Genomic DNA, 72,089 nt, shown 5'->3' on the forward strand with positions numbered 1-72,089 from the left:
TTTTAAGTACATGTCGATAATATAGTATAGATATAAGTGCATCACAAGCGGTTTCAGTTCAGTTTTATTTTATACAAAAGTTTACTTTTTCATGTTCAACTTTTCTTTTAGCCAAAATTGGTTTCTAAGCAGATATAAATGTAGATGTGTACGAGTATACACTATGTTATTGTTTAGGCTTACCAAAAGCAGCAAATATTAAGAATGGAATCCTAATAAAACTATTACTAAATATTTAATTATTTTTTTTAATATTATAGGCAGAATGGATCCGTTATGAAGGGTACGTGGCTGAAACTCATAACGTGGTGACACATGATGGATACATTTTGGAAGTGCACAGGATACCATACGGGCGGTTCCAGACCGCTTCGACTGCTAAAAGACCGGTAGTATTTTTGATGCATGGTCTAATGGCAGCTTCAAACTGCTATATACTTCTTGGTCCGCAAAACAGCTTGGGTGAGTACTTTTATTTTAATTTTGTGATAGTCGTAGACCATCATAATCAAATAGAAAATGTAGGATCAAAGGGAAGGGTCATTAGTACATATGGGTCAAGCAAGTTATAAAATTGGATGATAAAAGAGTTATGTACTGTAGAGCTTTAACAATCGGTATTCTTTGCTTATACTGTATTAGGTATACAAAGTAACAGCTTATTTTTTTTAATAAGCTGTCTACATACAAATCTCTTTACCTGCAACTAGCAGGGAAAATTTTAAATATGAAAAAATATTGAATGCATGATAACAATGTAAAAAAAGAGAGTAATTATTCAATATGACTCACGGAGCTAATTCTATAGTCAAGAAAGCAAATTCCTAACTAGTTAATTTCTATTAAAAATAAATTTATGTTTAAGGTGATTAAAGTCAACAACCTAGATAAATAAGATTAAAGGCAAAACATGTTCTATTATAGGACCTTGATTAGATTGTGAAACACATATTCCTAAACACTTTTATTGGTAAGAACCTAATCCAAAATCTATCCAACAGCTTACAACTACGCCGATGCTGGTTTTGACGTATGGCTGGGCAATGCTCGTGGCAACAAACTATCTCGTCGTCATGAAGAACTAGACCCTGACAACCAAAAACGAGACTTCTTCGATTTCAGCTTTGAAGAAATCGGCAAGTACGACGTTGCACAGATGATTGATTATGTTCTGGAGTATACTGGAAGTGAACAACTCCATTACGTAGGCCATTCGCAGGGAGGTACAGCATTCCTTGTACTGGCATCATCATTGCCGGAGTACAATGCGAAATTTGCTTCTGTTAACCTCTTGGCTGGTGTGGGATATCAGAACTATTTCCCAAGTTTACCACTGCGGACTTTGGCAAGACTCACCAATACAATTTATGTAAGTTATAATTCTTTATCACGATGATACGTACTTTCCTTTTATTAATTTCAACAATATTTATATAGATTAATAAGTATTGTTGAAATTACATACTATTTTCACTATATTGTAGCTTAAGTAAGCCAACCCAACTTAACAAGCAAAATTAACAGAAGATAAAGTTTGCCAACTTTATTCTCCAGCTAATATCCGATAGATCAAAGTATAGAGGGCTAAAATGGAGAAGTATCGCTCATATAACTTAAAGAGCAAAAGCCAATAGTTATAAAACAGATTCTGTAATAAGGTAAATGTAAATTCATTTAAACTATTTGGAGCAACAATCCTTTTTCGTATTTTCTTATGAATAAAGATAAATAAGTAAACATACTTTCTTGATTATTATTACAGGCTTCAGCAGTCGCTCTTGGACTCGTAGAGGTAGCAGCACCGTCCTTCTTCAGAAGAGGTGATGACGACAGTATAATAAATGCTGTACCTGAGGACGAATATCTATCCGAGCTATCGACCATCACAGAATTACTGGTGAGTCTTGAAATTCCATTCATAACTTCTTATTATACTGACTGCCTATGGTATAATTTAGAATACAAAGAAAAATAGTAAATTACTTGGTTTGTTCGTAAATGCATTGCTTATAATAAGGAATTAGGCCTCATTACACATGAATTTCACTGCCCATTTTGTAAGATAAATAAGCTTTTAGTAGTTTATTCTAAATCTAAATCATTCATTCTATTACATTATTTTATACCTAAATAAATATATGAGGAAGTTTTGACAAAATGTTTATGCTTTGAAAAATGTATTCAAATTTCAATAAACTAATTTCAGCAGACAATATCATGATCATCACTATAACCATAATAAAACAATGTTGATTTCATTAATACGTATAGAATGTAATTATAGAGGTGTTTGTTAGTAACAGAAACTAGTTACCCCATTTGCTAGAAGCGTGGAAACCGTGTTAGGTTAAGAAGTTTCTCATGAAAATTATCACATTTAATTCCTGTTGATTTAGTCGAGATGGAATAACTGACCTGACTGTATCCTCATACTTATCATAGTTCAATGGTATACCGCCAGCGTGATCCGTCACAGCAGGTGGTTGCACTATTCCATCATCATCCCCAAGAAAAATAGATGCAGGTTTATACTAGAAGAATAAGTAATGAGACAGATAACATTATTTATCTAAGTACAAACTCAAGTGGAAATAAAGATCAAAATTAAACAATGATTGTAATCGTTATCTGATAATACTTATATTATTATCTGATAATATTAAACAATTAAGTGACAATTTTATCTCTCCGTATCTCTACTATACAAATAAAAAAACAATTCCGGGTTCGAATCATTACAATTGCCATGAATCCGTGTTATCGTTCAGTCGATGTCATTTTTCATTTCTATGGAAAATCGGTGTTACAAATACACCGTTTTCCGATAACAAGTACAGTCGCGTGCAATGTATGTCGCACATTAATTCTTTGTCACATTATTTTTTATTTACTAAATATAAATTAAATAAAAACGTACTTATTGTTGGAAATATTTACTACCAGTACAGGGATGAAGAATAAATCACAAATACAATAATAATCACTTATAAAATACAAATTACGAATAAATTATAAATTATTGTACAAGGTACCAAAAATCTTAACAATTATTAAGTATTCTATGTTTTAGAGATGTAGAAAATTGTGATATTACTGGAATATTTTTTCAAATACACATCCTAGAGCTGCATGCACGTTAATTGTATATAAATTATTCGTATTATTCCTCTATGAGAACAACAATTTGATAAAATTTTATAGGATGGGATGAACGCTATACTAACATATAAAACTGTAACAAACAAATATTGACATAGTATTGCCACTGACCGTACTTAACTGTAGCTTAGATTTAACCGTGACTTAAGAACTTCTGAAAACCAACTGATAACGAAACGAACAAAATATACTTGTTCGGTAGGTAAATCCATTATTGACCCTTTGTTTACTTTGTCTCTTTTTTTACGGTCTAACTAAACCTATAGATTTGGATGAAAATTTAATAAGCTCATTCAATTCAGGTAACAAATTTACATTGGCTTTATTTAATCCGGAAAGTTCTAATTAAAAACTACTTATAAATTTATAAGAAGAGAAAAACTTTATTGGCCAAAAACCAATTTCACAGATGACACTCTTAATCAATCAATCTTAATCTCAATGACCAAGTTTAGTTTTCAGTTGAACTAGATTCCGAGAAAAGCATTTTGTACTGCTTTAATTTATTTTCTTTAGTTTACGACATTATCCGCAAATTCTTAAATGACATGAAAAATTGCATGTCAATCTAACAACATTATAACATACTAGCTGTGCTGCGGTTTCATCCGCGTGAAATTTATAGCCTATGTCATTCTGATGTATAAACTATATTATTGTGAAGTTTCATAAAAATTCATTCAGTAGTTTTACCGTGAAAGAGTAACAAATATTCATTCACCTATCCACACTTTCCGCGTTTATAATACTAGCGAGATTCAAGGTTAGATAAAAATCGCAACTATAATTGCAACAAAACAAAAGGCATAAATAATACAGCTTGACTTTTATGCATATAGACATACAACATATTTACCGGTGCTTACTATAAAACATAGATTTTTTTGCTACAGTAATGGCAAAACGTCACGCGATTCTAGATGCATGTCCGTTATTAGTAAAGTAGCGAGTTGCAATACAAGGAAGAAATTGATTAATCCGCGTTCACTATTATGGACGACAAAATTAATTAATGATCGTTTTATGGTCATTCATTTCCTAATTTCTACCTACTAAATGTAAATGTAATCGAAAGTGAAAAATAGTTTTTGGTTTTTACAGAAATCAGTCGTAAGTCGTAGATAGAATAAATTACCATCGACGTGAAAGTAAGATATAACTTACTTTCACTTTATAAATATTTCGGAAATTTTACAGAATCATATTTTTTTTATAAAAGAATTTGTCCAAATAATTAAAACAAGTCTTTGGGGTAAACTATTCTTATCACTTATGGGTATGAAAAATAGTTTACGTCGTATTCTCACGCCTACTGAATATACACACAAAATTTCTCAAGAATCTGTCAAGCTATTTTAGAATTTTGTTAGAAACGCTGACACGACATTTTTCTAAATTAGATTTAAAAGTCTTAGACAGTTTGTAATTACCAACTCATTTTTCGAAGTTACATGTATTCTCATTTTTCGAAGTACATGGAAGGTATATTTGTTTCTTCACTCAAGACTGAATGTTCTAGAACATTCAAAAATTAACCTATATTCATGAAAATAATAAATAACAGCACCCAACGGCTTTGATATTAGGCAACTTCTGGTTTTGACATATGACTGAACAGGTGCTCCAAGTAACAAGGTTATACTGTCGCTGTGTGATCCTTAAGCATTAACTTGTAGCATATTATATGAAGTAAACATAAATTTCACATGGGAGTGGAAATGCTTTTAGGTGGATAGAGTTATTTTTAGTTCAGTAATTCAATTTACCCAGGTAAAGAAGCGACGTCAAAACTATATAACTAGTATTTGATACAGTATAACCAGATCCGATTATATATTTTTTGCAATTTTTATGTTTTAATTAAATACCAAAACGCAATAAAGAATTGTATACATTTTTAGAAGGCATATTTAGAAAAAAGATATATATTATAAACGAAAAACAAATAAATAATAATATCGCAATATTAATTATTAATAGGAAAAAATCACACAGGACACATTATCATTTAAATGAGAATAAAATAAATAATACTAATAATTTGTTTCAAAATTCTGTTTTACAGAGAGACGGTGCTGACGATTCTGATAACAGTAACATGTTTGGTGGAGCTGCCTTGAAACAAATAGCGCATTTCGGTCAAAATATAAGAGACAAAACGTTCAGACGTTGGGACTATGGTTTATTAGAAAACAGGCGAGTCTATGGATCCGTTAGTCCACCAGTCTACGATTTGAGTTTGATAACATCTAATGTAACGATGCACTACACCGTTAGTGATGTTTTACTTGATGAAAGAGATGTATTGGCCATGGTGAATGATCTACCAAACGCAAGAGCCAGGAAAGTAGCGAGAGAAGATTTCTCGCATTTAGATTTCGTCGCAGCTCTTGATGCTAAAGAATTATTAACGGATTACATCATTGAATCGACGGTGCAAATTGAAAATTTGTAAGTATTTTTATATTTACGTTGTTCACAAGACTAACACTAAATTAAATACTACACTGGTTTTGAACTTTTTTAATGGTTGAAAAGCAAAACTCAATAAATTGTAATTTTGTCTTAGAGCCATCTAAGCAAGCCATAGAAGTGAACTAAATTAATTTAGATCACGAGTCCAATTTTTTGATCTATTGTGAGCTTTTGTATATAGATAAAACCAGTACCACAATAATTATAAAATACACCTTGCAACTTATTATTACTCCTGCAACCCCTTTTGAAGAGTAAGATGTTACGCCTCTGCACCTAATTTTACTACCATAGCTTAGACTTTAAAGTAGCTTTCAAAGCTAGCATACAGTCGATATAGTACAGGTTTTTCAGCTATTATTCAGTAGTGGTCGGTAAATATATACGTTGTAGGATGAACCTGATAATTAACGTAGTACATCTTATTATTTGAGTGTTTAAATGTTTTAAGACAGATAATTCTAATCAGTATTCATGACAGACTTTACTTGATGTAATAAATGAAAGTCAAATACATAGCTATGTTGTTTACAAGTATTATAATACTATTTATAGTAATCAAGACTAGATAGTCATTACCATTACCGTTATGCTATAGTTATATTGTTTTAATACCTTATTATTTCTTTTCTTTCAGGAGATCTACAGGAAAATAGTCAATTAAATGTACATCTATAATATTATAATATAAACAATTATTGCTTAAAGAAAATTTCCCAGTGGATAATAATATCTGATACATTTTTTACGAATTAATTCAAATAGAATTGATTAAAGAAGATTCTGGATCAGAGAACACAATTGATTCAAATGTACCAGATACTGGTAGTATTGTGGAACTAACTCTAATTATTACTAGTATATATCAACCAATTTATATTCTGGTTTATACTATAAGGAACTGAAACAAATTTTCCGCTTGGTGGAGGAGTTATCACAATTTTTATAGCAATCTAAACTTTTGTACGTTATTCATATAAGATCATTTTGTTAAATGTCAACAATTTATAAACAATTTTCTTTGTAAATAAATAATGTAAATAATCTCCCTGTGTTAGTTATTACTATTTCAACGTATCGTTTTATTATAAGTTATATTAGTGATACCAATAAATTATATTTCAATGTTATATGATATTACTCTAATTATTTAATATCAAAAGGCATAACATTAATTACAATTTTCATTGCATAAATTAAATTTTGAATATATATCAAAAGCATTTCAGTTTGTTATTTAAAACAGGATACTTTCCCGTTAGTTAACACGTACTCGTATTTCTCGCTTAATGATAAACAGCATTAACTTTAAAATGTCTAATTTTGTAAAATAGACTGTAAAGTTTTGATTTAATGTCGAATTTATATTATTTGCAATTTATAGTTAAAAGTGTTTATTATTAAGCGTATATTTGAAAATGAGGTAACATATGTTTCGTAAATAGGGACTATATTTTTTAATAAATCTTAATTATACCTGATCATAATAATGTCAAATGTCATACAAAACCACTGCAACTACTACAATGTCACACACTGCACTATACATTAACTAGTATTACACTTTCAACAGCATATGGCTTCCTACATATTAATAAATTCTATGTTGTTTATGGAATTTTTCTTGTCCATAGACAACGGTTCTTTTCCAAGACACGGGTCACAATATCGTTCTGCTCTCGATAACATAAAGAGATGACAAACTATAAGTTTATTTTATTTATTTAAATTTAATGCACACAATACAATAGTACCTACATTTGGTAGACTTAACATCATGCACTATTGTAGTAAAAAATGCGTAATAGTAGTAAAAAGTTGAAAAAATATATAAAATTAAATAAATTTAATAGAAAATCAGAAAATTTAGTGAAAGGTCATAAAAAATGTTTAAAATCAATTATCACTAGGAAGCAAAAAATAGACTTATCAAAAGAATTAAATAATTGTAAAGAAAAATTATATAATATTTAGATTAGAATTATCACAAAAAATTAAGGTCATAAAAATGTTTAAGGAATCATTAGATAATAAAACACAATGGGGTGCACAAATTCAAAGTCTTGCAGAGAAACTGAAAAATGCCGTGCGTAAGGTTAGACAGTACACCTGATACTGCTAGATTGGTCTATTTTAATTATTTTATATATTCTTATGGAACATTATATCCAGATATTAAAAATATATGTTCAAAAATAAAAATCTTAACTTCATTTCCAAAAAACAGCAATATTCATTTATATATTAATACTAGATTTAAAGATAAACAATATGCTGATTTAAAGACAAACTTGCTGTATCGTTTAGAAAAAGTCAATAGGTCTTTTATGGGAATAGGTATAAAAATTTACAATAAGATACCAAAGGATATATTGGAGTTACCCTTAAATAAATTCAAAACATCTGTTAAATCATATTTACTGAGCAATGCCTATTACTCACTAAACGATTACTTGAATGACGAGCGTGCATGGCAATAGTTTTCATGTTCGGGATTTTCATTTAATGTTAGACATAGACACCTATATAAATACCTATGCATTGTAAATAAACTGGATTTAAAAAAAAAGTAATTCAACTGGACGGTAGGGAAAAAAAATATGTAAAAACTTGATGTTCATAAGCGGCTAAAATGTCCTACATGAATAAATTATTTTTGAATTTGAATTTGAATTTGATTTGAATAAGACCAGTGAGAAGCTCACATATAGGATACTGCTTTTTCTTTTTCATTAGTTTCTTAGTCCTATGGTACCTACCTACCTGCATAAGTAGTAATATGGGTGTCACATGATAACCTGACTTTCGTGGTGCTATTCATACATATTGTCGACGTTTACTGCTTACCATCAGGTGGGCTGTTATCCTCTGTACCATTCAAATTATATATATAAACTAGCTACTCGCCTCGGCTTAGCACGGGTGTACATGTATTATATATATAAACCTTACTCTTGAATCACTCTATCTACTAAAAAAAAATATCTTCAAAATCTGTTGCGTAGTTTTAAAGATTTAAGCATACATAAGGACGGACAGACAGCTCCGGCGACTTTGTTTTAAACTATTTATACTATGTAATAATGATAAAGTACAAGTTAGTAGAGAAATATTTTTATTCCCTATCAACTAGCTACGTTAGGTAGAAAATCCCACTCAGAATGTGACAAACTGGAGATTGACTGAGTGAGTGAGATCTGTAACTTAGGATTCTACTCACGACCACGTAGATTGGAGTCTTCACTTTGCAGTCAAGGTTGTAATCATATAGTTCTACTAAAAGGATAGTACAGGAAAGACGTAGTCCGAAATCCTTGCATAAAAATGTGCCGAAGAGGAATAAGATTTCATGCCTCTTGTCTTCTAATTTCACTCCTTATCTCGCCCGAAAGTCCCGAAACACAGCTAACGAAGCAAGCTGATTGGCGGTTAAAATAGATTAAACTGAAGCACCCACACCGACGACCTACTCGGTTTTTTTTTTGGTGGTTTTGGGCTATTGTTAGATGCTATAACCTGTAACACTGCGACCTGCATAGATCTATTGTGCTCGCCCTTTTTCAAAGTTCGCTATCTAGACCCGTGAGGGACAAGAATTGAAAGATTCTTAGGAGCGATGATTTTTATCCCTCAGGATAGAGTATATACTTTCCAAAGGAGGTATTTTGTTAATGCATGAGTGGGTCACAACCAAGTGACGGTGTACCTATGTTTTACTTATAAGCGTGATCTGGATAACTTGGTTAACTGGGTTAGCAGTAAATAATTATTTTCTAAAATCAATCACTATTTTGTGGTGCCGTAATCAAGACGAACGGTTGAGTAAGTAATGTAAGCGTAACAAGCACACTATCTAACTACTTACAGTATTAGTTACAATATAACACAACGCATTTCTATTAATACATGTAGTGGTAGTGATATACTAAATGTTAGTAAAAAAATGTGACAATTATTACAATGTAAAGAGCCCAGGTCTGTGGGGATTCCAAATTGGGAAACAGTGCTGTGTTGCTATTACACAAAATTAGATAATAATTGTTGCCACTTGCAATTACTTACAAGGACGAATAACTACAATAATCTATTATCTATACATCTATACATATAAATAAAATTGGAGTGTCTGTTTGTAATATTGAAATAACCGTTTTTACTACATGCATACGAATACGGTACATACACCAAAAAACGACTTTTTACAATTTTTGTCTGTCTGTCTGTCGGTCTGTTTCTGGCTAATCTCTGAAATGGTTGGACCGATTTTAATTAACGAGTACTTAATATAATTTGTTTTTTTGGAATTAAAATTAAAATATATAAATAAATGGTAACTGATGTAATAAGGAGTAACTTAAGTTACTTTTATTTTAGAAAAAATAAAGTTAAATTCCACGGGGACGAAGTCGCGGGAACAGTTAGTTCATTAATATAACCGAGTACTTAATATAATTTGTTCAGGTAATAAGTGTATAAAATATGTAAGATCTAGAATAATTTAAAAGTACTAAACCGCTACTATACATATACATATATATGGTTAGTCATTAGTGATCTTCCGAAGTAAGCGGTGTACTAAACCGCTAGACAGACTATACATATACATATACGATCAGTTCCAAGTATAACATATTAGTTCTCTGGAAAGGCAGTGCATGAATGATATTACGGATGTCTCTTGATAGTCAGCTACTCGCACCGGCTTCTCCCAGGTGTTGATTAGTTTTAAAGATTTAAGCATACATAAGGACAGACAGCGACAGCGACTTTATTTAATACTATGTAATGATGGATACTGTATAAATGGTTTGCCATTCCAATTTTATAAAAAAATGTGAAAGCCAGTGATTTGCTAATCTGGTCTGGAAATCAGTGATTAGCAAATTTACATGTTTAATTTAGTATTAAAATATGTCAAAAGAGTACTGTTATAACATATTTTTTAAAGGACTACTCCAAAATACTGTCGGTCGCTGCTGGTAAAGAAGGTCGTAATACTTCCGGTAGAGGTCTGAGGATCTTTCAGCACTGAATGTTTGTGGTCTCACACATGTTAATAGTAGCTGATTTAAAATGAAATAATACAAATCCATAAAGTAATGTATGACTTCCGCAGAATAACACCTAATTCGATTAAACGTATCAAAATTTCAATTCACTTTTAAACCTTGTTTCTTGATGAAAATGGTTTAATTTCATTTGTATCCTACCTGGCTATGGATTTGGCATATGCTTTACTACTAATCCTCTATTAATCTCGCATTACGTTAGTACGACAGCACCTAATTGTCAATTGATTTTTTGCTGTGTTTAAAATGTCAGGATAAAATTTTAATTAACGATATATCTGAAAAATTTTAATATAAAATTATTTTCAAACAGATATCGAAGTTCTTTATTCAAATAATTTTAATATAAGCAATTTTGAAATGTCATTTATGTGATTCTACTGCTCATTCGGATTGCAAATTCAGGCAAGACATAAAAATATAGAATAACAGAAGAGGAGTAAAAAACTGCTTGTTGTATTTCAGATTGGAAGTGTATATTTATACTAATATTATAACAATGTAAAGTTATGGAATTAGCATATTCAGGGTGATCTAAGGTCCTGTCAATGCGATTTTGAAAATCTACTTAGTGTTGGATAAAGGATATATATAATATCACGCCATAACCTATAGAAGAATATAGAAAAAAATGCAAAAACTGAGTTAAGATGAAACGCACACAAATAACACAAGTCATATTGTTAAAACTAAAATATGCAAAGTGCCTTAACCACCCCAATTGACTGGTTAGTCAATATAAAAAAATTACCCTAAGTATTTAAAAGGAGTCACTATTGTATAGTAATTCATCCCAATAATTTTGAGGAGCTTACTGTTGCTGTAGCTGGCTATCAGGCTATACCATTTAATGTTCTATACGAGATGTCTATAAAAATCACAATTTCTTACATTAGGGACATTTAGCCATTTATGATTAGACACAACCGTAGATACTTTGCCAAACTGAAGTTATTTAGTAATCAATTTAAGGTAACACGATAACTGTAGCAATTAGGATCATAAGTATACTTTCGACCCTTTATGTAAAAAATGTTATCTTTACCGTCCACTTAGGTAGCACGTACCACGTAGTCAATTCAAAGTAGAAGAAATCACAAAAAACTCTTGAAAACGAATACAGGAAACAATAAACATTTCATTTCTTAATCTACATTATTTAATAATAATAATAATAATAATAATAATTAATAAATTTATTTACCTACTACTCTCACTAATTAAAAATATTTTTATTCAATAAAATCGTAATAAAGCCGTGTTTGTACATTAATATATTTTTCATAATAACATTTTCTGCAAGTAATTCATCCCGAGGTTTAAATAAAATATTTGTAGTATTTTTGTCGGTTTGTTTGGTTTCACACATAAATGTGGTTTTCTTTGATAAAGTTTACCATTTTATATAGTACCCAATTATGTATTATATTTCCATCGATTTATAAACAAACTAGTTGAGTCAAATTGTTATTACGAATACCATGCGAGCGGAGTCGCGTGCTCAGCTAGTTGTGAATAAGTGAAAATATTTTTGTGCACCGAATTATCGATTTAATAAGCAGGATGCTAGGATCATAAATTAGACGAATGCTTATTGACAATTAAATCGAAATTAAAACAAAAAGAAAACAAAACCTAATGGTTATTTAAATTGTCCGTCATAAAAGGATTTATGGTACTTGCGGACAAATAAACTAATATATTACTACAATAAAATTAAATACTCGATAAGGCCCAATTATAAATAGTAGGATCTCATTTTTATCCGATCATTTGTTAAAGATATTGCAATGTGGTCACGACTTTTTCTGATATATTTTTTTGTGGTGTGTGGCATAGCCTTACCGGCTGAAAGAGATAGACCCGTATTCACTATTGATCAAATAGTAAGTTCATTTATATGTGTCTGATATAGCAAACGAGCTCTGGCCCACCAGATGGAACTTTAGACTTTACTAGAATTACTATTATACTTCATTATTTCTTACTTCAGCCGCCAAGCAGCTTGCTTTGTAAGCTGTGTCGGTTGTAGGGTGTAATTAGGCACTGATATTACAGGATAAAAGGCATCTTGGTCCTCTGGAGTGAGTGTTATCACGTATGTCAGATGATAACGATGTCTGTTAATATATATAGGGGATGGTTACTGCATACCATAAGGCTGGCCGTCATCTTTCCATTCTAATTAAATTAAATAAAGTAGCATTTTCTTATATATATACATGAACAGCATGATGGATATTAGCTCATAAGACGCCAGTAGTATCCACTCATGTGTGTTCAATCCTGGGTATGAAATTGACATGCCTCGGTAAAAAATCAAATGTAGCTAATAATTTAATTCTTACTAACCTAATTATTTATAGTTATACTCTAAATATACTCCCATTACGTAAATTAAATTAAATTAACCTTAATATATTAAAATAAATATATTAAAATATGCCGTTATATTTACTTATAATAAAAAGGTTGCTTATGATCTCTTCGTCGATAACGTTATATAGATAACTCGCCCTGGCTTCGCCTGGGTATACATGTATTATACATATAAAGCTTCCTCTTCAATTACTCTATCTATTAAAAAAAATTGCTTCATAATCCGTTGCGTAGTTTTAAAGATTTAAGTATACATAGGGACGGACAGACAGCGAGGTTTTTATACTATGTAATTATTAATTTATTTTATTTAACAGCATAGAGAATCCTTTATTCAAATAAACTTAACTCTAAGCATATCTGTATAGATATTTTTTTTTAATCTACCACTCATTCTGAAAGCTGGTTCATCACAACAAGGGCGATCAAGAAACTTGAGTGTTGCCTTTTTAAATAATTATTATAACTTTACATTTCTAAGTTTAAATGTGTGAATACAAACTTACCAACTAACACTAATTCATCTACAGTTAAAATATTAACTACACAATAAGATTAAATCAGTTGTACTGATTAGAACAAACTAGCACCTACAAGCAGCACTCGTCTCGTGAACGAGTATGACGGATGAATCAGCTAATCAAATAAATATCCTTGTTTCAGTCTTTCTATAATTATAGCAGTTATACCAGAAATCGTTGACCGTCTATGTTAATTAATTAGTATATAAATATTAATTAATATTATCGATATGAAACTGAATTTTTTGCTTTTACTCTATAACGTTATAAAGGATAGATAAAACGTAAAACTACATATAGCATTTGGGACGGATTAAGACTACCTTATCATTGTCTAGTAGACATAGTCTCGAACAGAAATTGTATCATGAAAATTAAGTAATGAGCGTAACGTAATTCGTATTGTCTATTTCATCTATTCTTGTTATATTTCTTCTTATTCTAATATTGTAGCCCCAATGGATTGAATATGACGGATATTCAGCTGAAGTCCACAATGTCAACACACCTGATGGGTACATACTGGAGTTGCATAGGATACCGTACGCACAGCACCAGAGTGCATCCTCTACTAGAAGGCCAGTGGTTTTCTTGATGCACGGCCTGATGGCGGCTTCCAACTCCTACATTACCCTTGGACCACGATATAGCATAGGTAAAGTAACTTTTTTCCTTATTGACCTTTAAATTTTTTTTTATGGGGGAACGTATTATTAGTGATGTGGATTAATGATTCTATTGCTAACAATGTATCAGGTTAACCTCCACGCGGTTCCCACTTGAAACCATCGTGATAGAGAATGAAATATGCGTAACAATGTTATTAACAGTTTCCACTTTTGATTCTAGATGGCATTAGTGAAATATTTAAAAGGCACTGTTAAGTTTTATGTAAATTTATATAGTCAAACGGAATTTTTAAGTATGAAAAATTTACCACTGCATTATTATAAAGCCATACCAATTTTACAATTATGATGCATAACATCGTAAATTGATAATTTGATATAGATTTGGCAATTTGATAATATTGTATTGCCCCCCTATGGTAAAAATTACAGCCTGATATTTGATAAGCGATTTTGATACCTAAAGCGGTAATCGTGATATTTGAAACGTTCACAGTTAATTAGAATTAGATACCATTCGAACTAAACTATTAAATTTATATATATATATATATATATAGTATAGTACAATAAAAATCCTAGATAATTCACACAGATAAATTAATGAAGTTTTAGGCTATGCACAGCTTGTGTTGTGGGTAATAAATATCTAATATAAATACTTAAATATTTCTTTGTAAATACACACATAATAAAAGAAAACACAGACCAATTCTAACAATCGTACCCATTAATACAAATAATTGATTAATGGGTTTGATTGAGCGAGGAATCGAACCCGCGACCATCGGAAATATTTTAAAATTCAGTGTTTAGTAATATTTTTTTACAAAATAGGGTGGGATGCGACATAATATACTAACGTCCCACTATCGAATGGAATGACATTGTTATGTTTTAACAGTACCTAGGTATTATTCATATCTTGAATACCGATTATTTAACTTATCAGGTATTTTCCAGTAAATCAAGTTAGATTATAACTAATTAGAAGTCATCAAAATGCTTATCAACATTATTCTTGATAAGAACTTCGCATTGTTAATTTGTGAACTCCATCTAACAGCTTACAACTACGCGGATGCCGGTTTCGACGTGTGGATGGGCAATGCCCGTGGTAACAGACTATCACGCCATCACGAAGCACTCAACCCAGATGATGATGAAGAGAAACTCAAATTCTTCGACTTCAGTTTCGAAGAAATTGGGATTGATGTTGCTCAAATGATTGATTATGTCTTGGAGGTTACTGGCGAAGAGAAACTTCATTACATAGGCCACTCGCAGGGAGGTACAGTGTTTCTTGTGTTGGCCTCCATGTTGCCGGAATATAATGAGAAATTTACCTCGGTTCACCTTATGGCCGGTGTTGGATACCAAGATTATTTCCCAAGTAGAATACTGCGTTTCCTAGCCAGTTATACTGATGAGATTCACGTGAGTTTCTTTAATAAAATATAAAATTATAATAAAATTAATAATATACTTGGACAATTCACGCAGCGCTTGTCAATCAAGCTGACTGACAGTCTTATATTTAATTGTTAAGTAGTTATTAGTATTTAAGTGAATATCTAATGTCTAAAGAAATTAAAAATAAATAGTATAGGAATAAAACAATAATACATAATGTATATTTTTGTGTATTATTATACAGACTAGACTTAATTCTTTGCAGTACTGCAGTGACCAGTTGCAGTAATTTATTTATTAGTAATTCAGATAACTCTACAGTTACTTTAGTTATTAAATTTGACACTCAACGAGCGATTGACGACGGTCATTCCGGTTGACAAATCCGTATCCGTACCTATTTCTGTTTTTTTACGTATTGATTAAAAAAAATAAACAAAATTTTAAGTGAATCTTATTACAATATATTAGCGAAATCCCTTTTCATTTTAGAAACGAGTTTTTTACTCACAAACAGACAAAAACTATAAGTCATTGATTGTCTTATAAAGTACCCCAGTAATAGTTTTTCTCATATATCTTTTATATAAAAATTGTGGTCAGTTACATATTTTTTATATTTAGTTTTCTGATAAAAATAAATAACTAATAAATACCTAATATTATTTCAGGCTGCAGCTCTCCGTTTGGGTTTGGTAGAAGTATCATCTTCTACTCTGAACTTGAGTCCTGATTTGACAGATATAGCAGTAGGAGAAAATTTACAGGACTATTTAAATATTCTCATCGCTATTATTCAATATCTGGTGAGTCTTATTATATATTTAACGGAGGTAGAACTGTCAAAAGTCGGTTGCTCAGTCTGGTCTAGAGTCTGAAGTCGTCTTCAGTCGGTTAGATAGTGAAATTACAGGATGAGAGAATTGACATCATAGTAATCCGAAATGGGAAGACATAATTGACATCAGAGGTATCATATTAGAACCAACTGTCCACTAATACTACTATAATACCACTACTATTCATATACTCGTATACAGGCAAAGATTAACACTTACTTAGAAGTTAGGAGGGCCGTTAGTTTATTTGGCATCATCATTTGCTTCTTCCTTATCCCATTTATTTGGGGTCGGCGTAATGATTTTCTCTTCCATTCATCCCTGTTCGCAGTCATCTCGTTATTTACTTCCTTTCTTACCATATCATCTTTCACACAGTCCATCCATCTTTTTTCGTCCTTCCTCTGCCCTTATAACCATCCACATTCATACGTAACACCTTCCTTAAAATATTATCTTTATGCCTACGGATTATATGTCCATACCACGATAGACGATTACTCTTCAACTTCTCCGACACCAGCGCCACTTTCATACTTCCTCTAATGTATTTATTCATTATTTTATCCATTCTTGTCACACCACACATCCACCTCAACATTCGCATTTCAGTTGCATGCAGTCGTCTTTCATCCGTCGCCTTTACGGCCCAGCACTCTGATCCATACAAGACAGAATTCAAATTAAATAAAGAAATATATACTTATTGAAACGCTACAGTATTGTTCATACATTTGATTATATACGGAGCACGTTTATTTATTATCAACAGAAACTAAACAATAGTATATATGAGTTCGCAATCTTATTGCTGGTGGTAATGTTTAGGTAACGTTTATCTTTTTATCAGTATAATAAAAATAACATAAATTATTCCGGGTTGGAATTAGTGGGATTAAAATTTTTATGCGCACATGCGAACCATCGAATATGTTTATGATAAGTTAATTGAATAAATTATTATATTTTTTTTCATAGAACGAGTGCGATAAACATACACGTCATTTACAGTGTGTCAGGGCATATAATGACTTTTATCTTTGGACAAATTAAAAAAATGGATTTTAAGAGTTATCATTTGTTAATTATGAAGTAAATTATGATCATGTATAGTCTAATTTTCTATCGGTAAATAAAAAAGACTATATAACACGTGTGCCTTATGTAGCCCAAGTCAAGACATAAAATAGCGTGTGAAATTTTCTGAAATAGTATTTTCAAGCCTATTTATCGTAAAAGATACTATTATAAATTATGTCAGTGTAAATTAAGTCTATAATTATTGTAACAGAACGCCAAAAAACACATTCAATTACAGTATTTCTTTAGTTATGATTACAGGATATTGCTGTACTTTTTTCAGACATTCAAACTTAAAAAAAAAGTAAATTGTTGTGGCATAGTTTGTATATCTTTTTACTGATCGAATTATCAATAATAAGTCGATTATTATAAATTAAGATACTGGTAGGCTACCTGCTACATTGGATATAGGTTTATTTTATGTAACTGGTTTGGTAAATAAGTAGACGGCCCACTGGTGCGTCCATGATACCACTCATACGTTGCCATTGCAGTGAAATATAATGTCATGCTTTTTATTTCGTTATTTTACTGCCTAATCGCACCTTACAATAAAAGTACAGCTCACAAAGCAATGTTTGTATTGTAAATTATTAAAATTACCGCCGTTAATACTGATCATAAATTATTCAAACCTTCCAGAGGGATGTCACAGACACAGGTATAGAACAAGATGTACCAGATATGTTCGGTGGAGCTGCCTTAAAACAAATCGCACATTATGGTCAAAACATAAGAGACAAAGCATTCAGACGATGGGATTACGGTGCAGTTAAAAACAATGAAGTATATGGAACAGTCACGCCACCAATATACGATTTAAGTTTGATAACAGCTAACGTAACAATGCATTATACCATTAATGATAGACTGCTTGATGAGCGTGACGTATTAGCTATGGCAAGAGACATGCCTAATACAGTTCCTAGAAAAGTAGCGAGAGATGACTTTTTGCATGCAGACTTTGTAATAGCACTTGACGCTAAAGAATTAGTAACGAATTATATGATTGAATCGATGTTGCAGGCAGAAAATATGTAAGTATTTCAAAATTATGTCAAATTCAGCTTTGCATTGTTGACATTATAGTATTGTAGAGTAATCTAATTGTGTATGCTAAAATTAGGATGTGAGTTTCAAAGTTTGGGGTAATTTCCGGTACTACTGAACCGATTTATTTAATTATTTTAATGTTGGACAGCCCATTTATGGAGTACGGTTATTAGCTATATAACGTAAAGTTATGATTAATGAGAAAAATATTGCAAAAACATAGAAAATATAACGAATAAACTATAAAATGAAGTTGTGCGCTTCAAATAGTTAATAAAAATAAAAATGAAAATAAATTACATCCCCTGTTACTCACTTATAATATAGATTACAAAAAGCGATATATTTTTATGTAATATTATTATTTTATTTAAACTTATTTTATAATATGCATGATTATTAAGCCGTGTAAGTACGTGCAAGAATATCTTGACCAGAATCGATAAAAATCTAGGGTTTTAAAAGACAGTAGAGTTAATAATATTATAGTATATCATTATAAACCATCTGATTGAAATTATCATTCTAATTAAGTATGTATTCCTATATTGATTGAATGCGAAATATAATTATAATGAATAAAAAACACACACAGATATTCCGTGTTATATATGCATTAAAAAATTAATGAAAACCAAATCCAAATGAAGTTAAGCCGTTTCTATAATACGTGCACAAACACACAGATGCGCAAATATACAAAAAGAATTCTACAAAAAATCAAAACTCCTTTTATTTAAAGAAATATTTAGGGAACACAGACAGTCTCGATTTTATTATATACTAGCTGACCCGCGCAACTTCGTCTGCAACATTTATGATTATATTTTGCTCAATTTGCATATCATTCTTTTAAATCATAGCCTATAGTTGTATTCTGATATATGAGGTACATTACTATAAAGTTTCAAAATCGGTTAAGTAGTTTTTTTGTGAAAGAGTAACAAACATCCATCCATACTCACAAACTTTCGCGTTTATAATATTAATAAGATATAATCTATCTGTTGCAGGGAGCCTACAGGACCGGATGGAACTCCAGGATCAGGTGATGGAGATATCACAACTCCTAATCCAGATGAACCAGATTCTAGTAATATTGTTGCACTAAGTCTAGTTATTAAAATATACCTATGTATTCATACATTATGGACCCTATTATAGTTTAATAATGCATAATAAAGTACTAGTATCCTAGGAATCGTTGAATAAAATTCCATCAAGAGAATTTTGGATACGGTGTAAAAGTGACACTACTATTGCGTTTCCAAAACAGTTTTAAGTTTTATATTGACTGCTAATAATTATTTAGGTTATTAATTAAAAGTTTATTAAAAGCTATAAATACTATCCTTGTTTAATTCCTATTTTTATAATAACCCAGAACACTTAATATAGCGCTATCTAATTACAAACTAGCTGAACTATGAACATTAAACAACTGATAGAATTACTTAAAATTTTTTTTTGTAAGTATAATATAACATACACAAACATAGGAAACCACCAAACCAACACCACACCAACATACTCATTATTAAAAATGAATGTACGTTGGCAAAGAAACGTACTCGCGATCAAGGGAAATAATAAATAAATTGCTAGATATATATATCATACATATATTATAAAATTGTTTGTCCTGATTAATTTATCAATGCACAATCAAAACTATTGTGTCATAAATGATGAAATATAATAATGAACATAGCCTTATTTCTTACGCAAAAATTCGCGAAGAAAGAATATAATGAGAAAATAAATAAACTTGATGCATATGTCAAACACCTATTCCCATAGGTTTACCCGCTCAGCAATATAGTGAAAAGTTTAGAGAAGAAAGTAATAGAGTAGAAAGAGAAATATAGTAATGAAAACCCTATACCACATTTTTAAGGACAGCTTATTTAATATATATATAACGAAGAAGAAATTTCATTTAAACGATTAATGCATGAAGAAGTCTGTCGAAAAAATTTCCAAGTATTTCTAGATATAATAATAATATAACTTTTTGACAGGCGGGATCATCCGCCTACATGTTCCTGTAAAGTTTTATGAGGAGCGAACAGAGGCTGAAAATTTACGACAAAATAAGATAGAAATACAAGGTTAGACAGAGAAAGAATAATATTGTATGGATCGAGTTTCATCCAATTTGTGATTGGAAATGAAAATAATGATCGTGAATCATCTTTTGTTGTTTTTAATTGTTCTTAATTTAGTTCGATGCCTATAATAATATTATGTTATCTGTGCTATAATACAGGAAGCTGGTACATAACAATTGCTAATTATAATAAAAAAAAACATTAATATTGAGATTACTTACAGTACACCTACTTTCAAAGTCATCTATATAACGGTCTCGGTGGTCTTGGACACCGCTTTACTTCCGATGGTCGCGGGTTCGATTCCTCCCATGGGGTAAACATTTATTGTACGCATGAATATGATTGTTTGTACAGGTCTGGGTGTTTTGTATGTATATTATGTATATATTTATATCAGTTGTCAGTACTCATAACACGAGCTCTGCTTAATTTAGCACTAGATGGCACTGTGTAATTTCTCCAGGGTTATTATATTATTATAATTATAGATAAAGATTTCATAATAAGTGTAAAAATTCATATTCAAAGAGTGGTGATAAATAATTACCCTAGTTCAACTGTTTTGATATTTAATTTGTGAGCCTTTACTAGGAAGGTTCAATATTGAATAAAAAAAAATACGATAGTACATATAACCTTAACCAGATGTAACAAATTGCAATAAGTAAATGTATTATTTAGTAATAATGATTCATTATCGGAGTTTTGTTTTAATATTATTATTGCAAGATAACATAAAAATATTGATAAATAGACTTCATAAATATAATAATTACGAATGTCATCTGTCTGTAATCCACTGTATGTTTACCTGGAACAAAACAAAATTATTATCAGTTATTACAAACCTAAATTAATAATATTATATTGTTTTTAATCTAAATATTCTCTATAATTAATAATATTAATCCAAATTTAAACACTTTGTTGGTTTTCAATTACTGCATGTTATTAGCATAATAAGCATTGCACGTTTAAAATTCAATACAATATATTAATTAGTTCATTACGGTTGAAAGATTAACTGAATTAAAAACAAGCGCTAAAGTAGTTAATACTGAGAGCGTCGAGGTTTAGTTGTTTACTGTTCCGACTTTAAACATAAAGGGATTGAAATCTGATCAAGATCAAAAAAGTTTTTTGTGTCAACTTATATTTCAATATATCAATTAACAAAATGTTCTCTAGAAGCTATTTGCTAGAGCTTGAATATCTGTAGCAGTTTAATTCTTTCATAGTGTTTTGCACAACAAAGAGTAAATAAAAAAAGACTTTCTAACTAGCTCTGTTACCCTGTAATAATAGAATATAATAAATTATTTCTAACTGTCAAAGAATTTCTCAAATCGTAGCAGTGCTTCCAGTCTGCACTTTCCGCAGAATAAAATCTGTCCTCCCTTAATTATGTTCGTGTAGATGTATTAATAATAATCTCAGGACAATTCAGACAGAGCTATCTAGACCCAAGTAGTTAGAGCTTGTGTTATGGATACTAGACAACTGATATAAATACAGATAGAGATATATATATATATTTTTTTTTTTGTAAATATATAGGTACATATTAGAGAAACTACCATAACGGATGCGAGGAATCGAATCCGCGATCATCGGAAGTAAGGCAGTGTGCTAAACCGTTAGACCACCGTTGCCGTCAAAATATATAAATGCGACGTTAAAAAAACTTTACAGTTTAATCTCCAAACTTTGTATTTTTTTTAATGCTCTTTGCTGTCGAAGTTGTCAAATATATTATTAAATTAATAATATTATTTCAAATCATTAATTTAAAAAAAATGGCAATAGAAATAGTGACATGTCAATTAAGAGAACTCATGTTAAGTAAAGTGCTTTGCTCCCAATAAAGCAATTCAGGACAATGTCACGCTCGGCTGAACGTCATCCAACGGAGATAGAACATCTCTGTGGATGAGTGGCAAACCGCATTTATGATTGCATTCGAGCAAGCTAGATTTATATGACTAGAATATTATGAAAGAATTTTGTATAAAAACTGTTTTGAACAACACATACATGGTTTATTATATTTTCTAAATAACTAACTGACTTCACAAATTAATAAGCAAAAAATATTATATTTAACAATTTAATCTTATTAATATTATAAACACGAAGGTTTGTGAGTATATTTGTTACTCTTTCACACAAAAACTACTGAGCGGATTTTGATAAAACTTTACAGTAATATAGCTTATACATCAGATTAACATATCTATACTAATATTCTAAAACTGAAGAGTTTGTTTGTTTGAACGCGCTAATCTCAGGAACAACTGGTTCAAATTGAGAAATACTTTTGTGTTGGATAGTCCATTTGTCGAGGAAGGCTTTAAGCTATATATCATTATGCTACAACAAATAGAAGCACAGCATCAGTGAAAAATGTTGTAAAGACGGGGAAAATTATTCGTATTTGAGGACTTCCGTTGCGTGCGTTGCGCGAAGTCACGGGCACAGCTAGTATAGAATATATGTAGTAGTATCAGCCACTATGTAGGCTGATACATATATACATATATATATATACTGTAGAATACTGCTAATAATTTGATTTTATTTAATAATAATAATAAATAATTATTGTTATCAATTCGCACTAATGTTTGTATTGTGTGCGGTTTGAAGTAGCGACCTTCGTAAATTGTTAACCTTCGGTGTGCCAAAAAATTCTTCTTCTTCTTTAGGTGCCATCTCCTATCGGAGGTTGGCGATCATTATGGCGATCTTTACTTTGTCCGCGGCGGTCCTGAAAAGGGACCTGGTGCTCATCCCAAACCACTGCCTGAGGTTTTTTAACCAGGAAGTGCGGCGTCTGCCTGGTCTTCGGCAACCCTGGATTTTTCCTTGTATTATTAATTGCAGAAGACTGTATTTTTCATTCCGCATTATGTGACCCAGGTATAGCAGTTTACGGCGTTTGATGGTGTTTAGTACTTCTGTCTTTTTTTGTACTCTTTGGAGAACAGTCTCGTTTCGCACTCTATCCCTCCACGATATCTTTAACATTCTCCTGTAAGCCCACATTTCGAAAGTTTGTATTCTCTTACACATCGTTTGTGTAAGAGTCCACGCTTCAACGCCATACAGGAGAACAGAAAAGACATAACAGCGCAGTAATCTAACTCTAGTCGCTATTTTTAGAGATCGATTGCAAAGTAGACTGCTCAATTTCATGAATGCATTTCGCGCTTGTTCGATACGGCATTTGATTTCCGTACTATGGTCTCCCTGTTCGTCCACAATACATCCGAGATATTTATAAGACTTTACCCTCTCCAGTGGACTATCTTTCAATAATATGACATTGTTTAAAGTCTGAGTTGCACGACTTACAACCATAAATTTAGTCTTTTTGATGTTAATATTAATACCATGTGCTGTGCTCACATTTTGAACGCGGTCCATCAGGCTTTGCAGATCATCCCGAGTAGCAGCCAACATTATGGTATCGTCAGCATACCTAATATTATTGAGAGGTTTACCATTGATAACAATGCCTTCTTTCGCGTCTTCCAAAGCTTCTGAAAAAATATTTTCCGCATAGATATTAAATAACAGCGGTGAGAGTATGCAGCCCTGTCGGACACCACGAAGAATATCTATATCTGCAGAGATTTCTTGGTCTACTTTTATATTTGCCTTTTGTTTCCAATACAGATTGCGAATGATTTTAATGTCATTCGCATCTAGACCAATCTTTTCCAAAATTTGGATAAGTTTAAAATGTTGGACACAGTCAAATGCTTTCTCATAGTCGATAAAACAGGCGTAAACAGGTTGATTCATATCCCAACATCGTTGCATCAGGACGTGATAACCAAAAAGTGCATCACGGGTTCCAAATCCTCCCCGGAAACCAAACTGTGTAGCTGAGATATTCTCTTCTATTCTCCTATAGATTCTTGCGTGTATTATTTTTAGAAAAATCTTTAAGACGTGGCTCATTAGAGAAATTGTTCGGTAATCACTACATTGTTTGGCGTTAGTTGTCTTTGGTAGCGTGATGAAGGTAGATTTCAACCAGTCATCTGGTATATCACCTGTCTCATAAATGCTATTGAAAAGTTGCAATAATATGTCCAAATTATCATATTCAATATGCTTCAGAATATCGCAACTGATGTCGTCAGGTCCCACGGCTTTACCAGATTTTATATTACGTAACGCACGAACTATCTCATCCTTCGTAATATTTGGACCTATGTTGTTAACTGCTTCCAGGGAGATACTAGGTCTATCAACATCATCGAAGAGTTTTTTAATATATTCTGTCCATACAGCAAGCTTATCTTTTGTGGACAAAAGTGAGTTCCCCGTGTCGTCAACAAGCTTGAGGACCTTTGTACATTTCTTGTGTCCCAAGACTTCTTTAATCTTTTTAAACATATTGAAATGGTCATGTTTTGTTTGTAGATGTTCAATTTCCTCGCATTTATCGTTCATCCACTTTTCCTTAGCTTCAATACATTTCCTCCCTATTTCTCTGTGCAAAACTTTATATTTCCGAACATCCACACATTTTGCCAGTCGTCTTTGTGTCATCAGATTATATATTTCGTCTGTGATCCATTCTTTCTTCTTCACAGGACTATCTGACGAAAGTATCTCCTTAGAAGTATGAAGTAGGACTTGCTTAAAGTTTAGCCAAATTCTGCACGGTTCTGCTATCAGTTCCGCTTCTTTTTGTTGTAATTCTCGTACTTTGTTGTTTAGCGATATATGAAATTCACTTCTAACATCTTTATTTTTAAGTTTTGTAACGTCAATAACAGTTCTTTTATTACGACGTAGTAATTTCTTTAATCTAATAGACATATCCGCTACGAGAGGGTTATGGTCTGAGCCGACATCAGCTCCAGGGTAAGTCTTAACTGATTTGATGCTATTTCATCGTTTACTTATCAAAATATAATCTATCTGATTTCTTCTTATGTTTGTCAATGAGTCAGCAGGTGATTTTATATAGACGACGTGGAGGTAATTTATAGTGTGTGTTTGTGACTACTAGTTGTTGGACTTGGCAGAACTCTATTAAACGATCGCCGCGATCATTACGAGTCCCCAAACCGTAATTACCTATTATGTCTGGGACTTTTCCTTCGCCCACTTTGGCGTTAAAGTCGCCCATGATTATGTTCAATTCAGAATGTTTATGGTTTTGCTAATGTCTTCGTAAAAAATTTCAATCTCTTCGTATATGATCAGTTGTTGGAGCATATATTGGATTATGTTATATATATTATATAATGGCAAGAAATTTTATGAAATTGCTTCTTTATCATAATTGCTGTACCGTGACGGTGGTTTCTATCATCTTTACCACTGTAGTATAAAACTGTATCGCCTAGATCTTCTATATTACTTCCTTTAAGTCTTGTTTCACTTATACCCAGGATGTCAATGTCCAGTCTTTTCATCTCTTGTTCCACATTCCTCATCTTGTCTAGTTTAAACATGCTTCGCACATTCCAAGTAGCAATTTTTAAATTATTGCACCCGGGGATTCTTCGCACCCTCTGACCACTTAAGGTCTGCCGGGGACTGAGGGCCATTTTATTTCTGTTTAGTGCCATAATGATTTTTCCTGGGAAATTATATTTGCCTTCCACATCGCTGTTTATCTTAGCAGTAATTTTGACACATAGCTGAGCTGGTCGCTGCGACCTAAGTACGTGCAGCTGCCCACGTATAGTGCTTATTTAATGGCGGCACTAACACGCCATGCCACAATAGTTGTCGCTGGGTCCTTGTAGTATTTTATAGAGTACTCCGTCCCGAGAAGTATCCACTACATCCTCAAACATTGCCAAAATACTATACCGATGATTATACCATCCAATCCCTCTCTTGATCCAACGGGAATCGTAATTATGACGGTCTGAGTCGATGTTTGAACCGCTATCAGTGCCCTCAGACTCGTAGAAGTCGTATACGTCAGACTGGGAGTTAACTTTGAGCCGCTCCATAAGTCCTTTCGCAGGTTCAGAGTGTCGTCTACTCTCACTTTCTTTTTTAAAGACGAATTTAACATCATTAGATTAGTTCTAAAAATCCGGTTAGTTTTCTATCTTTCAGATTCTGTTGAAGTATAATTTCACTCCATTTGCACTTGATTTCAGCACTCCTATGTACTGAAATCAAGTGCAAATGTTTTTATTTATCTTATGTTCGACATTTTAATTAGTGGTATTGAAATCATAAATAAAATAACTGCTTATTGGATTTTGCATTGAAATGAAAACAAAAAACAAAACTGAATGTTTATATAAATTATATTATCAGTCATAAAAGGATTTGTAGTGGTGCTAGGTAACCTTTGTTAATACATTAAATACACGATAACGTGTAATTATATATAGTAGGATTTATAATTAAGGAGATCATTTGTTAAAAGATACTTTACGATGTGGTCAGGACTTTATATGTTAATTGGTTTAGTGGTGTGTAGCACAGCCTTACCCGAGGAAAGGAATAGGGAACCCGTTTTCACTATAGATCAAATAGTAAGTACTTATTGTCATTTTATTTTATTATATATATTATATAATATTTTATATTAAATTATTATGGGCCTTTGCGAGAGCGTCGTGGTTTACTATGTCGACTTGCGCCCCATATGTCGTTAGTTCGAATCTGTCCGACATAAATTTTTGTGTGTCAATTTATATTTCTAAATCTCTTTTCTTTTCTGTTAAGTAAATGCCGATAATTAGCTAAACTTTTTGTTTGTGAGGAGTATACTCCCAAGGTCCCATTGTCACTAAGTAAGGATTCCAGGGTAATTAAGGGAAATCCTCGAATATAATAGCAAGTATTGTGAGTTTGGGGTTTCTAGTTAAGTTCCTCAGATCGGTTTGCGTCTGGGAATTATATATTAATTGTTAACTACGGTACGGACGGCAGGGATTTAAATTTGGACAAGTCGGTTTTTTTCGTTACTAGAACACGAGTAATATTTTTTACTAATAATAATAGTCCCCCTTCCCCTATATGAAATTTATCATCAATAATGGAATAGCAAACAGTCTATATCACAATAGCTATTTTCATCAGTAATTGTGGATCGGACTTGCACACAGAGAGTTCGCAATAAATAATGTAAATATAAATACATCCCTACAGAATAACTAATTGTTTGTGGACAGTTAGTAGCATTAATTCATTCCTCTGTGATCTTGAATTCCTCTGTGTGAACTATATGTAGTCCTCTATGTAGTATATAGCCCACATAGAGAAATTGAAAACCAATACTATTTTAGTATTTGACCGCGGCAGCTTGTTATAAAGTCATTTGTTTGGCTATCCTCTATAACATCTTTGCTGCCATCAAGCAGCTTGCGTGCTTATGATATAAATAAATCTGTAGTACTGTTGAATGACGGTTGCAATTTACTGTCAAGTGAACCGTCACCTTGTTTGACAATCGTATTATATAAAAAAATTACTACTCCATGTTTTATATCAGGGATGAGCAACACAACGTGTCAGTGTGAGCCGCCATTTCTAAAATTTTATATTTATTTAGGCATTCCCATTCATAAAAATTTTTAGAAAATTAATTATAATAAAAAGGTAGTCTTATCATACTAAACCAAAACATTATTTACAGACGAGTTATTAACTTGTCGGCTACTTGTTCACATATGTTCGCCGCGCCTGCAATTTAATTAATTAATTTGGGAATAAAATTTGTATTTATGTTTACTTTTTAAATTCTAATGTTTGTTATAAATTAAGTATTGTAACTTATTAATAATATTAATAATAACACTTGTTAAAAAATTACAAAACTTAATTTATATGCCGCCCGACAAAAAAAAATATAATTAAAATTGGCTCGTTGATTAAAATGTATGCTCACCTCAAGTTTTATACAATTTCAGCCAGATTGGATCAATCATGTTGGTTATGTAGCGGAAACCCACCACGTGATTACTCATGATGGGTACATACTGGAGATGCACAGGATACCGTACGCGCAGTATCAGACTACATCCACTGCTAAAAGACCAGTGGCCTTCTTGATGCATGGACTGTTGGCAGCATCCAACTCGTACATAGCCCTTGGTCCACAATATAGTATAGGTGAGTTCTATAACCGCAATTAAATATTATTGAATATGGTCGCCCAATGTTCGAAATTTGAATATAATTAATTTAAATTATGGTTCTGTTTCACATACAGTAAGACTAGGCAAATAATATTAAAACTATTTTAATCTTTTCTCAATTTAACATATGCCTGTGTGTGTCAAATAAGTGGTAGGTAGTGGTAATATTTTTTTATTGCTTTAATGTATTCTGCACTCCGCGCAATTTTCGTAAAAAGGGTAAAAAGATTCTGCAGAAAATAAAACTTGTGTTTTAAAAAAAATTAAACATACTAGTTGGCCCGGCAAACATTGTTTTGTCATATAAATAAATATCGCTATTAAAAAATTGGGGTTATGGCTTAAATTTAGGATAAAAAATACATTCACACGTATTTTATAATGCAATAAATGAAAAAAATTAAGAAATAATATAACCAATTCATATATACAAAATCTTCCCAAATCGGTCGAGTTTTTTTTGTAAAAATGGAATAGCAAACAGACAGTCCACTTAATCGTAAATGGTAGCCGTTGACTATATACACGAAGAGCACTACGGATATCACTTCAATGTGTTACTCGTGCGGTAATTACTAAGACGTCATGCATTTTATTCTACAATTTCACGTACCTATGTAAGCCAATAAAAAAATATATCATAATTAGTAAAAAAAAAAATACAATATAGAATAATCTTTAAAATATTATAAAAATTGGACTACCGTAGCAGTGGCCACAAGGTTAAGACGGCTTTGCCACTTTATATCAAATCTGATACCAAGTCTTAGCTCTTTAATCGCCAGATTAGACCAGGTGCTTGAAACTGTACAGTTGTCGGCATTCTATGACGTACGGTCTAGATTCGTATTGGCATGTCATTTCTATGTAACTATCATATCTTGGAAATGGATTTTTAATTTATCAGGTCTTTCCTAGGGAATTAATTGTGATTAAGACTAATTGGCATATTTATAACTTAACAAATTGCTCATTGATTATTCATTAAGTACTAGATAACGCATATTAATTATTAATACAAAATATCTGTTCTACAGCTTACAATTTGGCGGACGCCGGTTTTGACGTATGGCTTGGAAATGCCCGTGGTAACAGATTATCACGTCATCATGTGGCACTTGACCCTAATCATCCTCAGGATAAGCTTAAATTTTTTGACTTTAGTTTTGAGGAAATTGGCATGTATGACGTTGCTCAGATGATTGACTATGTTTTGGAGTATACTGACGAAGAGAAGCTTCATTATGTGGGCCACTCGCAGGGAGGTACAGTGTTTCTTGTGATGGCCTCCATGTTGCCGGAATATAATCAGAAATTTACTTCCGTGCAACTTCTGGCCGGCGTCGGATATCAAGACTACTTCCCAAATATCCCAATGCGAGCTGCGGCAAGATTTACTAATGTCATACATGTAAGTAAATTTTATTGTTTGCTGTAATATTACAATTTACTACTAATTTACAATTTACGTAGAGCTTCGCCTTCACAAGGATGTAATTATTGCATCTTTAAATTTTAAAATAAAATATAGCTCTTATCTATAACAAATAAAAATAAAATCAACAGTTTAGATATAATAATGTATGTATATTTTAAACCTACTGAATTTTATTGAAAAGTATATAGTTATAAATTGGTTTTGCAAACCAAATTATTTTATTCTATGTTCATGATTTTTTAGTAATGAAACAAATATAATAAGGTCTCTTTAACTGTAAAACGAAAAATATAGGAATATTTATAAGGTATCGTCTATGAATATTATTCAGAACCTATCTTTATAATAATATTTCTTATTATTCCAAACAATAATTTTATTACTCAATAAATGTAAAAAGTATCGGAGAAAAGACGAACAATTTCGTTTGAGTGAGTTATCTTAATTGTTATTCCTCGAGTGATATAACTTCATTTGTTAATTATATGCCACTCTGAATTATGTAGAATAAAAAAATAATTAAATAAATTAATTCCAGGCTGCAGCACTCACTTTTGGTATTGTAGAATTATCAACGTCTATGTTCAATAGAACAGTCTCTTCATCAACCGAAACAGTACCTGCTGACTGTGCTGGTGATGATATTGATGAGGAGTTTTTATGTGAACTTATGGCCATTAATGGATATTTGGTGAGTTTTATCTCTTACTAGTTATATGATAATATGACTCGATAGTCTAGTGGTTTAGTACACGGAGCTACATCTGATGGTTATGGATTTGATTCCTCGCACGGTAGGTACATACATTTGTATTCATGACTATGATTATTTGTATCGGTCTGGGTGATTTTTATTCTGGGCCTGGGACTAGACAACTGATAAATAAACTTTTTTGTTAATACATACAACTAAGCCAATACAACCAATCATATTTATGAAAGCGTATGTCATAGAATGCCGACAACTGCACAGTTTTAAACAACTGGACTAATCTGAACTAAGACGTGGACATCAGTCTCAGATTTGATATAAAGTTTCAAATTGTTTGCGAGGAATCGAACCCGCGACCAACGGAAGCACAGCGGTGTGCAAAACCGCTAAACCACAGAGGCCGTCAAATTCAAGTCACGTAATATTTATAATTATTTATTTATTTTTTATAGATTGATCTTACCCCTATAAGAATATTGTACTATATGTTTGGTGGAGCTGCCTTGAAACAAATAGCTCACTATGGTCAAAACGTGAGAGACAAATCATTCAGACGTTGGAATTACGGTACAAAAGGAAACATTGAAGTCTATGGATCTATTACACCACCTATATACAATCTAAGTCTGATAACGGCAAATGTAACAATGCATTACACGATCAACGATAATTTACTTGACGAAAGAGACGTCTTAGCTATGGCAAAAGACATGCCTAATACAAGAGTCAGAAAAATACCCAGAGACACTTTCTTACATGTAGATTTCGTGTTTGCTCGAGATGTTAAAGAACAATTAACTGATTACATGATTGAATCGATGCTGTATTTGGAAAATGCGTAAGTTTTTCTTTAACTGTATACTAGTATTAATATTTTGACTGCCCACTTGATGGCAAGTGATAATATACATGAACTGTACTATCTATATATAAACTATAGATATCACGTTAAAATCATTTTCACATCATGTGACATGTGTCATGCTTCTTGTCCTGTAATGTCCTTGCCTAATTTGCACCTTAACACCAAAACACAGCATAATGTGCTTGGCGACTGTAATAGATGAGATTGAGGTATCCACGCAATCAAATTTTTACTAAAAACCAAATTTCATTCGAGCCCATCCAACCGTTAAGAACAAGTAGTTATCATGCAAAATTTTATACTTAATATGTTAACAATAACCACATAAAATAATTACAAAATTAATTCCAGAAACGAGCCAGGAACAGATCCTGGACCAGGAGAAATAAATAATTCAAGCGAAACTGATGCAAGTAGTGTAGTAACGTTGAGTCTAATTTTCAAAATATATCTATCTATTTACACACTATGGGTACTATTATAACGATGGACGATATAAAAAATTACTCGGAGATTCAACAATATTTTATATATGATAATTGCTTAATTAACATTAATCTAAACGATAATTCTGGTATTATAAATATATAATTTTGTAAATAATGTAAATAGTTATTCCTTGTAAATATTACTATTTTATACTAACTATGGCTAAATTATAATAGATTTATGATAGATAATAAAAAATATAATATTTTATCGTATTCTTTTATTTAAACATGCGCGACTTCTTGCCATATCATCATCATCATTGCCTTACCTTTTTCTCATAAATTTATTTTATATAATTTTTATTAATTATTTATATTATATACCTTTAATACACGTAATAAAAGAAGCAAAAGTACATATACGAAATGAACATATATGAAATAGGCGTTTTTTAATGGTTAATAATGGAATGGTGTGCCTGTCTGCGCTTACTATTTATGCTGGCGGGGCACCAGTGGAAGATAATAAAATGAGCATGAAGTCAGCTCAGTTGCTCCATCTTGGCAATTGTCAATTTACCAGGATGGTTTCTAGGGAGAACCGTGTGAAGTTCAACCTGACATGCTACATTGCTAACAATGGTGTTATTACTCCATATCACTAACAATTCCCTTCCCTCCAACGAGATAGGTTATTGGTAGTTACTATAATAATATATACTGTTTACTTATAGATACATATATATAACTTAACTAGGCGGCACTGTGTGAATTATTCTAGATTATTATTATTATAAAGTTAAAATAACCAAATAAGCGAAAAATTCATGACTTTTATGTTTTATTTTAGTATAGGTCGTGAAGGAGTACATGAGTATATAACGAGTGTCGTGGGGAATTCGTGAAGTGCCATCATAAACGAAAGTGAGACATCCTGAACGGCAACAATAACAGTAAACAGAAAAGCGTAAACAAGATAGTAAAATAGGCAGTCATCTTTCACCTCACAAATAGATCTTTATTAACGTTAAATAGATCAGTAATTCCGATGGAGGATTCTTTTTCTCCTATGAATTGGGAGAATTTATTTCGAATGGAATTGTTAGTAATGTGGATTAATGAACGCATTACTAACAACGTACCATATCAGGTTGATCTCCAAGCGGAGCACCTTGGAAACATCGTGATTAGTTCCTGATGAACTTGTCGCGATTTTCTCATTGGCCTGAACTCATACTCATCTTATCATCTTCCACTCCCTTCCCTGATAGTGTAGACCGATATCGCAAGGTGCAACTTTCTATTAACATCAATTAAAAAAAAAACACGAGCGTTGTAATGTTAATTTAAAATAGTATTCACAAATAAAATGTTTCTAAAATGATCATTCTGTAAATTTCTTATTCATAGTAATGCTGAAACATGTCATAAATCTTTATCTATAGAATTATTATGTCCGAGGTACACGTTGTTGCGTACACGAGGTTTGCGTTGCTCCAAGCAGTTTGCTTTGTCCTGAATGGCAATGCAAGTGAAATCGAGATAAAAGGTATGACATCTTAGCCGTCCTGAATGGCAATGCGCGAGTAGTATCTTAGATGTCACTTGGTAACGTGATGACCTTAGTCCCTATTCATGTATATAGGCAACGGTTACCACTTACCATCAAGTCATCAGCTCGTTATGCTATTCCAATTATATGCAAACGACCAAATTCAGAATCTAAATTCAGACAAGAAACTCCTGAGATTCTTTGATAAACTAATGGTGTACAAAATAAGATTTAATAAACTTACTATTAGAAGATAGGAGGTAGTTACTATTAGACGCAAAGATTGTATGTATGTGGAGTGCAAGCACGACTTCAACCCTACAGATCGTCCCAATTGGTCGGATAACCAATCGTACCGTCTGTATAGACTTAAACACGTCACAGCACCAACCGAAATCAATATTCAGAATTTGACAAATGGAATTTGAAAATGAAGGTTGCGTCATCCGTGAGCGGTCCGCAATCATTAATTTGGCTTGACAGGGGTCCATTAATGTGTGCCCAGTGATTTATTCGCGTGTCCAAAGAACCCTTGCTTTTGATGGTTATACCGTTTGTGGCGGTATGCTTCAATGCCTGGGTTGTGGCAGGTCCAAATATATATATACATTGATAAAATTATTCTTTGATATTTTATTTTTATAAATTCACTAGCTGTCCCGGCACAAGCTTTTTGTTTATTTAAATAGTAATATCGCTATTAAAAAATAGGTGTTGGTAGTAGAAGGGTGGAAATTTAGATTTGTATGTAATGTTAATGCAATGCCTAATCATAATAAAAAAAATTAAATTAAAAAAAAAATTATAAGTGGGTCACCCTTATCATTGAGGGGTATGAAAAAGAGATGTCGTCCGATTCTCAAATCTACCGGATATGCACACAATACTTCATAAAAATCGAACAGACATAGGAAACACCATTTCGGACGAATTTAGTAACAAACACCGCGGTACGAGAATTTTATATATTAGGTATAAAAAAATAGAAGAGGATCTTTTATGATCAGGAATGTATCACGAAAATATTGTTTATAATATCAAGAAGCATTAAAAAAAATATTACTAAATATAGAAAGTAATAAAGAATTTTCTTTACATTTGAAAAAGGTTATATCATTTTGCATGTATACGAATGGATTTCAGTTTGAAACATAGCATATTTTCCGTTGCCGCCCTGTCTCACAGGACAGCATTGTATTCTATTCATGGCTCCTCACAGCCATATATCTTTTTCGCGGCACCAAAGCAACTTCGTTCAAATGGAAATTCTGTAACAACACTGTTCGCAGCCCGCGACTCTTGAGGTGTTAACAAAAAAGATCATTTTGTCGTATAACAAAGACACAAGTAAAATTGTGAGTGAACAATACGAAATCTTTTACAAAGAACAGATCCTACGAAATGTTCGCGAAAAAGCTGACAAGGGTATGTTGGGCACGCATTACCACAGTTCCGTATGATGGTGTTTTAAATTTTACTTGTGTACTTATTACATATCGAAGTTAATTTAAGTGAGCAATACCTGACCATAGTTTTGATAATTTAAAGACTGTGTTGACGGCCTCGGTGATCTGGGTTTAGTACATCGTCTTATTTCCGATGGTCGCGGGTTCGATTCCTCGCACGGTATGAACATTTGTATTTAGGACTATGGTCTGGATATTTTCTATGTATATTGTGTATGTATTAACAAAAAAAATATCTTTCTATAACACAAGTTCTGCTTAGCTTGGAACTAGATGGCGCTGTGTAATTTGTCCAGGGTTATTATTATTATTATTTGTTTATATAGAGAGGTACAAGAAATAGACTGTACAAACTTATAAGATTGTGAACATTGTCGCCGCCCATTTCATCCAGCTGTACAGCAGCTTTGTTAGTTGTTTTTGGTGGAGGGTGACCATATGTCACATGTGCACTGAAATTTCCGTGAAAAAAGAAAATTTTCATTTATTTTCTGTCTAGTTTCAGTCAGTCTAGTGCAAAAGAAAGTATATTTAACCGTACGTTATATAGAAACGTCCGTAAAAAAGGTGTCAATGTTACTTTATGTAATACGTAATGGTTCATTTTGTAAAGTGTAATCGTAAAGTATTTCGACACATGCGTCTGCATGTGTTATCAATATATAACCACTTACATACATTTTGTATGAGTAGCCTTTAGTACGCAGCGCATTGGTCTGCGGAATTCCGCAAACCGCAACCTAAAAGTTTGAGTACTATCATGTATGTATAGGTAGACAGATATAAGAAAATTATAACGGGTTCGTTTCGTAATTTTGTTACTGAACCCAAAAACAAGAGAATAATGATCGGCCGTGATTTTTCTGTTTGAAGTTCCATTATCGATAAATCAGATCACTTTCTTATGATTCAGTTTTTATCAAAGCATACGACTTACGTGTATATTATGTAACATTATTATCCTAGATATGTAATGCGCACAATATATTGTTATTCTTGAGGGAATACTCATATAGACAATTTTTATTAATAAATATGGAATGGTGCACGCACTTGCTCGATACATTAAGGCTGGTGAAGCACCAGTGGATGATGACAGAACGAAGATGCAGGAAGGTCAGTTATCAGGAATCAACCACGATGGTTTCCAGGGGAGAAAGCCAGTGGAAATATAAGTTGACACAGTTTTTTGTTTCAATTAGACTTGGAATCAGAACTCTTCGGACTAAGTAGAAGTAACAAAATACTATATCACGACGATCTTTTAAGACTTATAACTAATAATTTCTAAGTTAGTCTTAAATAGATAATTTATTGTTATTATGTATCTCAATCTCAAGTATTTTAAATTTCAGCCGTAAAGCAAGTTGCCTTCTAAGTTATTGTTTAACAGGTGTGATAAAGTAGTGAAATTATAGGATAAAAAGTATGACCTTCTCTAAACTTCGTCTAGGCTTTGCTTATTTGAACCAAACTAATGCAAAGAAAATTCAATTACATAAAAAACCTGATTAAATTAATTACAGTTCACTCTTATCTGTATCTAGAAAAATAACAAACTTTTCCTAAACTTAATACCTGGATTAATATAATCTAATCAAATAATAGGTACTTATAGTTGTAAAAATTGATACTAAATTGTGTACAATAACATAAACATAGACGATTTCAGAAATCACCAAATCATTTTCTTGGATTTTTGTAAATTTTGTCAAATTGAGAAATCGTAGGGTTGGTCGTAGATAATTATAATTACACAGATCAGATATATAAAAAACGTTCTAAAAATTTAAGTACTACAGATTTAAGTATTTATTTTTCATTCAATAATTAATACAATATAAACTTACAGCGAATCGCCTACACGTTTATATTTTTAAACTAATATACTTAACTATTATAATGATACTACCTTTTGGAAATGCATAATCTTAATAATCTAAATAAATACATAGAATATGGTTTACTTGCATTAGCTATACCTCTTTGCAATTATCAAATGAAATGTATATCACATTTTATTAGTAAAATAAAAATATATATCAACGAGCCTTATTGCTGAAAGATCCAATTTCTTTACGCTGGATTGAAGGTGCATTATAACTAAAAAAAAATATCTATTTCTGTTGGAACTAAATAGAAGGACTAATAATAATTGAAATGTGAACAAAGCATGTCAATGTATGTTTTAGATGTTCAATTAATTAAAGTCTTTTTAATTACTACATTGTTCTCTTATAAAGTTATATGGAAAATAGACAATAAAATTACTACGAATTTCTCCGTGAGGTCAATCCATTCTCTATGTTTACCTGGAACAAAACAAAACAAGATATTAATTATTGTATTGGAAAGTATAGTCTGTAGCATCGCTAAATATACAAATATGATAGTTATTGCGTTCGTCAAGCAGGTACTTGTTGTCTATTGTATTGCAACGCTCGACAACCGGTCCGTGGTCCGTATAAAGCACTCACTTCTATGATAGACTTACGAGCGCATATACGTCGCCGTTCTTAATAATAGTACCTACCTACTACAACCAGTGTGCAATTATTTTCTTCGGGTGAATTTAAATTCACTATAAATATTTATATAAATTGAAAATAGAATCTTAAAGTGTTCCCATATGGGAACACCTAATATCTCAAACTATATATATATATATTAGATTTACAGTGTGACTCTAAACAACAATTTTTTTAATAGAATACATTTTTTATAAACTTAATTTGCCGTATTTGTTTTTTTTAACAATAACAAACGCGACAAGTCATAATCATAAATAGTGGCAATGTGAGTATGGGTAAACTTATCTCAAAAATATATTATTATTAGATTTACAGTGTGTTATAGAATCCGCGATAGTCGTATAAGTTATAAAAAAAATCATCAATATATTAAAATGTATGAAAATTCATACAAGCTACATAGCCCATATCATAAATATCTTATAGACTAATATACATATGAAACAATAAAAAATATAAATATAAATTGTCTCTGTGATCACGGCACTGACGATGGCAATCTATTACGGTTAGCGCCTATATACCACCCCCTTCGGCCAGTAGTCCTCCGTTATCAGGGTGGGCAGCATATTGGTGGAGATTTTAATTATATTAGTGTACTTAATAAAGCTATAAATTAATAACAATTTTACATTGCACTTTTAAAATTCAATACATCTTTATAATTATATAATTCTCACAGACAAAAAAAACAATTAACATAGATACAAGCAATGTATTCCCAAACTGTATCGAAATTAAATTTGTTATGGTTACACAAAAGCTAAAGAATTAGGAGAACTCGCATTAAAGTCAAGAGCTTTGCTCCCAATAACAGCACAGAGCAATATCACGCTCGTCTGAGCGCTATCTAATGTAGACAGAATGTCTGCGTGAATAAGGGAGAAACTGCATTTTTAACAAATATTAAGTTGACATAAGTATTACTAGCTATTTGTCGTGACTTTGTCTGCTCATTTGAAAATATATATACTCGTAATACAATTTAACTAACATCACGTTCAGTTATTTAATCGTTACATTGATAATCCAAAAAGGTACATTTAATATTTATAATACAGTTCTTTACCCGTTACTTCGTCTGCACTTTATGAGATAACAGATAGGTAACGTTCGGTCTCGTGTCATCTATGTTCTCGTATTATGGTAAATTAAGCAGTATAATTTTTAAAAAACAATAAACAGTCAAATATCTTATTTGTATATATTAGTATGAACTTATGATTGCATAAGACTATTAATCACTTATACACATATATTATCGCAATAAATACATTAATATACATATATAGATATATTTACCAATATTATAAATAGAGAACTAGAGAGCGGATTTTATTATCAAGAAAGTAATCTCCGGAATTACTGCATCAATTGAGACATTCCTCTTTGACACCTAGATTATTTTAGAGAGGTATGTGTAATTATATTAATATGTATACAAAACTCAGTAAATTATAAATACTTGGGTATTTATAATTTACTGAGTTTTGTATACATATTAATATAATTTTCTCGCTTTTGGGAGCGAGATGCCAGAGCAGACCAATAACAGTAAATAAAAAAAAAACATTACGGAATAAAAGTAACATGAAATGTAAATATATAAATCACTTTATGATTTATGTAATTTTATATACATAACCCCCATACCCTCGATTTAGTCTGCTTTTTTGAGATAAAAGAGAACCTGTATTCGTCGTCATGACAATCTATCTTTATCTCAAATTTTATTAAAGAACTGTCTACCGTTTCGTCGTAAACGGATCCAATTTTTAATATTACTTAGCATACATTTGCCGGTCTCGGTGGTCTAGCGGTGTAACACATCGCTTTACTTATGATGGTTGCGGGTTTGATTCCTCGCACGGTGCAAACATTAGTATTCAGTGTATGATTGTTTGTAACGGATCTGGGTGTATTCAATGTATACTATATATGTATTTAGAAAAAAAAATAAGTTTAACAGTTGTCTAGCACCCATAACACAAGCTCTGCTTACTGTGTGACTAGATGACGCTGTGTTAATTGTCCAGGATTATTTATTTATAAATCGATACGACATGCATATGGGAATTGATAATATAATAGATTGTCAAACGATATCGCACCAATGAACTAAGTTTCTCACTCGTATATAGGACGTACGGCACACCGCATCTGTGATTGCATTCAGAGACGCCAGTGTCAGGCAGGGTTGCCATCACTAATAAAATAATCAGTTATTCAACTTTATATGTACATGTATATGTAAATATGTTTTATATACTACAATTTGGCTCTCCATTATCCAGATATATCATAATCATTTCGTAATAACTGGAGCACTATTATTTTTGTCGGTAGATACAAAATCGCCATACAATATTGAATCGAAGACGAATTGTCCCCTTAAGTACCGAAGACCTAAACATTTACAATCGTACAAAGATTTTCATACGGTTGGTATCCCTGATATCAGGCTGATTGTGGTGTCAAATCCGACCACCTTAATTGTAGTTATTCCAGGGTCTACATGTTAGCTACGCGCGTCGCTTGTATCTATTGATTAACAATCCACGGGGACTGAACCCAATCGAATCAATATATGAATATTTTACTCCACTATATAGTGCTAGATATATGTATGGAACTTAATATTAATTCTATGAATTATTATTTTATTTATATATATTTTATACTACGATAGTAGCAAATTAGCATACATAGGTAATAATAGCCCAGGAGAATATATATTTTTTGTAATATAAATAAAGATATTACCACCACCTACCCTTTTCTTATTTTTATTTCTCTATCCACCTAAAGGTAGAAGGTAGTCTGGTAGAGATTGCTTAGCGATAAGACCGCCTTTTGTATTAATGTATATTTTCTATTTTTATTGTTTTTTTTTGTTCTGTAATTGGTGCAATAAAGAGTATAAATAAATATTATGATTGAATATACATAGCAAATATGTTGTACTGCGATAGAATCGAAATCGAACGCATAATTTAAATATTTAGAGATCTGAAACATTTAATTTTGCACCTATGCAAAATTCAGAATAAACATCTGCTAAATTATATTACAACTAACATAATTGTGTTTGTTAATATACATCTATGAAGTTTTACTTCTAATATTAAACATCAATTCCATCTAATACAACACAAACCTTAATGTACAGAACCTCGAAAGACCCTGGGTCTAACGTCTCTATCACAATATCTACTTAACCAAAGCTTAATAGCTTTATAAAAAATAAATAGTGTACTTCAACCTTGTTTAATAATTCCCCAAGTTCCACAAGCGTTAAACTAACAAAGCCACCCCAGGACACCTTTGTTGCAAACGACTTCCTTTAAACACAGTTTCCTTTATTAGTATATCACGTGAACTGCACTACCAACCGTATTTATCCGGATTATACCGGCTGATAGTTGAAGCGATCACTTAACGCAACCAGCCTTTGAGAACCCTACTGAATTTATGCAGAAGACAATAAATTTATTATTTTTTTCTTTTCACGTTCGAAATTTAAACTGCTAGTTTTTTTTCGAAAATATGTAGGTTTTATAAGGGCGTAGTGTGCTATAATTGGTATTTATCCGTATTATACTGGCTGATAAAACATTTAAGGACCCTACGGAATTATACCTTCAGAAAGCATTATCTGCAGATTTTACTTAGCGTTTATTTTTAATTTATATGGAGTTCTATTTTTAAACTAAATAAAATTTGATTTATTATTGAATGCGTAGAATAGTCATTAAAACCTTTTTTTATATGATGTTCTATTTTCAAAATTAAAAAATATTATTTGACATTGATACCTTTATTACACACCAAGAAATAAAAAATATGAGCAAAATCGTATGTTATTCCAATTTTTATTCTACACAACAAACATTCTTACATAGCAGTATTATTTGTTTTTAGTGGAATCTTCACTTACTGATTGTAATAAGTATCCTGTGGTATCGCTATTATACGTAATAAAATATTTTAGAATGAACTACAATATTGTTTTAAGTTTAAATTATGTAAATAGGTCGATTGTTAAATTACTGGCTGGCAAAAATACAAACTGCTATTATGTCATCTCTAAAAATCTCAAATTTTACATAATAGTATATAAGTTATGATAAACAAACAAAAATGATCTTCACACATTTTTATGAAACGCCTTAAAGTGCTGGGATCTTCTTAAACTGGCGACATAACCTAGTGCTGACAATGTTTACGACTCCATTATGACGGTTGCGGCGCGCGCGTCTAATGGCGATCCCTCCAATATTTGTTCGTTTGACCTCTTTTCGTTTAATTTTAAAGCTGTTCTATGTTATCTAGAAACGAGTTCTTTAACGAACCTATTGAATTTGCCAAATGAATTTACTTTATTATTTTTGTCTGCTAATTTAAAGATTTGCGATTGCTGAAGCGTTTTTACACTGTATTATTAAATGGTATAAGCAATAAGTGTTTTTTAAAAGTTGAAGCAAGAGCAAAGACCTAATTACAGTAATAATAAGTGCGTGTATATCCTAATAATATTATAAATGCCAAAGTTATAGAGTATGGTTGTTTGTTACTCTCTCTCACGCAATAACTACTGAAGGAATTTTGATAATATATATAGGTTACTAAATTCACGCAGGTGAAATCGCGGGCACAGCTAGTATTTTTATATAAAATAGCAAAAATTTTATTAATAAATATGTAACCCTATTATTTGTGATTAATTTAATTATATCAAAGAGACCTTTTGCGTTTTGTTGTAAAGAGAGATGAAGTTGTAAGAAATAACTAAGGAAATAACTACGTTGGTATTGTCTGAAATTTTCTGACTTTCGCATTAATTAGTTTATAGCAGTCTAGTCAGAAGGTCTTCGTATCTTCCTCTAATATATAAAATTCTCTTGTCACAGTGTTAGTTACCATAATTCGCCGAAACGCCTTTACCAATTTTCATGAAATATTGTACCTCTAAGGGATGCGGATGACCTACTCCAAAATTTTTTTATGATAGTCATTATAAAATACATACAACCCAAATTTTTCACCCTTCTACCTCCAACCCCTATTTTTTAATGGCGATATTAGTACTTTTTTATATGGTAAAACAACATTTGCCCGGTCAGCCAGTTATATATTATCTATCTATTTATATATATGTCATACAGTCTATTTTAATGCATTATAAAGAAGGTACGTTAATTTACTTCAACAAGAAACAATTTTGTCCATTCCAAAAGCAGTAATTTGAAACAACGGGATGTAACGTGTGGCGCACACTTCAGGAAGGACGTATTAACACGTGCGCCCATTGGAGTGCATCCGCCGATGTACGCCTGCCTGAATCTGATTTAAAACGTTGCATTTTCACGCTGCAAATTAAGGCGCGACTGTTACTGGCTTTATTTAATTTGGTGTACGAGTTTTGGCTATTTTCAGCGTTCCATTTTCAAATGAACATTTTTTTTAAATAGCTAACTGCGTGAAACATTTTTCTTTTTAATTTCTTAGTCCATCCAAACCGTATACATAGCATATATATATAGTTTAAAATGAAGTCGTTTCCGCTGTCTGTTCACTTAGATCTTTTAAATCACGCAAAGAAACAAGAGATATATGTATAACACATGTACGCCGGTGCGAATCCGGGGGGAGTAGCTAGTCATTATATAGTATAAAATAAAGTTGCTATCGCTGTCTGTCCGTCCTTGTGTCCTTAAATCTTTAAAACTACGCAATGGATTTTGAAGAGGTTTTTTTTAATAGGTAGAGTGATTCAAGAGGAACGTTTATGTATATAATACATGTACACCCGGGCGAAGACGGGGCGGGTTACATATATAACAATAATAATGTAAGGTCACAACATATTCATTGACTGTTACTATACACTTATACAAAGTATGTCTGTTTGGTTATTTATTAGTTATAGCTGGCCAAAATAATTGCTTTATCACCAAATGGCGGCCATAATGGTTTAAAAATAAAAATTGCCAGTATGTACAATACAAAATAAAATAATTTCTACGCTTCGCTTTGTTTCTTCTATCGAAGTATCGCAGTAGGTTTTACTGCAGTTCATTTATAGAAATCTTTTATTTTTTTTTTAAATTCAGCAGTTGATGTTTCTAACAAATCTAAACTAATAACTCTGCAACATCCAACTATAACATGATCTATTCGTTCTTTTGTCAATTAGCAAAGATAAATATATGTCTATAGATATTTCTTTTTCATATCCAGACAAAATGTGTTACCAGTGCTTTCATTTCAGCTTTCCATGAACCCGTAAATCTAGATTAAATATATCCCCGCCGCAAAGGTAAAGGAAATCAGGCAGATGTCTCGCTATACAATTTCATTTCAAAGCCACCACCATAAATCTCACTTGTAGCACTTTTCGAAATCAATTCTGCAGAAATGAAAAATTCTTCAGTACGTACTTATAATTATAAAAGTAAATTTATTTCATTCTGAACCCGTAATGGATTTATTTATATGTTACATTATTTAATATTTGTTTTAAATGGAAAAATCTTCCAAAGATAGTCCATCCAGCGTCACTAAGATACACAAAGATTTATTGTTAAGGTCATGATATTTTTCTACTACAAACATAAAATAACTTAGTGCTTAAACAGCACTACGAACATTACGTTGTTATAATACGTAATATCACCCATGGGTGATATTAAGGGATTGGGATTAAGATATCATACCTCCTCTCTTGTAACTTCACAACCTATAACTTTTTACAAAGTGAACATGAATCTTTTTTTTTACAGTTTTAAGATCTGAAACTAATATTTCCTTATAAAATTAAATAAAACAAGTCTACTTTTAACCTTTCCCCCATAAACATCACAGTGATATATAACTATAAAAAACGTTATAAATTCATAATTAATTTACAAACGCACATAAACAACAGCTTAACAGCTTACACAGGTAGGTTAAGTCGTGCGTAGCTTATTTTCTTGCTGTAACGTTCCCCAAATGGTAATGTCATGAATTATTAGTCATGGATCGATTTTCGGTTCAAGGCTTCCATCATTTAGAGACGCTCAAAGTTCGCTGATAAGCCGGGCCCATTCCGGTCACGTCTGCCCCCGGTACGGTTAGGGCCTGCAACTACTCTTTGGGGAATCGATACGAACTAACGAACTCCGCACTTCCGATGGGATACCTAATATTTCACTGGGAACCGATCGCGTGATGTGCGTACGTATTGCTCAGTTAATTTGGGACGGCGCCGCGCGGAGAAATATGAAGGTTTCGGGTTCAAACAGATGGAGATAGACGATACAGGTCTAGTACCAGTACATTATTGTACATACAAATTACATTAATAGACACATAAAAATGTACTAAAAGGTAAGATCATATACATCCAGGTAATTGACGACCTCGGTGGTTTAGCGGTTTAGGAGATTGCTTTACTTCTGATAGTTGCCCCGTTAGGGTTCGATTTCGCGCTCGATAAAACAGTTGTATTCTTGAGTACGATTGTTTGTATTCAGTCAGGCTGATTTATATGTAAAATGATGAATCTTATATATAGAGATAATAATGATCATATACTGAAAGACTCATGAATACAAATATCTGTAGCGTGCGAGAAATTTAACTCGCGACCTTCAAGATTAAATCTGTCTGCTAAACCGCTAGACCACCGAGCCGGTCTACTTAATACAACACACCTGTATTCTCGCAGTTGTAATAATGAACAAAGACACAAGACATCTACATTGTATTGGTATGCAACCTCTGCTATAAATGTGGTTTCTACACCCCTACGGAGCATTGAACTTTAAGCTTACAACCGGCACGTTTCGTTTAAAGTGGAACTGAAAATAATCCTTTTATACCACACACCTTATGATCAAGTTACTATAATATTATCGATAACTGAAAAGTTGTTCCAAAAATAAGGTAATTTACCGCTAATGCCATAAAATTAGAGTGGGATTTTAATGTAAACTCTATCTATAGTATATATGTAACTCTAAGAAGGATTTTGTGATAAAATGACATAGTTTGATCTTTGTCAATTTTAAACGACAGCCCAAACCACTAGACTAAGAAAGGATTTTGATCGGGCTGAAATTTGTATAAAGACAATTTATTGAGTTTGATAACAATTATTTACTGAGATAGAATTAAAAAAGATGTTATGATGTAGGCTTTAATATTACTTTATACCATATCTTAGTTTTGGCATATATGTGGTATCACGTGCGTCACGTGATAACGTGATGTCCATATTTGTTTGCCATTCCAATTACATAGTAAAATAGAAATGTAAGAGAAGAGTTTTAGAAATAGTAGATAGATAAATAGTAAAAACTTTTATTAACGTAAAAACACACACATATACATACAATGTACAGTAATATAAAGAAAAATATATAAAGTACACACACACACACATGAAATTAAACACACAAGTTTATATACTATGTGAAACGATTAATTTAGAAAAGATTTTAATAAAGAAACTGTCCTGACACAATAATTACCTACTATGTTAAAAGAAAAGAAAGAAACAGGGAAATAAGAGTCTAGTTAGAATGGATTTCTTCGCTTATATACCTCGCTATACCTTATTTACTATGTAAATTTCTTTAACTTTACAAAAAATAAATACAAAAGTAACTGAACAGAAACACTTCTACTGCGACACGTTTTCATAATTTTTGCAACATTTTTTATTGCAGCTCGGGTCCTATTGGTTGCGCCGTGATTTTATGTAGCTTTCTCGACAAATGGGTTATCCAAAACTAAAAAAAATGCGTTCTGTAGTAACGGTTAATACCCCGAATATATAAACTCTCAAAGTTTAACTTTTTTTAATATTAGATATTAAATATGAATAATATTAGAATTAGTATAGATAGCGCGAAATAAAATTTATTTGTTTGGTCATACTTATTAATTTATTTTTAATAGTAACGCCATCTACCGATATTCATTATAAAGATTAAGTAATAAAAACGAAAAAGTAAATTGTGAATGTTTTGATAAAATTCTGATAAACCTTTGAATTCTTTCATACTAGTGACATCTATCGGAAAGTATTAGTAAAATGTCTAGTTTTATCGGCGTGGCGTGTATTATCTTAGGCTATAGATAAGCCTTAGCTCGACTATAGTTATTATATTTATAAAACAAATAGCAATCAGGAGTAAGTCCAGAATTCATGAAGATACGTGTACTCCCAATTTGATTGTTACGTTCCGCACATAAAAACCATACAGTTGATATGAGGATCTTCTCCTTTTGATATCCGTTAAAAAGTCAGTATAATCAAATGAGAAGAAGGAGAAACTCATATTCATATATGTATTGTAATACTGAATATACAGCTTAATCTACACTAATAGTGCAAACAGGAATGTCTTGGATTATTGTTTGTTTCCAATGTATGTATACAAGCTAGTTCAAAAAGTCCCTAAACATATGTAGATAACTTTCACATATAGTATATTACTTTATCAGAGAATAACATACGCTAATATACATATTATATTTAGTTATTGTATCTGAAGATAAACCCCAAGAGAACTATCATAACGATTTGGGTGCTGCATAATCGAAATCAATACTCGTTTAAATCAATATCGATTTGTCGAATGAATGTCACTGATTGCAGTCGATAAAGAGCACTTTGATAGGAAACCAATTAATTTGACGCTAAATGAGATGTTGCAGAATGAATTCAGAATGGTGCGCTAATTGAATTCACAGGAACGAATGGTAGGTTGGTGTATTCAGTAAATGAAATCTATTCTGATGTTTAGATGTCCAGATGTCCTACAAAAGAGTTTTTCTTAAGAGGGCAAACGAGCTTACGGTACACCTGATGGTAAGTTATTACCGCCGTCCATGAGTACTTGCAACATCAGAGGAATTGCAGAAGATTTCCTGGCCTTTAAATAAGAGATGGATAGAGGTAGGAATTAGGAAAGAGAAGGAAAAGGACTAGTGTCCGGAACGTCGATTTACCATATGATACGCGAATACACTAACGACAGTATTTTATAAAGGCGTGGTATTTCTAGGTTTAAGTGGTTCTATTGCTGCACAACCACGAGTGGTTATATAATATGCTTTACCACTTTAAACCTTGATGGGTCGATATTTCGGTGATAAAATTGGCAAGGCTAGACACTTCTTACCGTGCCTAGCTTTTTCCAGATACACTGCGTGGATGCTCCTTTTTGCATCCACAGTGCAAAAGGAACCTTGCCCTCTCTTGTCCTTTGTGCCATCATCTTACACAAAAATCTGAATAATGCAATTGAATGAGCTAAAAAGTTCGCATTTTTTTAAACAGTATTTTCGGTATACCATTGGCTCGAAAGAGGAAGACCAAAAAAAAAAAGCTTTATACAGTCTATGTGGATACCTCTGCCTCATAAATGTTTGTATAAATAGTATACTAAGTATATATTCAACAAATTAACCTTTAAATAATGGACAAAACTGTTGTAGTTCATGTTCGGATAACATTTATTTACAATTTCTTGCTAATTGTTACACAATTTGGAGCTAGAAATAGTTTGCAAAGGTTAAACATACATTTCATAAAATACATAGCAAAGCGAGCATTTCAAAGTAACATTTACTTTGTACTGAATGAACAAGAATGCCTGTTGCTTTTTTAAACAATGTTCTACAAATAGCACAAGTACATAACCGTAAAAATATTAAATATATACATGAATTAATAACAAAATAAATCAGTTATAGTGATTAAAACAGACTAGTCCCTACAAACCGGAATCTGTTCCCGAATATGACGAATGAGCTAGCCATTACTGCGCCCAACCATATTTTCAACCCAATGATCGGGCCATCATAGTGTCATATTTCTTGGTATTTAAAATTGCTATGTGGTTGTTCTACTTCAGTAATTATTGTTTTTAGACCTCCACATGCCAAAGCGACGACACGATCCTGTGGTTCTTATATATACTATTATAATATAGTACAGCAACGTGCAGAACGACCACAGGTTTCAAACAGGGATGCCAATTGTATGAGGAAGGAGATTTTTGGGTTTCGATACCAAAGCGTTTTTATTCTGGTACAAGTGTGTACGAGAATTTGAGCAACAAAAATCGGACAAAATACCATAATGTACGAACATAAAGAGCTAAATTGTGCTAAAACACGAGATTATTCATTTTGCTTACGCTGCTAAGTGTTATAAGGTTGGCAGCCCTGTACGCGCGTTTTGGCGTCGCACAAGAACCAATATCGTAGTTCTCGATGATCGTGAACGTGACAGGGTTGCCAACAGACAGGACTTATAGTTTGTATCTGTAGATATCTAGAATCTATGTTCGTATCCCTGAAACCAACGCGACGTGAAGTAAATTGGATTTATTTGCCGGAGAAACTGAAAGCGCGACAAAAAACGTAGGTTTTATCGATAACTCACTGGCATTGATTTACTAAGCTGCGATACAATTTATATATTTTTTTTGTATTTGGAATAGCAAAAAAAGCGTCGGTTCAACTGGTGTTAAATAGCAACCGTCTCCTATATAAACAGCACTACTGATGCTACGTCATCATGTGGCTACCGTGGTACCCTTGATGCGTTGTCATTCCGATAAGATGAACATGAGATCTCGATGATTTCCAAGGGGAACCGAGTGGAGATTAACCTGACATGTGATACATTTCTAACAATAGTGTAAACAGTCCACATTACTAATAATCCCTTCCTCCGGACTAATATGGCTCTATATCCAGTAATTTTAATGGAATATCTTATTTTCCAACGGAAAACAGCTTACAAAGAAAGATACTCGGCGGCTAAAATAGTCGAGAATCATTTACCCACGCGGACTTCTTTGAACAAAGTCTATCTCTCTCTTTCTATCTCTCTCTCTATATATATCTATATATATCCATTTGTAATTATACTTCTGCAAAACAAAAGGTACTTTCCATTTATTGTGATCTTGTATGTGATCCATTGTTTGTCTTTCAATCTTAGACCAGTGTCGTGGATAATTAAACTTTAATTTTCACCTGCTCTGTAAGCGAACTCGATTTGCAATGTAAATGAACAAAAACTTAATACAAATTCAAAATTATAATAGGGGTTAAGCAATTATACGAGAAAAAACATTTCCATAATAACTTTGAATAATGCGGAGATGAATTTAAAAATATTTTAATCAAAGTTTATTAACTAGTCCGCCATATTTTAAAAATTATTACACAAACAATTTTTGTGATAATAAAATCTGTAATAAGGACATCAAAAGTGGAATGTATAATACATAAATATACCACATATTGTATTAGAAGTCATGGTTTAATATTTATTTACAGAATTAACAATAAATAACATCTAAATTTAATGAACACTTAAATATTTAAGTCAATAATTAATAAACGCAATTAACCGCCATTAGATAGAGTCCCAAAAGACGTATCTCTATGGTCAGGTTGAATACATTACCCAACAAAGTTAATCATCTGTTAATCACATGTTCGTCATATTCAATTTTTAGACGCCAACATTTAAATGCAAATACATGAAAGATGTTCAAGTACTGTACTATAATAAAGATTGTTCCAAACAACGAAAACTGTAAATATTAACGATATATGTCAGAATAGAAACGTATATTCAATGTTAAATTGTCTAAAAATCGTAAACAACTGCAGGCACAGCATTGCTTTTCACAAACAATGAACAATAACTACCCGAGTGTATAAAGTATTGGGTATAGTTGCGAAATCTTCCCGGCGCGGCAGTAGCATCAAGAGTGAAATTATAGTATGTGATACCCTAAGGTGCACCTCATAAAGCCGACTATATCCCGTAAAATAGACCTCATATCCTTTAAAGGTAAACCCACCGTATGACAAACCGAAACGGTAACTAATAGTCGAATTTCCCTAAAATACTGCGACGTGTGGCTTTATATTTCAAGTGAAATACATCGGAAAGCGGCGTAGGGTTGACATTGTATCCTATTTTTTAAGTATTACTTATTTTCAAATAATTTTAGTTATTTTCTATTAATATGTTTTCATTTTTATTGTGTACTAGCTACTCGGCTTTGTCCGGGTGTACATGTATTATATATATAAACCTTCTTTAGAATATCTATCTTTTAAAAAAAACCGCTTCAAAATCCGTTGCATAGTTGTAAAGATTTAAGCATACTAAGGGACGGATAGACAGCGACAGCGACTTTGCTTTATACTATGTAATGATGATACAACTAGAGACATATAATAAAGTATAACCAGATGCATATACTGTATTTGTATATATAAAACTTCCAGAATAAATTCTCGAAATGATAATGGAGAATATCGGAATCTTGTTGTTGTTGCTTCAGAAGTGAGCAGAGAAATAGACTCTAAATTAATTCTTGAACTTTACGCAACGAAAGAATACTCTAAAATTTTTAAACACAATTATAATAATAATTGAGATATTCGCCCCACGCTTAGGAAAAGGATTCATTAAAAGGTCGAGAAGAATCTCATTAAAAGTTTTCTTGGTTGGAAAAGGATATAAATCACCCACTAAACTTCTTGGCTTCTATCTAGAATCTTCTTTGGTAAGTGTTTTCTCTAATTATGTTAGGCTTAAGGCTTGTAATGACTTCAAGTTCATTCATAATTCGAAGTTAACGTTGCAAGGATTTTTTTTTAAGTTTTTTTTGTTGTTGTTTTTTTGACACTAACGATATATATAGGCAGACTAGGCGCACTACTGATAGGATAAGCCATAATAATAGGTAATAGATATAGGGAGGCTCGCATGAAGACCTGACTTGGTATATTGCTAGCTTTGAGGTAACTTTATTATTCAGCATCCACTCTCCCTCTCCAAAAAATATATTTTATACCTACATATTTATTAGGTTTGTAGCGAGACATAATATAATTAGTTGCTATAGATTTTTTGTTAGTCAAGCTTTAATTCATCTTAATAATTACATAAAATTTCATCAAAGTCGTTCACTAAAACATAATGCTCATTTGCTAATTTATTTGTATCAGTCATTTTTTATATATTATTTTATATAAAGGAGATATTTACCCCAATAATATTAATTAATTATAATAATGTTTTATTTCTTTCTTTACGTATCATAACTCTTTCATTTTATAACCACCACTATAAGAGTTCATTATGAGAAGTATCTTTTCGTGTACAGACTGATGTGTGAGAGAAGAATCTGCAAAACCGCCAAATGTCAGCTAGCAGACTCTTCACAGGAGGTATGATAAAGGACGAAGCAAGAGTTGTCTGTAAGAATAGAAGCTAATAAAGAACATGGTATGAAGGTGTATAATGTTTTTTACTTAAACATCCACAGTTTAACATGTTATTAGATTTTGATAGCAAACATTGTGTGTATATCCCAGGTCTTATTTAATAATTGTTGTTGTCCTAAATATATATTATTTTATATGTATGTGTATATAGTTATTAATTTAAAAACCAGCATGTTCGTTTTATGAGTAATAAGGGAGGGTTTTCAACCAGCGCTGTATAGATGCACCTCATTGAAGTTGTACTTATATCAGCAATAGCTGAGGCAGCTTCTATTGCCAACTTTGTATGTTATTTATTTATCTATCTATCTATCTAACATTCCATTTACCATTGACCAGACAGCCAACGTGATGGTAAGTGGCTACCGTCGCTTGATTATATGAACAGCACCAAAGATATCACGTTCTCAATTAACGCATCTCATCATTCAATTCAATTACATCTTACTAAGCAAACTGCTTGCTACAAATTCAGAGGTCAGACCAGTTTGTCATCATAATTGTCAGTTACATACGTAAAGTACTATTATAGATAAATTACACACTATATTTTTATAAATACTACAAAAATAAAAATAATATTATTACGATAAAATCATGCGATGAATGTCAGGGGTCGGCAGTGGCGGATATAAATTGTTCATTATTACTTAATTAATCTTATCAGTCTTAATTCATGAACAAACATCTTCATTTTACATCAAAAATAATATACGCAATAAAATCGTATTTTAAATGATTTACTTTATCTTGGCAACACTGATGACTAGATAGGCAGCCGTCGGTCCAACTCGGTTGAGGTCGCACTTATACCGGTCTCTGTTCAACTTACGTGCATTACGTAAAACATGTCTATAAAATATTTTTTTTTTCGCCTTATCATTAGATCGTCTTATCATCATCATACAATATTTCTGCGCCGAGGTTCGAACCCTTAGCGGTGTCCTCAGACTAAAGTCGTATCCGTCAGGCGGAAGTTGGCCTTCAGTCATGCCATAAGTATTTCTGCGTTTTTGGAATGTCATCTGCACTCGCCCCCTATCGTCCAGTGAAGTAAAGGCCAGCTGCGGCCAACAGCATAAGAGTAGTCCGAAAAAAAAAAGATTTTTGGACATTACTGATTATTTGTTTATAATAGTTAAAGGTAGGAAGTGACACCCCTATTCACCTGTAGGTATGCGTCACGCGATCACGCTTATCCCGCCCAGCGGAGTGGAAGCTCGATAAAAATGGTTCATTGACGCGCGGGGCACGGCCTACGTGTGCTCCTATGTGTGCCACTTTTCAAAACGCCCCAGCTATAGTTAATTTTTCTCCTAGGTTTTTTTATGAAATGAGGTTAAATAAAATAATATTATGTATTGCAATGAATGTGGTAATAATATAGATGGAGATGTACTTAACGGTAGTCCTGACATTCAGTCTATTCGATTAATAGAAGTCAGCTTATATAATGAAGATTATTATAATATAATAATAACAATTTATATAATGTCATCCATTTTGCATATAAAATAATAATTGAATGAGTAACACTTATTTATCAACCATTTTTTTGTTTGTCTTTGTACCATTTTAAACAGAGATTTGCAGCTGCAAGAATATTAAAGATTAATTTAAAGAGGATAACGGAAGATTGTGGGAGATAGCAAGAGCTCCACCGCCAAGAGCATGGTTCTTAAATTATGAATGAATGAAAGATTAATTTGCTCGTTACTGTAATCTCAGATTAATAGTCAGAAGCAGTAATGGAGTATAAAAAATATGGTGATGACTACATAATATACGCTGATGGCTAACAAAGCAACTGGTTATAGCAATACATAGATTGGATCAAAGTCGAATTTTGATGATTCTTTATTTATTAGGAACTATAATTAATTTGAACAACGTATCTATACCAGTAGAGAAAATTGTGGAATATAGGGAATTTCACTACGAAATTGCTTTGAAAGAAAATACATCATAACCGTTTTTTTATTTTTTTTCCAATATTACTCCAACATTTACATAATTAGTCTTATAATTATCATTTCGATTATACTTTCGTGTGTGTAATGATTGTTTTTATAGTACTGTTAATTTTTCTGTAAGGTTTTCGAAGTATAAAACCTTTATAAAAAAACTAATACTATTTTCTGTCTTTGTCTGCTAGTAAGAAATCATTACTGAAAAACATATATAAAGATAAATTTTAGAGTATCACAACTCAAACCATTAATATAAAATTAATGTATAATAACAATAAAAAATTCTTGCCATTTTCTCTTTTTTTTCCTGCTAATAAACTAATATAAACATAATAAAATTGAAGAAAAATAAAAATCCTTTTGTGTTTTTAAAAAACGACTTAATAAATTAAGTTTTATCTGAAGTTACAAGAAAGATTTTGGCTATTAAAAATATGACTTCATAAATAAAATAGTATCTGAAGTTACAAGATGGATGGGCATTTATAAAACAACATCAGATAGCTATTAGTTCCTACAGATAGCTAGATAATCTGCAGCAACTAGAATTATGGTTCAGTGATTAAGGAACCACGACGAAGCGATTTATGCTGGTTCGATAAATTACTCACAAGTTCAGAGAAACCACAGCACCGATTTCGCAGTCATTGCTTTAATCACAAATTTGTAACACGAAATTAAAGCGAAACCATTATTATAAGTAACTAGTTATTACTCGCGTTGGTGTCTGCTTTTTTGAAATAACAAACAGCTAATGTTTATGTCTTGACCTCGATGGTCTAGCGGTTTTGGACAATGCATTATTTGAGATTGTCATGGATTTGATTCACTGATGTATTCATGAGTATGGTTGTTTGTATTGGTCTGAGTGTTTTCTATATGTAATATTTGTATTTGCAAAAAATGTATGTAAGTATATCTCTGAGTTGTCTAGTACCCACTGTTGTATAATAATATTATATGCTCTGCGTAAATAGCCTAGAAAAAAAAATGTAACACGCGGATGATTGCAGGGTGTTTATCAGAGCAGCCAAAGCCAGACTATCAGTTCCTAGAATTTTGTCTATGTATTTGTACACACATGACGCAAAAACTGCTTCAAGGAATTGAACGTAGTTTTTACCCGCGCATTGTTAGAGGTTTAATTTAAAATAGGCTTTATTTCGACGTCTGAAAACATATTATTCTTTGCAAAACACCAGTTTGTTCGTAAGTTACAAATAATCCCCTGCTAAACCCCTAAAAGTTAAACATCCATGTTATTTAACATCACATACTACCATCGTGTAAAAGATCAGCCTAAACTAATGACCACAGAACAAAGCAGTGTCAAATTAGGCGGAAAACATTGATAGCAAAAAGAAAGAACAATATACAATACATTTACAGGGACGAAACGCGGGGGGGCGTGCCCCGTCAAACGCACGCGCCCATTACTCCGACCCTAAGTAATCGTGTGGTGCAATTTACGAGCGCACGCGAGCTTACTTGGGGATAGTCGGTGACAACATAATAGGGAAGGGTGGGGCGATAACTTACTAGTAAGATAATATCCTATGAATGTGTAAATAAACATGTATGAGCCTATATTAAACGATGTTACTATAATATCTTCTAGAAGACTACTCGAGTATTTTAATTTGGGCAAGAAGAATGAATAAAAATAAATAAAATACTAAAGTTAAACACTAATACCTACTATAGAATAAATTATTACAATACAATTTTATTCCTTTTAAAAATGATACTTTTTATCTTAGTTTTTAACGAAACGTCAGTAAATTCATAATTGGACAATATTTATCCCGATCTCTTGTATATATCTTCAATGTGAGTTTTATTCTCGTATATCGTTTTTTTTTTATCGTTGGACATGTATTACAGTGTTGCCAGATAGTTTATAATGAAATATCTTATAATAGTGAATAATTATGAAAAAAAATGTTGCGTACATATTCACGTCGCATAAACGGCGGAGCGGGGTGGAGGGGCCGGCACACATCAGTGCGAACATAGCACCGAGCGCGGGGATACAGTCTTGCCTAGACTGTATCTATTACGGCTCTTAAGAAAGAAAGTACATATAATACACAATTATAATTAATCGTGGCGCATGCCCTTGTACGCGTCTACCATATAATAGTTGTAAACTAGTCTTAAATAAACGTTTTAATACATTAAACATATTAGGAATTCTACAACAAACATTTTGGTGATCCCTTCGTGATCATCTGATCATATACATTTGGTGACCCCGACGTGATCTACACAAACATGATATACTTGTGATTTACATATAGATACTGTAGTGTTCCTACCTATCCTCTGCTACACTGTGTCATATTCGACTAAATGATATTAGTTACAAAAATTAGATCAGTTTATACCTTAAACCGTGGTCTAAGTGATGCCTTACTAATGACTGTGTGTCGAGATTTTTCTTCCCTGCTCATAAATATGCATTAATGATGGGCTTTCTAACTGTAAGTATAATTTAAATTTGAGGATCACTGTTACATACAGAATAATTAAAAAGGAAAATGTTGTATAAATTATAGCAGGAAAAAAATAATGATATAGAATATAAAGATGTATTATATACTCCACAGTTTATATAGTAAGTAGTATTATAAAGACGTAATCTAATATATAAAAATCTCGAGTCACAGTGTTTGTTATCTAACTTCTCCGATATTTATGACCTTTTTTTGTGTGTATTATATGTAGATCTGAGAATTTATACATTACTAACATTATAATCTCGAAAGTTTGTGAGATGGAGTTTGTTACTCTTTCATGCAAAAATTACTTAATGGAGTTTAATTAAACTTTATAGTAATATAGCGTATACATCAGAATAACGTAAAGACTACAAATTTGCAACTACGGGCACAGTGACATGAGCAATAGCACGGACCTCACAACATTGAAACGACCAGCGTTGCTATTATAAAGAACTAAGGCGTCATGCCTTTGTATACTGTAATTTAACTGCCTTATTCACATCTTAAGCAGACGACTTTGTATAGAAACCACTTCGATAAATTATAGATGTCATCAAAATATAGCACAGGTGCTACGACGTAGCATCTTCGTAGCATTAGTTCAAAGTTACAGTTATTAGTTATTCACTGCAAAATTAAGGTTGAGTTAATTCCAGATAGCGAAACCTCGTTCTTCCGTTACGCTTCAATTTTAGTTCAGTGTAAATATACTAAGAGCATTTTATGAGCATTCTTGCTTGGCTGCAGCGACGTATAATTTTGTATGAAGTGCTATTACTCCAACTTTACATTGAACCATACTCTATCTCTTCTTTTATTTTATAATTTATTTAGTATATTACGCAGCAAAGGGGCCACTAAGGGTCCACTTTACCTTCCCCGATTCCATGGTATTAATGTTTAAATTGCACCTAAAATGACGTAATATAATAGGTAATTACATAATCGCATATATGTATGTACCTATAGGTAACGTTGAATGAACATGAATAACAATACTCGTAGATAACTTTATGTAAAATTAATTGAATTAGTCAAGTATTTATATTTCTTCTTTAATATTAGAATTGGAAACCAATTTTATACTTTAATATGTATGTATAAAAGAGCGGAAATGAAATGTGCAGGACAGTTTAATCAGCAATAAGATTGGCAATTTTAATCATTTATGCACAACGTTGTAGCCGATACACAAATGGAAATTAAAATGTGTTTGAATTTCATCTGTTTATTCTACAAACAATTTAGTAAGTCGCTGTCTTACAACAGTAATTTCCTTTGTACGTTTTTTTGTTGTGAGAGACAATAATAGTCTTTTTGCTGTGACAATTTGCGGAGAATCTCAATCCCCTAGAGTACCACTGAAACAATTCTAAAACATTATTTCAATTGCGACTCCCTAATATTTTTAAGGACCTCTTCAAAAAGAAATAACCCTTTGAACGCGCAGATAAAGAGCTTCGCTTTAATTACTTAAAAAAATTAATTCCATCCTAAACAATTCAAAAATCCATCTGCAGTTCGAGTTTATGAATAAAACCCGCTCGCGGAAAATGTTAAAAATGAGGTTCTGTTTTAATTTACGAGTTTCTGAAGTGCACCTTTTCCTCCTTTATTATGGGATCCATTTTTCATTATTTTGTTTCTTTATTAATCACCATAATTATTTTTATTTAAGGTATGATGAATTGTTGTACTCAAAACATAATTAATATTATTTTAATGTAAAAATATTTCATTCTCTTTATTCGTTACTTTCTATAAAACTAAAACGTTTAGTTCGTTAATTGTTAATTGGCCTGGTCCTCATACCAGATTCGAAGTCAGAACACTTGAGTGCAATTCGGAATTCTGTTACTATTGGCTGTTGCTGGCCTCTGTCTATACATATAACGGAAAAACTGTTAGACCAGTGGTATGATGCTTTACGCAGGGGTACCAGTGGAGGATGATTAGATTAACATGAGGTCATGTCATTTGGCCCATCCTGACAAGTTCAGCAGAAATTTATCACGATTGTTGTCTAGGGGAACAGCGTGGAAATCTACCTGACATGGTGCATAGCTAGCAATGGGATGATCAGTCCACATTACTAACACTCCTCTTTTCCCGCTGCCGATAGGGGATTCGAACCTCGGCTCAGGCGGATGTAATTTCGATTCCCGTTAGAATGAGACACGGGATCGCTATCAGAAGGAATTACAACTGGGGTAGACAGAAACATTATTTAGTCTAATGCTCTGTTATTTATAGGTATAACTGAATGTTTTGTTTCAATCTCGTTGATCTACCATACCAATGTAAGCCACGCTAATAACTGTCCCACTGTTCGAGCCTTGCATCTCTTAAACTTATATTTGGGTAAGGTCCAAGATGATGACGTGTACACAAAAGCCTTGCTTTCTATAATAAATAAAATTAGAATGTACCTGTCTTTATATATTTTTTATTTATTTATTATTAAAAACAACAAAGTCAAAAAGTCAAAAGCAGGATAGCTTTATGAGCACACAGGCCCTTATATGACATAGTAAATTAAATTAAAATTAAAGTTTGAGTATATATAGTTTTAAGATATAAACGTGTTGATATGTAAGTTGTTCGTTATAAGTTTATAATTAAAAAAATACAATTGCTACTTCCTCTCGAATGTAAAAACACATTGTTTTCCCCATTTGAAGAAAAATCGAAAATACACACACCGTCTATGTCAGAAAGGGATGCTACAACGTATTTCGTTTACTTATAGGGGTCTCAGGTGACTAAGGGTGGGTCCCTAATTTTCTAGGGCGATAAGAATTCATGCTGTCTCTCTCGCACATATTACTTAATACTAATGTAATAGGAGCGCTGGAAGCCATAATAAATCTTGGCGCAACAAGGTTAAATAGAAGCCTGTTACTAGCAAGTTTGACGTTGGTACCTACATATATCAGATTTTTAAGAAACGATTAAGTTTAATATATATAAAACTACAACATATAGTTAAAATAAATCTTAAAAATCGTGAAAATAACTTTACATACTCAGTGGTCGACTTAGCACACTAGTTAGCTTTATTACTTACGCACCGATGGTTGTTGGTTCAAATCCTCGCACGATACAAACATTTGTTTTCATGAGTATGATTATTTGTATCGGTTTGTGTGTTTTCGATGCATATTATGTATGTACTCGTATTTACAAAAATAAAAGTATCTATGTATTTATATCAGTTGTTTAGTAACTATAATACAAGCTTGGGACAAGATGGAGTTCCGCGACCGGGACAGATGTAAGTTGACGACTATGTACAAAGTATTGGGAAACTCTTTCTTTCCACTATTACTGTAAAAATAACCGTCATAAAAAATAATACTTTAAACAAGCTATGTGAACTACAAAAGGTATTATCAGGTTTGCTCATATTGTCTCATTGCTACAGGCATTCTGGCGGCATGGGAATTAAGCTGTGAATTGCCATACAGCTATAGTAAACGAGCGTACATGGAATTATTTTGCTTTGCAACAACAATTTATTACAAAACCAACAACAATTTATTTTAACTGTTCTAATATAATAACATTTCAATATTAATTTGTTATGTTATTGTTATTATTATTAAGATTTTTTTTAAATATTCTGTTATAGCGCCTCCGACTTTACCTTTTGTAATCTTTTACTCCGTGAATTATAAATTTTATAATATATGTGACGCAATAAACAGATAAGTAAATAATAATTATGACGGCCTCGGAGGTCTAGCGGTTTTGCACGTCGCTATACTTCCGATGGTCGCGGGTTCGATTCCTCGCGCGGTACAAACATTCACGAGTATGATTATTTGTATCGGTCTGGATGTTTTCTATGTATTTTATATTGTACGAGGAATCGAAGCCATGAACATTGAAAGTAAGGTACTGTGCTAAACTGCCAGAACGCCGGACGCATATTAGGTCTATGTCTTAGAATACGTATGAGTGTATTCAATAACATATTTTATGTATGTTTTATTACGAAATAATGTAATAACTACAACACATTACACAAAATAATACTATTACCCAATTACATCTGTGTATACTATTAGTATATATGTGAAAGTGCGTCTACTGTGTGTTTATTATGTTTTAATGGCTAATTGAATCTGAATGAAATTTGACGTGAAGCTAGATTGTATTACAAAAACATAGGGTATCTATTATATCTAAAAATAATTTGTAAGTGAGTGAAATAGGCGACGAAGCTTTGTGTAGACGAAGCTGCGGGTAGAAACTAGTTTTTGTTATATTTTGTGAGGGAGATAAATGCGTCAATGAAGCACAAGTTCAGTTTTTAGACTAACTGCATTTCTTTTTACATTGATTGATATACCTCACATAATTAATATGTAAAATACCAAACAGTTTTAATATCCTCAGTGACATAGGTATCTCATCTACAGTTGTCATCATTTAACTGCAAGCACTCTGGTAATATAACCAAGTAGTGAATTGGGTTTGTCACAGAATTTCAGGTACAGAAGCCTAAACACACAAAGCTTTGTTATGGGTAATACTAAACAGCTAATAGCTATAGCCTATGTTCATCCTCTTGTTAGAAACTACATACCTTTATATCAAATTACAATATGGTCATTTCAAACGTTTATTTTTGAAAAGATAGGAAACAGACAGATAGACACTTTAGCGTTTTTGTTATTAGGTATTATAGATTTTTAATTTCGATGAATAAATAAGGGGTTTAAACTTTCAAGCACATAAGCATGTATGTTCGTATATCTTACATATTATAAAACTAAATCTTTCGCAGCGTCTGTCTCTATATTCGCGATAATCTCGAAAACTACTAAATCTGAAAATTTGTTTCTTGTGAAAACAACAAGAATCCATCATATATCACATAACGAATATTGAGATAGGTTTAGGAAATATTTTTCAGTTTTCTGTATATTGAAATACCTGTGCGAAGCCGGGCCGGTTGCTAGTATTTGTATATTACGCCAGGCTAGACGTACTCGTATATAACAGTTTCTCCCGCGTCAGGGGCCCTTGCGTTCATTGTAGGCGCACTTTTATTGTTGCAACGAGAGTCTTGTTGACTTTCTAGTGTTTTGTGTCGCTGGTGAAATGTTTGCGGAAGCTCTTAAGAGATTTCAGGGCTGTTTGCATATATAGAGTTGGCCATGAAAATTATTTAATAAATCACGTACATCTGCATCTCTTTTTATAGCATAGGTGAAAACAAACTTGCTCTATTTGATGGTAAGTGCTTACTGCCGCCCCTGTTTATGCAACACCAAGGGAATTGCAAGTACGTGGCCGGCCTTTTAAGAAGGAATAATCTTTTTCTTGAATGTTTCAATATAGATAGACAATAATTTTTAATTGTATCTTAGTACACACATATAGGCTTAATTATAACATTATATAATAAGTATAACAATCCAGTAAGGGTAAACCTGCATGCGTGTACTACAGTAACACAAAACTGGCACATAGCTCAGTGTAGAGAATCACTTAAGGAGAAAAACGCTGATTTTCAGCTATCGTATTGTTTTAGTAATAGCAATGGTAGACGATGATTCCACAATGTGGTTGTACGTGGCAAAACGTTTCTGTAATAATGCATGCATTCATCCATATGATTAGGAGGGTATTTCAATTTTAATATCAAACCTAAATGTTAGCCAAACTATACAGATATAGCTAAAATGAACTGTTGAGTGTCTGCAATTTTTACTAAGTACATTTGTGAATTTGTTCAATGCAAAAAAACTTTGCAACAGTTTAAATCTTTACATCTACAAGTTGGAAATTAAATTCAGAGGTTCGCAGACTAAGCTGGAGCTTAACAAAGTTATATAAGACCCCATAAATACTAGTCTAAAACAAGTAATCACTCTTAATTACAATTTGTCAATGCTAAAGCTATTTGAACACCTCCAATTTGGGCACCTGATGAATAAAATGACCATCAGAATAGATTTGGTAATATATCTACAGTGGTCCATTAGTAAAACTGGTATGGTGCATCTAATGTTAACAGTAGGTCAAATATACCAACAAATAATTTACATAAATTTATTTGAAAACGAATGTGTCATTAATAAACTACTTGCTTTTATGCTACAAAAATTATATATTGGTAACAAACTCTATCAAACTATAGTAATTTAGTTTGATAGAGTAATTTTACTTTAAACATTTTTGTAATAAAATTTATATTGTTTTATTTCATCTTCACAAATTACATAATATCAAATTCAGATTATATAAATGTCAATGATAAAAATTGTAAATATTATTAGTAGAGATCTGGAGTCGATATATCCGCGTAAAATAATAGTATGAAACAAGTCTTTAGTTGCCGAGCAACCACAATATAGGCTCTATTTAGGTTGAGACTAGATGGCGTTGTCATTTTTCTAGGTTATTATTATTATATTATTTAAAAATGACATCTGAAATGCAACGAACTTAAACTACTGCTTGTGTCCACTACGCCTGCGAAGGGACCCAAATGAGGCGTCGTCTATCATTCGCGGGTTAACGGGTCCCACGACCCAACTCGCAAACTAGATACAACTTTACTAATGAGTTGGAAACACAATCCCTTGGAATACTGCGTGATTGTTTGCAAAACTTGCGGCCGTCTCAGTACTTCACTGCTTGTATTACATCAAGAGAATGAAAACTGTTACGTGTAGTTAGAAACTTGCGTTTAATATATTTAAAACTATACCAGCGGAGTTTCTTTGTTTTTATTGTTCTTTCACAGTTTATACTCTTTCTTGCATGCAACCTTGTAGTGATGTTTTACAATACATTTTCAAATTTTAAAAAGAGAATAGATGCTATTTTAAAACAATTTCAAAAAATACACCCTGTTGTAAATAGAATAAATAAATACTAAATTTAATTAATTTAATAATTCAAAACCTTTCTATTATCCTTCACAATACAACGTACAATGTTTAAATTTAGAAACACTAACGACTTTACGAGAAATCCAGCCATATCGTAATTATATTTATTATTCCAGCTTATATATTTTACTAAACTTAAAGATATATATATATACATATAGTATAATACGTCAATAAGGTATTTATAAGTGAACTACCACAATTTACACATAACAAAGCTTATATACACACATACATATATATGTCTATAATCTCAGTATGAGTACTAATAGGCATTGCCAAATGTCGAAATGAAAGTCGAATCTAACGTGACGGGTAGACAGCCTATCGCTATCTGTCTGATTAATTTCAGTCGTTATTGTTTTTTCCTATAATTGGAAAGTTAACCTAATATTTAAATTGACATATAAAGTATTTATTGCAGGCTAGATTCGGTGTAATACATCACAGAATTACGATACTCTACTTCATATTACAAGACCCATAATAATCCTTGAACACACACAGCGCCATCTAGTCAAAAGCAATTGTGTTATGGGTACTAAACAACTATTACATATTCTTTTAAACAATACAGATACTTATAAATGGGTGTTTTCTATATATATTATTTGTACATAGTGTACTCCCACACCAATATATGTATATAACCATATTGAGTAATGATATGCTTATTCTGCTTTATTATATATTCTAAATTATTATTCAACAACAAATTAAAAGTGTCGTTAATGAAAACAACATTGTCCGAAACAGTAACCTAGTATCTAGTATGTACAAGAGATTTAATTCTGTCCCTAACTCGGAAGGGAAATAATTAAGCAAAGCAAGTTAAGTTAAGCAAAGCGAACTTTTATTTACGGTTATTTCAATTGTACCCATTACATATACAGGATATATTGTTTAAAAGTTCTCGATATTTCGCCGCTATTGTCGGGATCTCATAAATGTTGTTATAAGAGAACAGTACAGTAGATATCCCGTTTATATGTGTAGAATACAATATAGTGTTGATAAAACTACTAATATTATAAACCAGTTGAGTCTTCGAGACTACGCACGCCTATACATTTATACATGCCATGTCAGAAAGCAACGCAAGATAAAATTATTACTTCCTTAACTTGAAAAAGAGATGATCTAAATGTTATTTTAAATTTAATGGAAAAAAAGAAATTATATATAGGTATAAGTTTATTGTAAACTTATATAACAAAAAAAATCATAGCTATTAAAATATTTGCCATAGATAGTCCTTAGACCTAAAAATTGCACTGCAATACGGTTCAGAGTTAGTTTGGTTTGTATAGACTAAACCAAGGTTGAACCTAACCTACATTCATATCAATCGAACCGTTTCAAAAGTGCAAAGGGGATCACAATCAGGTCATACACAAATAGTCTACGTATAAATAAACTTAGGGCTATTCTCAATATGTAATATTTAAATGGGAACTGTATCCTGCAATTAGAAGACTTACAATTGCAGGATACAAATTGTAATATCACACATAAGGTAATAGAACATTTCAAAATACATTTGTATATATCAAAACAATAATACGAGTACATAAACTACCCATTATCTCGAAAATTAGTCTGGAAAGGGATGAATAGAGTTAAAAAATTTGTAAGATAATTATTATTGCAGTAATGGCAGTTGACATACAATAAGCAATGGTTATTTGTTCTATATTTTTTTATTATAGAAGCAGTATAGTAGTTACCAACCTGTGGGTTTAATATTTTGTCTAATGAATTAGTGCTATGTAATAATATCAGTACTAGTATATTTATCTGTATACAGTTACAGTTATATTTAAAAATATAAAAATACACTTGTTTAAAAGATTTGTTTAAAGTTTACATTTACTTCATCGTAAGAAGATAAAGAAGAAACTTACAAACCGTAAGTTTCTGCTTTATCTCCTTACGATGAAACTTCTTTTAGAATGAGTGGTAGATTGAAAAAATTAAATAGGTATGTCTATTCCAGTGTTTGAATTTAGATTTATTTGCATAAAGTATTTTCTATTCTATTCTCACGCTCTACGCATACCCATGGAACTAAACCACAGAAATTAAAAGAAATGGGATTGTTAGTAATATAGACTGATGATCTAATTGCTAGTAATGTACCATATCAGGTTGACCTTCACGCTGTTCCCTCTGGAAACCATCGTGATAAATTCTTGGTGAATTTGTTACGATGGGCTAACTGACCCGACCTCATGCTCATCTGCACCGCCAGCGTAAACCGTTAGTGCAGGCGGGTGCACCATATCATTGTCATCCATAAAAAAAACCACAGAAATCACGTATAACACAAATGCACAAATATTTGTTGTAAATCACAATGAACTCTCTTCGCACGGAGTAGGTACCCGCGGGAGCAATCTGAGTTACTCCTCTCTTCACACATGCTAGTAACGGCTATTAAATGAGAAAACTATGTGAGAATCCAGTAGCTCATAAAGATTTAGTGGAAACGATCTCGCTGAAATCTGTAGAATGATTTTATTGAATCCCGTGAGTTCACAATTGCTATAATATTAAGTTAATGTTGGAATTTTCGTCCATTTTATATTGTACTAGCTACTCGCCCCGACTTCGCGCGGGTGTACATGTATTATACATATAAACCTTCCTCTTGAATCACTCTATTTAATAAAAAAAAATCATGTCAAAATCCGTTCCGCAGTTTTAAAGATATATGTATGTATTAAGCATACATACGGACGGACAGACAGCTACAGCGACTTTGTTTTATACTATGTAATGATTAGTAATAATTACGAAGATTATGAATGCAAAATGTGTGACTGTATGTCTGTTTCTTAACATTTTCAACAAAATGGACCATAATGAAACGACATGAAGATAGATTGTATCATGAACACGGAAATAGGTCTATCTTATAACTTAAAGAATAATCAGGACGGTGTGAAACAGGGGATGAAAGACTGTCCAGACGGTGTCGCGGCTAACAGTTAACAATATATAAGTCTATGTTAAGGTTTCTTTTAAATATATTGGAGATTTTTATTTATACTAGATACAATCAATGGCTCTGCTCTGATCGGCTGTAATATTACTCGCTGTTATAGGTGAAATATTCTTCAAACGCGTTCCCATTTCGGAGGCCTAACATGAATCAAGCCATCAACCTCATCATACCGACCTTACTTACAATCCAAGTTGCTTGGCGGTTGACCTGGTTCGTAGTCTATTATATCTGATAAATATATCATATTTGCTCTTGCCAGGTATATAGAATATAAGTCACGACTTCCTATGAGTAAACATAAAATCGATTTGCATAGGACGAATGAGAATGAGAAATAATGATATATTAGAACTATTAAAAAGAAATCAGAAACATGCGACCCAATAGTTATTCAAGTAAACTATGATATACGTTGGGAACTATGAATTTTCTGGTTCGTAAATCAATCATGTACAGGTCCGCTTATTGCAACAGCTGACGATCTTCTGAACGAGATTCGATACGACACCCTCACCCCCTGTACGGTCATTTAGATACCAGTCGATGTCATAAAATGGGTTTATTCAAAGTATAGACATATAAGATACTTTATTACAGCATTATAGACGTACTTTTTGATAAACATACTTAAAAATAAGTACCGTTTAATATTTTAGTGGTTACATAAAACGAAAGAATGTTTGATAGAATTAGAAGTTTGATATATTTGTAAGGAAAATACTTACCATTTCATTCATACTTAGAACGTTGTAAAAAAACTAATAAGAAAACAAAATAGTATATAATAATGTTAAACTCGTAAATAGACAAGCGAGGCAATAGTAGCCTAATTCTTCTAAGGAAGAAGTAAGACAATTAGTGGTATAAATGTGGATGGTAATAAATATTAATGGCATAAATAGTTGACTAAGTTTACGTTTAAATATAGTAATAATGCGACCTTTATCACTTTGAAAGTCTCTATGTCCATTGCATATTCTCCTATACAGTAAGTGATTAATAATAAATTAGTTACTAGTATATTGGCGGCCTTTGACATTTCTTTTTAATTAGTGTTTATATTTGGAATATTATATCGTGTATAATTTGTTAAATTTTATATAATTTATACATTTTATAGAACGAATTGACGTTCGAAATAGGGTATAACCAAACTTCTAAATGGATTTTCATGCGGTTTTCATTCATCAACTTAGTGATTGACCATCTGAGGAAGGTTTAGGTGTATAATTCGTCAAGATATTATGAAAATGGGTTGAAATACCCGTAGGAAGCGGAGCGAGTTACTAGTAATAACATATAAGTAATATTGCACTTTGAACATTCATAGCAAAATGTTTTTGTGAAAACACTTATACGTTTATGAATAGGAGTAGGTCTACAATAATGAAAAATAAATCAAGGATCAAAATTATTATCAGATATTACAACTTTTGTAGTAAACCCACGAATGCTAATATATATTGTCGTTGTAATAAGAGGTAGAAACATCTGACATTAAATAAAGATTTCGCATAGGACCGCCGCGCTCTCCAATAAAGGGGAGAAGCGATCTCAAAAGTTTGCGAGGGGAGAGATGTTCATATTTTCGTCACAATAACTTGGGAAACAATAGCAATATCGCAAGTACCAATATTTGCAGTAAGCAATATTGAAGAACGAAGAACCACAATGCCTACAAAAGTTGGGCTGTTTAAAGTATCTATGCAATGTAATTGGATTGAGAATGTCTATGTATATTGGTTTTTATAATATGCAAGTTTTTAATAATGAGGTATACTACCTTTTTAATTATATTATTATATTAAAAATAACAGACGTACATTAACCAAACAGCCGGCGAATAATAAGTGCCCGTAAACTGCGAAATATGAATAGTTGATATGAATATGAATGTATTAAAAACAAAATGAACATGTATGAATACATCTTCATTATGTATATGGGCATATAACGTTTCTTAATTTCTGCCTTCACCAATAAAAGGGATGTCCTCCTGCCTGTCATCTATTTGGATATCTATTTCTATTACACGTATCTTGTGTAATAATAAATAATGGTAATATTACTTAACATGTCGAGTGATAGAATCATTTTATAGATATACAAATATATTTTAATTTGATAAATAACACTCGTATGTTATTTTAGATACAAGTTGTATATAATAATAAAATTATTCATTGATAACAGTAATTATGATTATAGAATGACTCGTAGAATGCGACGAAAAGTTGGAAGCATTTCATAGAGATGTGATTTTTTTTAAGTCGGTATCCGGAAATGAGAGAGCAATTCTAAATCAGGCATCACATAAACTTAAATTCCTGTTATCTCAAATTAGCACAAAGGAAATAATGATTAATTTTACAGTTCTTAAATGGAACATCAAACTGGTAACAGGCCAGATACCGAAGCGTTCCTAATCATCAAATACAGGCAAACCATAAATTTTGTTTTACAACTGCGTTTTATACTTTTCATTTCCAAGCGGTGGTCGGGGTTTGTCCCATTGTGCCAGGGTTGCATCCACAATTTTCAGAACTTATCTTTTGTTAGATTTCACAAGTTTACTGCAACTGTGTGCCAGCCAAAAATTTTTCGTATGGAAATATTGAGGGAGCCAAAACATTAATCTTATATTGTCTTTATTATAGACAATATAAGATAAATGTTTCGGCTTTTTTCTATACATTAAAAAAAATCATTTGCCTATATTTTATAAAAAATCTCTCTTTAAAAAATACTTCCTATAGTATATGTAGATTATTATACACTATAGTATATAGTAATGTATATACTATAGTGTATAATGTATTATTAGTATATCTTAAGAGACTTAGGAAATATTTTTTAAAAAGAGATTTTTTTATAAAATATTGACAAATGAATATATAATAAAAAAAATTGTTAAGATATTAACAGAAGATACACGAAAGAGAAGAATGACTATAAGTAACAGAGGCTGGTAATGCTGAATGCCATAAATTTCTGGGAAACCGGATTTTTAATTTTAAGAGATGAACTCTGATTTCAGAGATTGCTTTAAAGATTTAACACTTGAACGCCAATTGAAAGCTTATCAAAAATAGTATACATTACATAGTAATATAACAATTAATAACAAAAAGTATAAATAAAATTTGGATTTAACATAAAATTTCCCGAAAATATATCAAAAAAACTAAAAAGCACTTCAAAATATGAACATCTTGAGACTAATAATAACAAAGAATATTCAAATATACATCATGAAAATTCTCATATCATAACTATACCTAACAAGGATGCATCGAATCATATTTTCATATCAAATGTTGTACTATTGACGGGAATATTTATAACTATTGTTTACTTGTTAGTCCTCATCTCTGTCAACGTATTAATAAACGTACGCCGTCTGGCCGGCTGTCTGTTGATATCTCATAAACAGTGCACCGGTAGAGTTTATATTTAAAGTACTATTTTCGTCCAACACACGGTGGTTTCATTGTGTATGCCTTAACCATATTATGACTGAGAAGATTTATATTTCGAAATATTTTACACAAACAGATACACAATAAAACATTGTACAACGATTTAACAAGGTGTATTCTGTGGCTTTTCATGCATTTATATATATTATAGTATGTTAATTCTATATAACCATTTGTAAATTGCAGTTCTTCTTTTTTTATGCAATTAGAATATACACCACACAGATACCTGTATGAACAGCACATTGGACACCACGTCCACGTCATCATATAACACTCTCTCCCACTAGTAAAACTGACTGTAGTAAATTGTATTCTAATACTTTGTTGATAATAATCAATACTAGTATTATACATTAGATTCCTACAATATTATGCTAAAAAGCTATAACATCTCTAGAAATGTTGCACAAACGTACAATACAGGTCATACTCATAATATTTATAATATAGGCGCTTATCCTCAGCAAGAAGATCCTTTTGTAACTTCCTAAGACATACTTGGCGGCTCGGTATCGTAAATCAATCGATCTGACGTGGTGGGAATTGCCTTTTTACGACTTTCTGGGTTAGAGCATTGGACATAAACTTGTACGTAAAAATGATAGGTTTTTAAAGTTTTGATGTACTTTGTAATACTGTATCTAAGGTCAAGTAAATAACTAACTTCAAATGTTTATTAATTTAGAATTTACTTCAAGTTCCAATTTTTTTTTTGGGAGTTGGCTATCTGCAATCAGTACGAGTACCATAAGCAGGTGAGTTGTTGGTAGTTAGCATAGGAGGATCTTTATCCTTTAACAAAGTCCCCATGGTTTCAGCTAGCTTTCATTTAGCTCCAGGATACTTGTTCTTTTAGTCTCTCTTGCTGGGTTATTGACTAGAAGCTTCTCAGTTCCTTCGGGTGAATAGCAAGGCGTGCCTTATTTGGTGCTTATTTTCCCAATTTCTTACCTGATTGTGGCGATGTTGGCAAAGTAGTGAAGCTCAGAGTTGAAGTTCCAAAGTAAATACAAATTACGTGTACTAACAAATATATTTAAATAAATAGATATTTAATTTACATTGATATAAACCCAGGCACTATCCCCACACAATACAAATGTTTGTATTAAGCGAAAATAGAACGCACGGTCCGTCGAAAGTAAGATTGCTGAACCAGTTTCATACAAAATAATACATCTCCATCAATCATATATGTATTTAGAATTTAATGATTATATAAAGGCATATTTATAAACTATAGCCACGCTAAATAAACTCAAGTTTAAAAATGCTATTATTCTTGAAAGATTTTTACAAAGAACTTTTATTTTAGTCAGTGAAGTTTTTACTCACTTCGCTAACTGTCTTCTGCTCGGTGTTTTCGTTGAATCTTATTAGAGACTGCGAACTAAAGAGATTTGTGTAACCACTGCCAAATACAATCACTTATAACAGAGTAAAACATTGTTTATTTTGTCTAACTTTAGTTATTTTTAATGTCTACCTCTTTTTAGGTAATTGGAACCGCAAAAAGCTGACCAGATGTAAAGTGGTATCTATACCCGCACATGAATTACACCATATCTCGTCCTTGTAACGCCCATGATGCCCTTCATGTGTTGCTATTCCGAAGAACTATAGTACCATCCCTCTATACCATGCAATTTTACTGTAATTTTAAACCGAAACATTACGTTAAACAACACAAAACTTAACGATAGAAATAGCTAAGATAGTTGTACTAGACGACTATATACAAAATGTACATTAGGTCACATTACGATATAGGAGAAGTATATTGTACAAAATGGAGTAGAGTTCTAAGAGATAGAGATAGTTTGTGTAAGCTATTATAGGATATAGACTCCGTAGTGGTCATTGCTTAGTGTTATACATATAATCATAATTTACAACGATACACAGCTGAAACTGGACTGAGCTCATGTATTTTCGTTAAATATATGAAGGGCGTCTTTGTTTATAATTCCTTTAAGACGGCGCCAGAGAAAAATCAAACACAAATGTATACAGAGTGGCGCAGCACGAGTATTACCGC

At 32.0% G+C, this 72,089-nt stretch overlaps 3 protein-coding genes across 3 annotated transcripts in view; all 3 read left to right on the forward strand.

Annotated features, from left to right (window-relative positions):
• Window positions 1-6,592, forward strand: part of LOC131849025 (lipase 3-like) — a 7,752-nt gene extending 1,160 nt beyond the window's left edge. Inside the window, exons 2-6 of the mRNA XM_059199007.1 lie at window positions 261-462; window positions 1,002-1,369; window positions 1,763-1,897; window positions 5,225-5,610; window positions 6,272-6,592. Coding sequence (XP_059054990.1) covers window positions 261-462; window positions 1,002-1,369; window positions 1,763-1,897; window positions 5,225-5,610; window positions 6,272-6,290 — 1,110 coding nt within the window. The 3' untranslated portion in view covers window positions 6,291-6,592. The remainder of the gene's footprint in view (window positions 1-260; window positions 463-1,001; window positions 1,370-1,762; window positions 1,898-5,224; window positions 5,611-6,271) is intronic.
• A 5,901-nt stretch (window positions 6,593-12,493) lies between these two features.
• Window positions 12,494-19,784, forward strand: LOC131849079 (lipase 3-like). Its single transcript, XM_059199070.1, has 6 exons — window positions 12,494-12,589; window positions 14,057-14,258; window positions 15,299-15,669; window positions 16,317-16,451; window positions 18,210-18,604; window positions 19,634-19,784. Exons 1-6 carry the CDS (start codon window positions 12,494-12,496, stop codon window positions 19,782-19,784), a joined length of 1,350 nt encoding a protein of 449 aa, XP_059055053.1.
• A 7,375-nt stretch (window positions 19,785-27,159) lies between these two features.
• Window positions 27,160-32,365, forward strand: LOC131849097 (lipase 3-like). The gene is made up of 6 exons (XM_059199086.1): window positions 27,160-27,258; window positions 28,639-28,840; window positions 29,904-30,277; window positions 30,843-30,995; window positions 31,469-31,854; window positions 32,233-32,365. Exons 1-6 carry the CDS (start codon window positions 27,160-27,162, stop codon window positions 32,363-32,365), a joined length of 1,347 nt encoding a protein of 448 aa, XP_059055069.1.
• Window positions 32,366-72,089: the final 39,724 nt, after the last annotated feature.

Source organism: Achroia grisella, unplaced genomic scaffold (genome assembly GCF_030625045.1).
Source record: "Achroia grisella isolate CSIRO2021 unplaced genomic scaffold, CSIRO_AGI_Agris_v1 utg1096, whole genome shotgun sequence".
Lineage (NCBI taxonomy): Eukaryota > Metazoa > Arthropoda > Insecta > Lepidoptera > Pyralidae > Achroia > Achroia grisella.

Coding starts and splice junctions, on each gene's coding strand:
- LOC131849079 (XM_059199070.1), top strand. CDS start 12,494: ATGTGGTCACGACTTTTTCTGATATATTTTTTTGTGGTGTGTGGCATA. Junction 12,590..14,056: donor TATTCACTATTGATCAAATA/GTAAGTTCATTT, acceptor CTAATATTGTAG/CCCCAATGGATTGAATATGA. Junction 18,605..19,633: donor ATGTTGCAGGCAGAAAATAT/GTAAGTATTTCA, acceptor TATCTGTTGCAG/GGAGCCTACAGGACCGGATG.
- LOC131849097 (XM_059199086.1), top strand. CDS start 27,160: ATGTGGTCAGGACTTTATATGTTAATTGGTTTAGTGGTGTGTAGCACA. Junction 27,259..28,638: donor TTTTCACTATAGATCAAATA/GTAAGTACTTAT, acceptor ATACAATTTCAG/CCAGATTGGATCAATCATGT. Junction 30,996..31,468: donor TGGCCATTAATGGATATTTG/GTGAGTTTTATC, acceptor TATTTTTTATAG/ATTGATCTTACCCCTATAAG.